General features: G+C 35.5%; 2 protein-coding genes across 2 annotated transcripts in view; one reads left to right on the forward strand and one right to left on the reverse strand.

The window, feature by feature from the left end:
* LOC145255248 (uncharacterized) overlaps positions 1–1,967 on the reverse strand; it is an 87,392-nt gene extending 85,425 nt beyond the window's left edge. The window contains exon 1 of the mRNA XM_080113937.1: positions 1,612–1,967. Within this exon, the coding sequence (XP_079970063.1) occupies positions 1,612–1,668 (57 nt within the window). The 5' untranslated portion in view covers positions 1,669–1,967. The remainder of the gene's footprint in view (positions 1–1,611) is intronic.
* Positions 1,968–15,845: 13,878 nt separating this feature from the next.
* LOC145255284 (uncharacterized) lies at positions 15,846–54,755 on the forward strand. Its single transcript, XM_080113941.1, has 9 exons — positions 15,846–16,462; positions 22,428–22,606; positions 28,348–28,477; positions 30,955–31,109; positions 34,975–35,111; positions 45,243–45,365; positions 46,533–46,702; positions 47,566–47,740; positions 52,336–54,755. Exons 1-9 carry the CDS (start codon positions 16,421–16,423, stop codon positions 54,738–54,740), a joined length of 3,516 nt encoding a protein of 1,171 aa, XP_079970067.1. The 5' UTR covers positions 15,846–16,420; the 3' UTR covers positions 54,741–54,755.
* Positions 54,756–72,089: the final 17,334 nt, after the last annotated feature.

Below are 72,089 nucleotides of genomic sequence, written 5' to 3' on the forward strand. Positions count from 1 at the left end.
CAACTCATATACTCAACAAAGTTTTGAGCAACAGACTTGATATTTAGTATATAAGGTATTCAGATATGTGGAAAAATTTTTTAATCCGGAGAAAAGAGCTGCTAAGGGGTCAAAATTCAAAAATTGTTACTTGTGGAGGAGTCATCGGATTTTTATCTGTTTGTCAACTGTTTCACAATTGTGCATGCGCAAATCGTTCATATTATGTTAAGGACAAGTGGGTTTGAAAACACTTTTTAAAGATCATGTTAAGCTGGCCTAATGGTTATCGTTCTTGACTCTCTGTCTTTGGGTTTTGGTTTCGATCTCAGCTCGAGCATTTTTTTAACTGACCAGAAATGAACTGTTTAGAAAAAAAACATAATAGTCGCATGCACATCTCATTTTTTTTTTTTTTTACTTCATTTTTTTAAAAGTAATTTAACATTACGTTTAATACTGGGCAACATCTTCTAGTTTGAAAAAAATAAAAATAAAAGAGATTAACATGGTTTCGACGTTTCTCGACTATCATCCTCCAGCTACGTAAAGAAACCATATCAAGAAGATTTCATTCAAGAAGTATCAAGAGGACGATCAGCAAAGAAATAGGCCGACAAAATCATGACTGAGATTGGCATATTGTTTCTGACAGCTGAAAGACTGGCTCAATAGTGTGATAAGTAACAGAATTTTGTCCTCAAGAATGTGGCAAAGCTCTCTGGAGCATGCAAATAAGTCAAATCAAGTAAATGAATACGTCTTTATACTTTTGAATGCATATTAGAATGTATAAAGATGAATGAGATAACAATGTAATTTTTCATTTTGTGGCTTTCTTTGTTTATTTCCGGCCCTGTGGACTAAATTAACTATTTATTTTATCGTATTACCCATGCAAACATAAGTGTTGATAATAAAATAGTACGACACATAATATATATATATATATATATATATATATATATATATATATATATATATATATATATATATATATATATATATATATATATATATATAACTTAGTGAGTTAGAAGAAGAGAGTGAATTCAATTCTATAAGAGGAGACTTATCGGGATAATATAAAGCTCAACAAGTTTCATTGGAGCTTATATAGAAAAACAATAAGAATGGAAAATGAAGTCACAAAAACTACTACCTACATTTAAGACTATGACAGAGACCCTATACACATTTTTTGCATTACACTCTATATAATACGCTCCTCCTTTATCTTAGAATTCGATATAACTCCCCCAATATCATCTATAAATTTATTGATTTATTTCGTTCCTAATGAATCCAATGCTAGACATCGCATCTCCATTATGTTACCTAGCATCTTCTCTACTCTTCTGATGAGAAGCATTAGGCTTCGAAATGCATTGACATAAAGAGTCTCCTATACCCCCCCAACTAAACGTTTGTATACCCTTATTGAATAAATGAACCATTCTATATTTACCAATATATAGTTTTCGTGACTTCATTTTCCATTCTTATTGTTTTCCTATATATATATATATATATATATATATATATATATATATATATATATATATATATATATATATATATATATATATAGAGAGAGAGAGAGAGAGAGAGAGAGAGAGAGTTTCCACTTACCGTACAAAATATGATTGTTATTAGCAGATATGGACACAGGGTATTCATTCTTGTCATGTTATTTCCCTTTGCTGCGTTTTGGTGTTGCAAGTGGATCTATTAAATATGAGCAGTTGCTTCCAAAAGTGTGTCAACAGTCTATGGTAGCCAGCTCTTTTCATAATAACGTCTTACATCAGTTCCAGGATAGATCAATATCTTCCTTTGCCATATTGTTCTCTGACTCAAACTTAAAAACAACTAATAACGATAATGAGTTCTATCAGCCGTAACGCACATACATTGCCTATTTACCTATGTAAGTAGAGGTGGAATACTGAGCGACCAGCTTGCCCATGTGTACGCTGAGAAGTGACAAGAGGAACCCTTGACACAATTGACACAAGCTGGTGACCTACCACCCACATCCAAGTGCATTCGCTAAAGTCTGAGGGATGCCAGTCTTAGAGTGTTACCGGTAACTCCCTGATCCGGCGGGTGGGGTTATGAGTTAGGGCGTAGAGGAAGAACTACAGCAGGATCTAGTGTGAGAAAACATTCATCTTGAAAAATAAAATACAAAAAGCAAAACGTTAATTACGATTCGTAGAAAAGACAAAATGGAGGAAATTTGAGCGAGAGAATAGGAAGTTAGAGAAAAGAATGTGTTGATGATGAAAATGAGTTGGGAATAAAAGGCAAGCCCTTAAAAAAGAAGAGGAAAAAATGTAAAGTAATGAAATAAAGGGAATGAACGAGAAAAAGAAAAAAGGAGAATAACAAAAGAAAGAAAATAGGAAATATAAAAGAAAGAAGAAAGAAAGAAAGAATTGGAAATGGGAAGAAAGAAAATGGAAAGATGAGAAGTGAGAAAAGAAAAGAGACAATAAAAGGGAACGAAAAAATATTAAGAATAAAAAAGGGGGAGTTGAAATAAAAGAGACAAAGAAACACAGAATCAAAATAGTTGGAAAAGACAGAAGAAAGATAGAAAGAAAAACGCGATCAAGTAAAGAAGATGGAAAAAATGAAGAATTAGAAATGAAAGAAAGCAAATAAAAAAAGGAAAAAAATTCAACAGAAAAGGAAGAAAGAAAACGATAAAGAAAAAGATAGAAAGACAAGGGCATGAAAGAAGACCTTAAAAAGGAATGAAGAAAGAAATATTCGAAAATAAAAAGAAAGAAATAGAAGGATTAGACAGACGGAGATAATAAAGATGAAAGGGAAAGAAAGTTAAGAAGGATAGCATAAAAAAGCACTGAAAAAAGGAAGTGAAAAAGAGAATAGAAAGAAAGTGAAAAAGAGAATAGAAAGAAAGTGAAAAAGAAGAGAATAGAAAGAAAACAAAAAGAAAAGGGAAGTAGGAAAGCGAGAAATAAAAGAAATAAAGGAGATTAATAAAAAAAATAGGTAAAGCGATAAAACAAACAATGAATGAAAAACTGAAAAGGAAAAGAAAGAATAGGAAATAAAAAAGGAAGTAAAGTTAGAAGAAGAAGAAGAAGAAGAAGAAGAAGAAGAAGGGTGGATTCTGATGACGGATGTTTTACCGGAAGACCCTCTTTGGCTTGGGTTAATTGAACACTCATGATGGGTCAGTCAGGAAAGGAGAGTCAGCAATATCCAACCGGACTTGCGTTGTTGAATAAAATAATATTCTACTGCCGTCTCTCAAAAATCGAGGCATATTATAAAAATCGTATGAGAAATTGACTAATAATTAACCTGAATATGATCAAGGGTCATTCCTGTAATTTTTTTCACTTTGTATATGTATGATACTATTGTGTTTGAATCACGTCACCAAATTGTGTTGAAGGAAAGGTAATAGCAAGAGGAATAACAAAGTCGATCCATACAAAAAATAAAGTTTTATTGATGACAAATATGGCCCCGTTCACGGGTCATTTAATTTAATATTAAACACACACAATCGGTCAACTTTCATGTTGCGGACCAGGATATGAAATACCCTAACTCGCTACAAGAAAAAATAATGAAACGAATTGAATGAAGAAAACAAAGAACTCAAATGCTGGAATAAAATAAATATGTCGTTTATTTTCTGTTGAGAAATGAAAGTCTTCGGTGTACACGTGTTCATTCAGCCGTTGACGACTACGCGCATGGAAGGAAAAGGGGAATGCAATAGAGAAACGCGAAGTGGCAAGCCGTCTGTAGAAAGAAAGGGTTAAGCTCAGTAGAACGTCGCGCACATGTCTGTGTCGATGGGCCAAGACGAAAGGGAGATAGAGTGAGTAAGTCAATCCAGTTCATGGAGAGAGAAAGCGTATTAAGTGTACTTGCGCTTGCCCCACATTACAGTAACAGGGAAAGTGACGTTAGAGTGTGTGGTCGATTCGTCGACTCAACAGGTCGAACGTTGGTTCAGACGAAAAAGGGAAGTTAACAGGTTTTGTTGACTTTTATACTGGAGTTAGTGTTCTGGGTGCGCATGTCTGGTTTTCACTTTAAAGGAAGTGACGTCACAGCTCGGGTGTGTGTGTGTGTGTGTGTGCACGTTAGCGTGTGTATGCGCATGAATGTGAGTGTGTGTAAAAGGATGTGTACATGCGTGCGTGTGCGTGTGTGTGTACGTACGTGTGGGTGTGTATATGTAAGGGAAAACATGTTCGAACAAGACTCCCCCTCCTGGGGAGAAAAATATATATATATATATATATACAAGAGAAACATATTTCGTTTTTGTTTTTTATGTATATATATATATATATATATTTAAAGTTATATATTGTTTGAAATGTTTTGGCCAATGAACTTTTCGACCAGTTTTTGTTGTTGTTCGTGGTGTGTTGCTTTTTTTTGTAATTTCTTTGTCCGTTTCTGAGTGTGTATGTTCTTGTGTTGGAGTAGGAGAAACGTGTAATTGTTCGTCTATGAATGCAGGTTTAATCTGTCTATTGCTATAGTGTCTTTTTTTCTCTTTTTAATATCGTAAAATACTTTTTACTCCTAGAACTAAATAAGGTCCGGAATAATTTGGACATAGTGTTTTTTTTTTTTTTACTGCGTCGTTCCTGATAAAAACGTACTTACATGTGTAAATATCGCTTGGAATGAAAATGTTCTTGTCTGGCTTTTTGGTTGGAGTAAATTTTAATTGTGACATTTTGTGTTTTAAGTCCGTCACAACTTCGATGTACATAAAGACAAAACAGGCTAATGCATTCACGGTTCAAAATAAACTTTATATCCAAAATATTAGCTTCGAAGGAGAATGTTCAAATTCAATAGTTCATTAAGAAAATGAAAGAAGATAAGAAGGAATTAAATAGAAATGTTTATAAATATATCCCTTTTTTATGATAGTTTCGTTCTAGTTCTGAGGAGTAAGTTCGATAAATGTGTCTTTGACTTTTATAGCGAGGACATTATAGCGAGTGTGATCATTTTGTATTTTAATTATGTTAATTAAATTGAATCGATATATTGATTGGTAGGCACCAAGCATTTGGTGTGATGCTGCTCAACTGAGCATAGTTGTCGCTGTGTGTAAGCGAGTTGTGATGTTGCGCTAAAAAAAAAAAACACACAGTACATTTCTTAGATTATTTATCATGCAGTTAACGCGAACAACACGATTTGAAAAGCATAACAAATTTATTCAAACATATTATCGTCTAGTGACCGAAATATCAAAGGAAAGGAGAGGAGAGAGTTATTCATGTTTTAAGTGCATTGCTTAATTATATTATGATTTTTTTTTTAAGATAATTTTTAAACACGTTATCTTAGCTCGTTGTTTCAAGATTATCGATACTTTGAACCTCATCCTTTTTGTAATTCATGTCTGGCGTCATTTCTTTCTAAATATTATCGACTTTCTTCCGTCACGATTCTAGTTTATGACAGTCAGAGTCAAACGTTTGAACTTTGCTGACCATTCCGTTTAACTGCATGAATATACGCCCTGACAGATATACTAGCTAACATACTCACTTTAATATTTAACAATATCCCTCAAAATTAACTCTGATCTGAATTAGATTGACACCATAGGTAAAGACACTATACAGGTTCTTACAATGTAAACAATAATTTAATAAGGGCTCAAAATTTCAACCATTTTTAAAGGATAACTACAGTCGTGTAAACTCTATTTTTATACACTTTTTACCATATTAGATTTTGATTGCCTTGTAGTAGTTTGGGAAGTAGATTTACTCTCATGCATTTATTAAAGAGAATACAGCATAATCACCAAAGTTAAGCAATATTGAGCCTGACTAATAACAGATGGATAACCATTTGGGAATCTTGGGCGCTGTATAGGGTGGCGGGACAACACTACTGTCAAAGGAGAAGTTAGGTGCCTCCTTCCCTTTGCTAGTCTGTGGGAGACCCCTGGGCAAGGTTGAGTACCTACTTCAGCAGCCCCAATCAGAGTAATGTGAAGTCACGGAAAACAGGTGACTGATGTAATACGGACGTATTAAGGAATAATTCTGTTCATGGTTTTGTATCTCGTTGTGCCAGGCAGAAGATTCCTTTGGGTACAATGGTCAGGACAATCGCCCAGTATGGACACTGCTCGGACAAAAAGAACCTGCAACCTACTGTCTGTACAACTGAAATAAAGCTGTGGCAATACATTAAAACACTTTCGAGAAAACCGCGTGAATGAGGTTGTGAATGATGAGCAACAATGAATTCACAAATGCTTCAAGAGAGATAGATAGATGGAGAGTCATAGCTGTCAAAGCTTGAACCAGGCAGGACACCACTTGAATTGAATTGATCAAAGGGTCTAAGGTTTTACTTTGAACGCATCAATAATCTATTATATGAAGAACAGTGGCTGTATGTATGTATGTATGTATGTATGTATGTATGTATGTATGTATGTATGTATGTATGCATGTATGTATACAACAGACTGTGTAAGAGCAGGGCTGGTCAGAAGAGCTACCTTCGTTCCCACAGTAGATAGAAATTGATGCATCTTGATCACATTTCCACATGTATATATGTATGTGTATATAAATGTGTATATATATATATATATGTAATAAAAAAAAATAACAATATTTCAAAAGTACATGAAAATGAATGAATAATCAACAATAAAGCAAGGGAAAGATGGTCTTCTTCTGTCAAGAAGTGACAATCACCATGTATGTATGAATACTCTTCAACCTCCAGAGGAAGTCAACTCGATGGAAATTGCTCAATTAGTATGTCATATCTGCTTCAAGATGTGCAAATCTGTGGCGGGAGTGCAAAGTCATCTGAGATGGCATGTTCGACAAGATTGGGAGAACTCAATGTGACGGCAATCATCTGGAAAGATGCAGCAAGCATCATGTATGTATGTATGTATGTATGTATGTATGTATGTATGTATGTATGTATGTATATCCAGCTAAAAATTAAAAGAAAACAACAGTGTTTTTCGTTGCCTGGATAAATAATATCTAATTTTTAGAAAAAAATATTCATTCTTTGATTCTAAACTGCCACAAATTTGGTCAGGAGGGTTGGTTTTTCAGTCAGTACTAACTAAAGTGAAATAACCCTGATATTTAATCAAGGGATTGATTCCTTTATGCCGACTCACTCCTCAAAGAATCTATAAAAACAAGTTGTCTATGTATAAGTGTATTTATGTCCAGAGAGAGGAACAGATAGAGAAAAAAGAAAAGGTGGGAAGGGCGAAGGGAGAACAGGGGAGGGGGAAAGAGAGACAGATAGGAAAGAGATAGAACTTTTAATAGAAATAGGTTCCACTTTTGCCTTGGGCAATACCGGGTAGCCCTGCTAGTTAAAATTAAACTCTCCTAACATTGACCCAAGAGGCCACAAGTCATCTGGTAAAGAACCAAATATTAAATGTCGACCTTTTTCCGCACAATTTTATCCGGCGATAAAGAACACATTTTGTTTTAAAAACAAGGATTCTAATAAAATCACAAATTAAACAACGTTGAATCTGGTTGACCATTTGGAAAGAACAGGTGCTCTATGTAGCAAAAATATCCCCGAATTCAAATTAATCTAAGAAAAAAAATAAATAAAAAAGTAAAAAAAAACAAACAACAACCGTATACAAAACATGTATGATGTAAACGTAAAATGACCTCAATAACGGTTGACATGCCGTTAAACCAAACGACACTAACAACAAAAAATCTTATATTAATTTATTTATTTGAAAACGTGTTTTCTTTTGGTTGACATCCTGTATTCAAGATTCTATTGTTTCAACCATTTGCATTTGAGATCTGTTACAAGTGGAATAAACCAATGTCGTCGTCGTCGTCGTCGTCGTCGTCGTCGTCGTCGTCGTCGTCGTCTTCTTCTTCTTCTTCTTCTTCTTCTTCTTCTTCTTCTTCTTCTTCTTCTTCTTCTTCTTCTTCTTCTCCTCCTCCTTCTCCTCCTCCTCCTCCTTCTTCTTCTTCTTCTTCTTCTTCTTCTTCTTCTTCTTCTTCTTCTTCTTCTTCTTCTTCTTCTTCTTCTTCTTCTTCTTCTTCTTCTAGTTTCTTAGTATTCAAGACTATCACATATAGCAACCCTTTAGTTGCAAGAAAATAGGGTCACAAAGTAATCTACAAACTTGAACCGAAACAGTTAATTGGGGTCAGGAAAATTGAAAAAAAAATTTTTTTTTTCTAATACCTCCCATCCACACGTGAAACCGTTGTCTGAATATTTTCCGCATAGACAAAATAGCTGGAACACGTTCATACACGAAGAAAGAAACGACAACCATTTCATATTCAAATAGACTTTATTGACTTAAATATGGATGCATTTTTCTTAACTGTGAGGCGTATTTTCACGCAGAACGAAAAATCTAAATGACACTATCTAGTAGGATCTAATATTATTATATCATTATACCTCTATGTCAGATGAACAGATCTAGGTCATTAGTATCGAGCATAAGTGTCCTGGTCATAAGTATTCCGATCATAAGTGTCATAGGTCTTTAGTGTACCTTTTCATTTGTTCACCGGTATTGTCTATTTTGTTTAGGTTTTGACCCCACCTTACGACAGAACAGTGGCACCCAAATAAAAAGTTCATACCAACCACCACTGTTTTGCTAAAGGTAAAAAATACGAAAGAAGATATGTTTCATTGCTTGACAGCTTGTAATGGTATCGTTTTAAATTGTATTTGCACATACTTTTTTATGGAGATATAACATGGATATAATTTTAATTGTAATAAATAGAGCTAAGTTTCCTTTCATATTTTTTTTTACCATAAACAAAAAATTGGTGGAACTTTTTATTTCACTTTTTATGTTACTGTTCTGCCCTGAGGTGGGGTTCAAAAACCTCAACAAAACAGACATTACCGGTACACAAATAAAAAAGTACACTAAAGACCCAGGACACTTATGAGCGGGACATTAATGACCGGGGAACTAATAACTAGGACACTAATGACTAGGCCTATGACAACAGCATATTCTTTTCATTGTTTTGACTCTTGAGTATATATCCGACACAGTTAGACACAGTTAATCAACCGAGAACCACATCACTCTACATAAAAGCATATAAGATATCAATTGATACAAACTTGAGAGTCAAAACAATGAAAAAAATATGCTGTTGTCATAATCCTACTAATAACAGGTCACCCAGATAAACAAACCAAGCAAGCTTATATTATTTAACAATCAAATCAAATTCTCATTCAAATAACTTAAAATTTTAACAGTAAAATTAGTAATAGAAAAAAAAAAGATCAACATTTTATTTTTAATGCTTCACTAGACGACCCATGACCTATTGGGTCAACATTGGTGGATTGTTGATTAGTGTATACATCTACTGTACATTCTCCAAGATTCCTATCACTGAAACTCTCATTCTGACAGGTGACTTGAATGGTCATGGCGACACTGTCGCTAGTGTTTTTAACATGGTGCATGGTGGCCATGGCTTTAGCAAAAAATCATAGAATAACTTTCGCCAGTGACATCCTCATTGGCAACACAGTATTTAAGAAAAAAAAACAACCTTCCACTCCATAATTTATTACTCTAGGAACCACAGAAACATGTTAAAAAAAAAAAAGGTTTCAGGGAAGCTACAATGTTAAATAATATAAACAGAAGAATGCACCGAACAGCGCCAACTTGTGGTTTCTGACTTTAAACCTAGAAGAATAAAAAAAAAAATCTCCACAAATTTATATCTCGAATACGAATCTGGAAACTGAAGAGCCCAACTGCAGCTAGGCAATTTTATAAAGTTTTTAAAGTCAAGGTGGTTCCTGTATAAACAACTGTAAAAGTACTATGGGATACTTTTGGTCTCTGTGGAAGGGCCCTCTGTACAATGCTCTTAAAAGAGTAGGTAGCATAGTGGAGGCCCAGGAAGAAAAAATCGCTTAAGGTGAAGCCAAATCTGCTGCCAAACATACTATTTAAGTCCTGGTTTAAGAAGGTGGCTTTTGCTAATATATAACTTACGGGTAATCATATCTACCAGTTTATCAAAGAAATGGACAGTTTTAACCAGGATGGATATCAAGTGCATCTGGAACGATGTTGGTGAGATTGCACTCGGTGATGAGGATAAGATGAAGACTTGGGTGGAACACTATACAAGACTACTAAACATCCAGTTTGTAGTGAACAATAACTCGCTTGCTGATATATTACCGATCGCTGATTCTCCCTCTTGTGGGTCTGCAGAGTTGATTCAAAGAGTTGATGACGGGTTAAAAAAATGGCATAGCTGATAGCCTTTCCGGCGTCGTCATTTAGATGCTGAAGCTACTGGCAAACATGGAACTGAGTTGGTAGCTTTCTGTGATGGGAGTTATGCTTTACCTTACAACTATCGTGATCTTAAGCTTATTAACAGATAATAAAACTACTTGAACGCATCTTAGACTGTTACATTCATGGGATGGTGAATATTAACAAAAAAATGTGCCATCTCGGATGCCAATTTCATTGCACGTTTACTGCAGAAAAATACATTACTTTTTTTTTTTTACATGGGGGTCACCACTTATCAAGGCCTGACGGCCACTCAGGGATAAGGGTTATTGCGTGTACAGTAATCAGTGAGATAGTATTGTAGTAATCGTTAGTATTGGGGGTTTTGATAGAATGTCTTACTTAAGGGGGCGGTTTGTCAGGAGTTTGTTTATGTTGGACTTGAAGACGTCCAAGTTGTAGTCAGGTGGGAAACAGGCAAGTGGCAGAGAGTTCCACTGGCGTGCAGTTCTAAGAAAGAAGCTTTGCTCATGGAATCTATGTTTGGATTTAGGCAGAGATAAAGAGTGGGGAAGTTATTGACAGTATTGCTTTAAGGAAACCTCTGTACTTTACGTTTGCTCATCTCTAGGTGGCATTTTACCATGTGCCTATGAAAGCACTCTAGTGGTGCGGAATGAGTGGGCTTTCCATGTTGTCCAGGGCATATAAATGCTTGAAATCAGGTGCATATCAATACAGAGAAGGGTTTGGAGTGGACATTGAGATTACATCAAGGCTCAATATTCAACCCAATTCTTCACCATGGTTCTGGAGGTTCTGTTTTGTGAGTTTTGTACTGGTGTCCATGAGAGCTCTGTATGTGGACACTATTTGTGGTCATTGTAGATTGTCAAAGTTGTGGGCATGAAAGAATGGCATGGAGAGCAATGGTCTTAGTGTTAATATGAAGATTAATTCTCTAATCTCTAGCGTTGGTCTCAACCTCCTGCAAAGCCTCCGGCAAGTTTCCAGGCATTGTCTGTCACAGACAATATAAACTCCAGATATAAACTTCATTGCGTATTCCAAGTGGAATCTACGGTCTACGAGTTACAATAAGTGTACTGTACTTGACTGACAGGCTGTTAATTGATCTGAAGTATGTTTACCGTAGATGTCTAAGAGTTACCGGATTAATAAATGCCTCTTTTAGTGAAGAGGATTTGACTCCCAGAAAAACTCATAGGAAGGCAAATAATGTGGTTAAAAAGTAGTACAAACCTGACCTCGTCCAACGTGCTGGCCATTTCAGGAAAAGATAAAGAAAAAAATGGTCGCTCCTGCTATTTATGGACTGGTGATCACGTGAGGTAACGAGAGTTGGGGGAAATATGCAAATGAGATGCAGTCGGTTTTTTCAAATAAAAAGCCTGTGTATTACAGAGTGAGAGGGGTGTCTCTTTAGCAGAAGTAAGTTTCTGACAGATGTGCACTGGAGTTTGGTACCGAGAATTGTGAGAAGGAGAGCATAACGGTTGGGAATTCTTTCTTTGGACTTTACTTTCTAATATTACCAACATATTTAACTGCAAATAAATCGAGCCAAATTACATTTTTATCTTCCACGAACAGAGTTTCTTACATAGAACACAATAGCATGGGACTGCTTCCCTATTGATTACAATAGAGTTAACTTCAAGTCCAATGTCAACAAATAATTGTTTTCTATATTAACGAAATTCTGCCTTTTCACTCATCGTTTCCAAATCCTCCCATAGTATTAATTCATATTTTGATTAATCCTTATCCTCGAATGGTCTTTGAGCCTTGGTAAATGATAACTCATTGGTATTACAAACAATATCATCAGTCAGAGAGAGGGAAATCCTAAAGTGAGTCAATTTTATAGGTATTTTTTTTTTTTACAGACTATGAACGTCCTTGTGACATTTACTAACCCCAAAATAAACCAGATCTAGTGTCACATCCAGTCCATATGAGGGGTTAGGTTAACAAATAAATTATATTTTTATTAATATGAATGATAAATAATATTACTGCTATTAATTATTGGTTATTTTTGTTTGTATACATGAAGAACGAACATAAACTAGACTATGCCCTCCCCCCCGAGAAGGAGATAATGCCTGGAAGGGTGGCTTCATAACAGAACTCTAACTTAAGATCTAAATCTGACCCCCAAGATCGCCATGGGCATGAAATATGTGCCTATATTAAAGATGGCTTCTCGTGTGGCAGGGATATCTCCAGAGAAGACCCTAATTTACCTTATATGTGCTTCCAGGTTGCACTTGCTTACATCACCACATTTATATTTGCCCTCTATCGCCCCCACAACAGCGGAGTTACTATCTTTAAGAGTATATCGGAGAAAATTGACCACATCCTGTCTGCTCATCCCACAGCTAACATTCATATTTGCGGTGACTTCAATGTCCATAATGTGGAATGGCTGACCCACTCAAATAAGACTGATGATGAGGGGAGGTTCTGTCATGATTTTGCCATTGCCTATGACCTCACTCAGATTGTTCGCAAGCCCACCCGTGTGTCCGATACTACCGGTCAGTACGCAAGCCTTCTAGACCTTTTTCTCTCCACTTCCCCTGAGCTATGCTCATGTGCCGTTCTATCTCCTCTGGGATGCTCCGACCACTCTGTTGTATCAGTTAAGATAAAAATGAAATATAATAAGTCTACAGACGTACCTCTCCACCGTACTATATACCGATACTCTATGGCTGACTGGGATAGCTTCCGTACATTCATATCTGATCTACCTCTCCATTCCATGTTTAAAAAGGATGTGTCCTCTATAGTATCAGACCTGACCAAATAGTTACTTGTAGGCATAGACCAATTCATACCATCCAAAAAATTCCAACAAAAACCTAACAGCCAGCCATGGTTCTCCCCAGAATGTGCTGCTGCCATCGCGCACAGAAATTACTTTTTCCATAGCTATCAACGTAATAAATGCACTCAGACTAAAGCTGCTTTCAGAACCGCCAGCAACCACTGTAAAAGAGTAATAAAAAATGCAAGAGAGCTATATGCTCAATCCATTAAGTCCAAAGTAGCTGAGCAGCGGCTTGGTTCCCACCAGTTCTGGCAAATAGCAAATAGCAAATAGGATCCTGAACAGAAGCGTGCGTTCTATCCTAACCATTATCAATGGACCAGAGGTCATCTCGTCAGCATCCAACAAGGCCAAACTATTTGCCAAGAACTTGCAGCAAATTCTACCCTATGCGACAAAGGCCATCAACTCCCCGTATTTCCTCCTATAACACACAACACGCTAGGTAACATACAAATATCTGTGCGTGAGGTCGCCAAGCTAATCAAGAACCTTGATTCCAGTAAAGCAACTGGCCCTGATGGCATTCCAATTATAGTGTTGAAAAAGCTTCAACCAGAACTTGCCCCCATACTTACCAAACTGTTTAAGCGTTGCCTTAAGGAGAAGTGCTTTCCAACACCCTGGAAAACCTCATCAGTATGCCCTGTATTTAAGAATTCAGGTGATAAGTCATCTCCCTCTCAATACAGACCAATAAGTCTCCTGTGTGTCATGAGTAAGTTGCTGGAATCCATATTAAATAGAGAAGTAGTCAACCACCTCAGCAGAAATAACCTTCTTAGTGACACGCAATATGGTCTCCATTCTACCAGATCTACAGCAAACGTGCTAACGGTTATATCTCATAGGAATAGCGAATCTCTCAACAAAGGCTTCATTTCTAGGGCAATTACTCTTGACATATCAAAGGCCTTCGATAAGGTATGGCATAAAGGCCTACTTCACAAGATTTCCAGCTACGGTATGACTGGAAATATTTTCTCAATCATTAAATCATTTCTCTCTGAAAGGCTCATAAGAGTAGTAGTGGATGGGCAGAAATCAGAGATCCACAGTATTAATGCTGGAGCCCCTCAGGGGTCCATCCTGAGCCCAACTCTCTTTTTTTTATCTACATCAATGATCTCCCAAAACACATACTAAAATAATTTGTTGACATCTATGCTGATTACACGACTATCTATGGCAACACATCAAAGGCCGTAAATGACAAACTTATCTCTGATTCTCTCTCCTCAGATCTTGAGCGCGTGGTACAGTGGGGGAAGAGGTGGCTGGTTACCTTTAATGCATCTGACCAAGCTCCTATCATTACATCATAAACGCTCTAATCCCCATCTGGCATCGATTGAAATGAATGGCTCTCGTCTAAGGGAGGCCCCATGTTTTGAAAAGCTTCTGGGTTTGACCTTTACTCCTGATCTGAAATGGAACACATACATCAAGTCTGTGGTCAAGGTCGCTGGGAAAATGGTGGGATCCTTCTATCGCTCCAGAAGATATCTCACTAATGATGCAATTCTCTATCTATATAAAAGTCAAGTACGTCCAAGGATGGAGTACTGCTGCCACATCTGGGCAGGTGCTGCCAAAAACAGCCTATCCTGCCTTGACAGAGTACAAAATAGACTTTGTGGCTTGGTGGGGGATGCCTTTTTCTCTTCCCTGCAACCTCTCTCCCACAGAAGAGACGTTGTGAGCCTGTCTCTCTTTTATCGTTATTTCCATGGCAAGTGCTCGTCTGAGCTCTATTCTATGCCCCCCCCCCGCCAATCTTTCACAAAAAAACACACTAGCTGGAACCACTGTCAATAATTTTCCCCACTGTTTATCCGTCTAAATAAAAATGTAGATTCCATGAACAAAGTTTCTTTCTTAGAACTGCATGTCTGTGGAACTCTCTGCCGCTTGCCTGTTTCCCTCCCGACTTCAACTTGGATGTCTTCAAGTCCAACACAAACAAATTCCTGATGAACCGCCCCCTTAAGATATGACACTTTATTACTGTACACACGATAACCCTTATCCCCGAGTGGCTTCTGGGCCTTGATAAGTGGTGACCTCCATGTAAAAAAAAACAACAAAAAAAACAGATGCTACATTATCCCCTTCCCTGAGAAAGGAAGAGATAATGCCTGGGAGGTGGTATCATGCAACAGAAAAGATACTGCATGATCCCCATCTACAAAAAAAAAAAAAAAAGAAAGAAAAAGACAGAAAAGAATCATCCCTGGGAAGTGGAATCATGACCACAAAACAGATTCTATACTCTCCTCTCAAATTGAAGACAGTAATAGTATAGTTTCGGCTTCAGACGGAGAGATACCAAATCTCCATTAGTAAAAGATAAAACTCAACCTGAAAAAGATAGTAAGTCTTTTATATGTACAAATTTTGCTATCATTTTTTGATAGGTTGAGGTTTACATCATCATCGTCATCATTATCATCGTCATCGTCATTATTATTATTATTATTATTATTATTATTATTATTATTATTCTGTATTTTGTATTTATTTATTAAGGGAATCTAATGCAGACGTGTAGGAGTTGTAAAAAAGGAGGGGTCACGGCTATCTTCAAGTGGATAACTAAGTGGGAAAGGTCAACCGATCCACCCTGTCCAAAACAGCCGACATCCGCCTGGTCTACTTATGGACTTTGGGAAGTTGAAATTGGACGTCGAACCAAATGAGATAGTCAAAGAGTCCAGACAGTGAAATGCATTGCAGACTTGCAGACAACAACAAAAAGATACAAGAAAACAAGTTCAACCGTTTTTTATAAGCACAAAGTTTTAATGTAATTAATCTACAATTCAAAGAGAAGAAGTCGCAATCTCAAATTGGACGCAAGTAAAATCAAGAGAGGATCCATTCTTAAGATACGTCCGATCAGTCTGTGCGTTTAGCGAAGAAAATGATATTTCAAGCTTAAGCAACGAAACTGAAGTGTGACAGACGTATTGACCGACCGGAGTTCTTAAAATATGCAACGACAAATGTGAAAAAAATATAGCTTATTCTGCTTAACGTATGTCAAGAAGTATTGTCAAAAATAATTTTCTGACTTCCGGTTTGCTTTCTAGATCTGTATCGTAACAACGATAGATGCTTCCTCTGAAAATTATCATGCTTCTTGCAACTTGACAAATATAAGTAAATTCTGTGAGTAAAAATCAAAGTTTGAGAAAGTAAATCAGGAACAGTTCGATTATTGATTAAAAGAAAAGTGTTAGAAAGTGCAAACGAAGACTATGGGTACAAGTTGGATTATTGTTGTTATGTCCGTTCTACAGGTCAGTACACATTATTTATTTTGTTTTTAAATTCTATAAACTCATTAGATTTGTGTATATCTTGACTCGTGAAAAGAATTCATTTCATTGCGTTTACTAGTTTATATCCGCTCCTTGACAGTACTTGGGTACGTTAATTTCCGTTTTTATCTAGCTTTGCACAAAGAAACACATTTGTGAAATTTCGTGCAAAAAAGTACACTACTTTTGATTTGAGAGTTAGTAACTACGATGGATATATTTGTGTATTGTTTCTATTGACAAAACATGTTTTTAAAAGAATCACTGTTGGTAGACCCTTACTGATTTTTCTAGTGATATCATGCTATGCAAAAGAAAAAAAAAAAGCTGTTACTATTCTTGAAGAAAACGTTATATCGCCGAAACGAAGTCGATTTTAAATAAATAAATAAATAAATAAATAAATATCTATGTAAAAATATATTTGTGTTGTTTTAGTTTCTAAAAGTTATAGATTTTCAAATTACATAACGCTTACTATGAAAAGCATTTTCTGATTCGTTTCACGTGCGCCAATGCTAATTTCTCGACTACTAGCAGCCCATCCGGCATTGCCCGGTCGTAAAATATGCATAAACATTATATTTTAATCAATGCAGATTTCTTATTTATTAGAAACAGAAATACGTAACGTTAAATTCCTTTAAAAAAATGAAGTAAAAAAGAAAGAAAAGAAACTGATCTATGTGCATGCAAGTATTATGTATTTTTTCTAAACAGGTCACTCCTTGTAAGTAAAAAAAAAAAAAAATACTTGAGCTGAGATCGAAACCAAAATCCGAAGACAGTGAGTCACGTACGATAACCATTACACCAGCTTGACAGTGTTGTCAAACCAACTCATACTTAACATAAAAATTGCTGTCAAATTTCATGACCATGCAGTCGTGAAACAGTTGAAAACAGATAAAAACCTGGTGGTCTCCCACGTACCAATTTTTCAGTTTTGACCCTTTTTTTTTCTCCGGATGAAATCTGATTAAAAAGTTTTCCACGTGTCTGAATACCCTATATACCAAATTTCAAGTTTGTAGATCAAAAGTTCGCACACACATTCTCACTTTTATAGATATATGGAAAACATTTTAAAATAATCACCGTTGGAAGACTTTTACGGATTTTTCTAGCGACATCACGCCACGGAAAATAAAAATTAAAAAAAAAAAAATGTTATTATTCCTAAAGAAGACATTAAATTATCAAAACTAAGCCGATTTCAAATAAACAAATAAGTAAATATGCCCCACCCCAATATATATTTATTGTTTTGGCTTCTAAAACTTACAAATTAAAAATTATGGTTTGTAAGCAAAAACAATTTGCTTTGAACTAATACCGAATACCCTTTTCGCTTACTTTTTGTCGATTGTCAAAAGGGATTATTTAGTTTAAAAATATATTTATGTTGATTTATGTTTATTATGTAATGCTAATTTCTTCATGCAAGGTAAGTACTCGGGTACTGACATCGTAAAACTACTGCCTTAGTAATGAGTACTCTGCCTATTCCTGATTTCTCAACCAATGGCATGTTTTTATTTGCCTACGAATAGACAAACCCCAAAATCACTATGACATTTAACTGGTGTTTATATATTATTACCATAGTACCTTTAACGTACGTATGTAAGTCACGGTTTCCAGATTATAAATGTAGTTAAATAAAACTGGACTCTTGTCAGCATTCAAATGACGTTATAACTTCTGATCTGTTTAGTCCGGTTCTCCCGAACTCCGACGCCGCCATCTTGACTTCAGGTCTTTTTATTACGTTATTTCTTGTGTAGTCTCATTGTTATGCAAATGACTGCTTATCAAACAACAATAAATTATTCAATCGGGAGACTCAAGGGTTAATATCTGTTATGTCTATAGATGGTATAATGATATTATGAGGTTTCCATTTGCGCCGGGTGTCCATGCAATAGAAATATGTCCTAGACTCCTGTAAGGATATTGGAGATAAACCGTAATAACCAGAGTTTTAACAAAAGGGATACAATAATATCACAGGGTCTACATTCACGCTGAACGTCCACAGAATGCCCAACAGCAATATATTACATATGGAAAATGCCGCTGTGAAATTTCCACAGACCACACTACTATAGATTATATTACACTAAGGCACTTAATGTTTGCAGGTGCGTTATCACCTTTCACACAAATTAAAAGAAAATGAGATAATCGAAGGATGATGATTAGTGATTAATCTGATGTTGCTAAGGTAAAAACTAATTTGATTTTACTAATTTTAAAATGAATTGTTCTAAAATCAAAATTTGTCGCTCCGTTGTTTTAAATACATACATATTTCGGTGCTTGTCGACAGATCGACTTTTTAAAATATGTTGTTTTAAGCAAAAACAATATTACGCACGTAATTGTCATGCCCAAAATATTAATATATCCAAAAATTAGTAAAAAAAAAAATCATCGAGTAGTAATTTATTTCTAGTTAAAAGTAATTCATTACGGAAAATTGGGAAAAATCGCATTTTTCTTAGACGTTATAAAGTAGGCAGTAGGAGGCTAAACACAGGCGACATAACTCCGAAAAGAATGTTTTAAATTACTTGTGTCATGGTTGCAATACTTGTTGTCTATAGTGATAGACTTTTATTTCTTTTTTTTTTTTCACTAAAAACACAATAGCAGTTGTTCTATTCGATGAATTTTCGTAATTTTTGAATATATTACTATTTTCGACATAACAAGTAAGTACGTAATATTGTTTTTGCTTAAAACGATGTATTAAAAAATCGATTTGTCGACTATAGCTTATAATGCCCCCATATTTCAAAAAGTAGCATGATTTCAAGGATATTTAACTGACAATTATTTTTTACGTTAAGGACGCATATAATATTGCTTTCAGAAGAATTGAATTGCTACAAATTAAAGTAAATAAATAAAGGACAAACATATTCGTTTTGTTTATTGAAAGAATATTTAACTGAAAATAACAATTATTTTTACAGAAGGAAAAAGAATAATTTTTTCTGAATAGTACTTACCTTAAGAGACGTTTATTATTTCAAAAGAAATATTATTATACCAGTAAGTTATATAGATTGATGTAAAAAACACTATGAAACTTCCATAGGGTCATGCTCGTTATTATTATTATTATTATTATTATTATTATTATTATTATTATTATTATTATTATTCACTAGGAGTTTTCACACAAGCCATCATCAAAACATTCTCTTTGAGAACAACATGTGGTGTCCCTGGAGTCTGAGTGACAACAACTCTCTCCAGGTTCCCAGTACTCACCGCCTCTTTCAATAGCCATTCATAGTTTGTGTTATCGCAATAGCCGTTTACCATTGATTTCTCGTTGGGAAGAAGAAGAAGAAGAAGAAGAAGAAGAAGAACAACAACAACAACAACAACAACAACAACAAATTTACCGAACTTCCATTACTATCGATTACTATATCGTCCTTTTGACTGCTGTACACTCTTTAACCCTTATCCTTGAGTGGCCTATCGGCCTTGATAAGTGGTGACGCCTATGTAAAAAAAAAAAAAAAAGACACCATTTTATTGGCGTCACTTTTTATATCCTCCGTCCAGTCCTCACAATCTCAGACGGAAAGTATTTTTCGCAGAATATTAGCTGCTCTAAATAACACAGATTTTTTTTAATAACAATTTAAATTCTTATAGCATTCCAATTTCAAGTAATTCTAAGACTCACTGAGGATTTATCCAGGAGATCCGATTATGACTTGTATCACCGTCATTTTCTTTCCTCAGAATCTGGTTAATACAATTGTCAGTTCAGGTTAATCATGAAATTGAATTAAACTCTTCCTCCATATTTCGATCACACACACAAAAATAAATAAATAAATGAACTGTGATAGTGATAATTCTACATGTGCTAGCTTGCTTCTCAACGCAAACCATATTAAGCAACACATACACACAAACATAATTTTTCAATACGAACATGTAAAGTAAATGACCAAGATTTCGCATGGGAGATCTTATTTTTTTATTATTACAGATCGAAACATCGCAGACACGCATCAACCAACATATACCGGCAGAAATTAGGGCAGAAATTAGACTGGGCAAGCCACGTCGTTTTCGCTCCTCTTCTGCATTGGAATCTGCCATTGGAAAACATCTAATTGAAAATCCAGCTTGTGCTAATGCATATAAAACGAACTGCTTCAGAATATTGCCCCAGGTTGACTCTCAAAATCATTTAAAAATTTTGGAGCTGGTCTCGATTTTTTTATGCAAGCCTTCACTCTGTCGAAAGAAAGAATTTGTTAAATCATTGGACTTGCTCGGAGATATATTCTAATCGTTCCCATGTCCCCTCCATCTCAATTGCACGTATATTTTATATTATTGTATATATATATATATATATATATATATATATATATATATATATATATATATATATATATATATATATATATGGAAACGTATTTTAGACATTCCTACGGTGACAGCATCGAGAAAAGCACTGATAACATGTACAGAAAATCTGATTCGCAAATATTACCACATTACCTTTCATCCAGGTAAGATATATAATCTTTAGTAATAATAGTTCTTATTTACAATTCAACCTAAAAAAAAAAAAAAAAAAAAAAAAAATTCCACAATTTTCACTTAAATTTTTTTCCACCCGGTAATCTCATCGATATTACAGACTTAACTTTCAGATTAAAAACAAAAACTTGAAAAAAGTATATATATATATATATATATATATATATATATATATATATATATATATATATATATATATATATATATATATTTTACACAAATTCCCATTTGTTTATTTTTAAACTCATATATCCCCGATTATTTGCTCTTGTGTGACAGTTTAATTCGTTTTTTTGCATCTCTTGATATAAGAATGATTAACTCCTGATGAGTTTGTTGGCGAAAGGAGCCCCTAAGTTTTTTCCGTATATTATTTTAAAGCATTGTATAGTTTTTGTGCCGTTAGAAAGTTATATATAATGCTATTTGGTTCTGACTTTGAAAATCCGACTAGATAACATTATACGTTAAAATTGTGCAAAGGAGTTCAACAGATAATACCAAAAGCAGCTAACTCAAAGCATAATGTAAAAAAGGGGAAATCTTTCTGGTCGGTTGATGTAAAATAACAATAAGCGACTATTGATATAAAGCTAGTTTTGGTTGGTTGGTTGGTTGGTTGTTTTTGTTTTACGGCATATCAACCTTTTTCAGGGTATTTAATGCCAAATCCGGTGATTGTGAAGAAAATTTTTTTAATAGAATATATTTTTTTGCAAGTCGGTTTCTATTCAACCCATAGTTGGGACCCTAACAGGTACTACCATTCCGGGTCAGAGTGGACCTGGGAGCAATGGCAATTAAAGGGGTCTCACCATCGGATATAGTTTAAGGTCATATCCAGGATCAAAGCTAGTTTGATAAGTATGATGTAAATAGTTATTTGTTTAAAGGAAAATATATTTTATTGGGAAATGAAAAGTTGTCTACTTTTGAAATACTTGATTTGTTTAAAAAAAAAATGTAACATTTCTCCATGTCGTTTCTAACAGAACTGGGGAGCCTCTAATATAATTACATAAAAATAATTCGATAAAATCCAATTTAATTTAACTGTGTGATTTTCACATGGATAAGCTAGTAGTAGTAATAGCAGGGACGTGCAAAGGGGTGGGGTTCTAGGGGTGCTCAAGCACCTGTCCCTTTTGCTCCTGTTCTAAAAGTGTCCTTTTCAGAGGAATGTATTATAGGCCTATGCCTCACCATTACTATATTTTTGCCGTTTTTTTTACTTGAGTACCTGCCCTGAAAAAGTTATCTGCACGTCACTCAGCAGCAGCAGTAGTAGTAGTAGTAGTAGTAGTAGTAGTAGTAGTGGTGGTGTTGTAATTAACCTATGTAATGCTCTTTTTACTTTCAGCTTGCTTGGTTTTGTCCTGGTGCTAAGGCCACAGGAATTGTCGAGATAAAGTTTGTGGAATTCTCCAATCCCACTGGCAAATTGTTTGACGGGTTTTGTTGCGATTACAAGAACTTCTGGTCTTACGATTGCGCGCCTTGTGATCATCAGTTTGTGGTCTGCCTGGGGAATATTTCAAAGTAAGTCAATCTGTTTTTTTTTTTTTTGTTTTTTTGTTTGGTCGTTTTGTTTTACAGCATATCAACCCTTTTCGGGTTATTTAATGCTGAATCTGGTCATTTTGGTAAAAGAATTTATGCTTCAAGTGTTTTATATCTTCAAATATTTACTCATGGTGTTTGGTTTGGTTGTTTTGTAGAAGATCATTGCTGTTTTGGTTTTGGGCTTTGTAATTTTGCAAAGAAAAAAGGAAAACAATGACATCAATGTTTAGTGCATTTTAGGTCAAGAAGCCAGTATCCACAGACAGCCCGATCAAGTAGAATCAGTGTCAATTTATTTAATAACTATGTACTGCCAATCCTTGTAGAGATATGTGGACGTATCTAAAAATGCTATTTCAAACTTGAATGTGACAGACCGACGAAAATGCTTCTGTCAAAAATGCTTCTGCAGCATCTCATTGTCACAGCATCCTTTACTACCGTCTCTTTCCAACTATCATCTTCTTCGTATTATTTGGATTCTTCGAATGACTGTTCTCGTCTTGAGTGTGATTTTCGCAACGTTTCGGTCGATGTAACCTCCGACCTTCTTCCGGTGTATTTTGGCAAAATCGGGAATCTTTCTTCGGAACTTGGGAATCTGAACAGAATTTCGAATGGAAACCTTTATTTAATCCATGTGAGTAGTATGTTCTTGTTTTGTCAGCCATGACTGGGTAGAAGTCCTAAGTCATTATTATATTATAATTATATTTTGAGTGTCACCTTCACTGAGGATAAATCTTCTGAAGAGTGTAATCGTATAACTAACTAGCTGGACGCCTGGCATTGCCCGGTTGTACAATGCATTTATACAGATTGCGTATATATTATTATAGAATCAATCCTCTATTGAATATCATATATTACGAGGAATAATTTGCCCGATATTTTTTGCAAAAAAAAAAAATTGAAATTAAAAAATAATAATGATGATGTTATCATCAACTTCCGTCTGTGTTTGTTTACAATATCATGTCAGTTGATATTTGGGTTTGACCGTGAATGCTCTGGAAAAGTCACCTCTGATTAATGTTTAGTCTTAAAATATGCAAATGAAGAAATGATTTGCGGCGATTTGAAATGGTATCTCTTCTTTTATCGTAAAGTGAACTCATTAATAAGAAAAAATTAAACTAAAACAGTGAGGTACACCCGGGCTTGAATATGGAATCATTCGATCTGTAGTCGACTCACTCAGGGATAAGGGTTATTGCAAGTACATTATGTTAGTGTGGAGATTTGATGAAGTGTTTACTTAAGGGGGCGGTTCATTAGGAATTTGTTAACGTTGGACTTGAAGACATCCAAGTTGTAGTCAGGTGGGAAGCAGGCATACGGAACAGAGTTCCAAAACGATCAACTATTTGCCTGTTATGCTTTGAGGGTATATTAAAAGGCAAAAGAGGCAGAGGAAAGCCAAGGAGAAGGTGGAGAGAAAATGTTTTTGATTGGACATTTTTCAACAGTTGGGTGTCCATCAACCAACTTGCCCTGGATCAGAAAGAATGCCAAAAAATAAGTCACATGGGTTCGCAATCCATACCTGAAGCGGAAGATGAACTCATGATGTATAACAGTTTAAGTTTTAAAGATTTTTTGAAGGAAATTAAGTCAACTATATTTTTAAATAGATACAATAACATTCTGACTTAGCATACTACTGAGCTATATCTCCAGATTATAATAATTCTGTTTTTTTTTTTGTTTTTTTTTTAAGAAGAAATCATTTGTTTAGATTTTATTATCTCCTTTGCCAGTGTAACGTATAAAAAGTCTCCTGTAAAAATTCTTCTTTTTTTATCTATATATCTATAAAAGTGAACGTGCCTGTGTGTGTATCTGTGTACATTTTCCTTCGCAATAACTCTGTCAATTTCCAGTCTAAAGACTCAAAATTTTGGTACTGAGATTTGGGAAAATCGATGTGATCGGTTTTTGGCCAGAAATTTGGCGATTAAGGGGTCAAAGTTCAACGATTTGACCTTTGAGAACTCTACCAAACTCCTCCGACAATTTTGGGTCTACGCACTTGAAATTTTAGATATAGGTTTCTTGGACATGGATCTAACTTAATAACTTGATTTGAGCCCAAAACAATAAATTTTAAGGGGTCAAAGTTAAAAAAAAAATTGACCTCTGCGGTCTCTTCCAAATTACTCAGACAATTTCTAGTCTAAATATTTGAAATTTTACATAAAGGGTATTCAGAGATAGGACAAGCTTTTTCATCAGTTTGGCTCGAAAATTTTTAGTTACCAATATATAAATGTATGTATGTATGTCTGTTTGCATATCTGCCTTAAAATTTCAATAAAGGCGACGCATTTTACCAAGATCAGTATCGTTTTAAAGTTCGACCTTTCATACGACAAATATCGAAAAATTGGCTAAAAACATTAATATCTTCCCCTTCAACTAGACACTTTTCTACAGGGGGGGAGGATAACTTTTTTGCCGATATTTTTTAAAGTTATCCTCTTCTTTTAGATTGTCTAGCCTTAATTTTAAAAAATGTTGCTTCCAGTTTGGCGGTGGTCGTAACAGCATAAACGTTAGGTTTTACCCCGTTCGTTTCCTCCTTTACGATATGGGTTCGAGCCTGCCTTCCTACTACCACTTTTTTACCACCCATGATAGTCTATAAGAAAAAAACTATTTTTAGGATCGGATTTTTTTTTTATCTTCAATAATTATCGGATGAATTTCTGTACAAAACATATCTTAGAACACTGCCAGAAATATAAGTTACCTTTGTGTGAAATTTGCAAAAGATAGACTCAGCCGTTTCAGAACCTATAAAGGAAGGAACTCACACACACACACACACACACACAAAGTGACTTTTATATAATAGTAGAGATTTTTATAAAGTACTTTATCCACTAAGCCGACAATTCTAGAGTGAATTTTAGCAGCCTTTAGGTTACAGCGACCTAAACATTGTGAAAAGATGAGAACAGTAGTCTGAAGAATCTAAATAATCCAAATAATCAATTTTCATCTTTAAAATTAAAAAAAATCATCACTTTCTTCTTCTTCTTCTTCTTCTTCTTCTTCTTCTTCTTCTTCTTCTTCTTCTTCTTCTTCTTCTTCTTCCTCCTCCTCCTCCTCCTCCTCTTCCTCTGTGTCATAAATTGACTGTAACAAAAGAACAAACTCACAATGGCAATCCAAATTTCAAACAAAAGTCCTGTGCCTCAAACGCTGAAATGACTCTTGATAAATTTCTGACATCAATACTTTCCAAAAGCTAAACTGTCTTTCAATCTATCAGTTGGTCTCCACACCTGCAAATTAGTTTATTCACGTGTGCAAATCATTCTCAACTATAATAATTTATTATTGTGAATAAAAACTTTTTTTTTTTTAATTATTATTTATTTCTGTGGGTCATGGACATGCATCATTATCATCATCAGGACGGGCTCCTTGCCCGGACCAATGTCACTCTTCCTCTCCAGAGTTTCCTGCCTGCCATCAGCTGCCTCAGATCTTAAGGTTCACAGTTGGCATCGTGTACTATTTGCTGGATGTATGCGGAGCTAGGTCGTCCTTTGCTTGTGTGTCCGTATCGTGGAGTCCAAAGCAATACATCACTCACCAATTCATTCAAACAGTGACTGGCAAATCATAGGCGTCTTTCCCTAATGGTAGATATGGCAGGTAGGATGCCAGAAAGTTGCTGCTTCGTGAAGTGATTTTGCCAAGATATATTCAATACTGTTCATAGTATACGGGTGTATGTGCGATCTAGTTTGCTTTCCAATCTTTTAGTGAGTGTCCAGGCTGTAGCACCGTAAACAAGGACAGACTCTACCACTGCCCTGAAGAACTGCCTTTTCAGTTTTTCAGTTAGCCTTGAAGTCCATACTGAACACAGCCCATCCAATGCGGCCCATGCTTTTGAGATGCAAATTTCAATATCTCTCTGTGTGGAAACTATGTTGCTGCCCAGATAGGTAAACTCAGTGACTTCTTTTAGTGTTGTTCCAACCAGAGCTCTGATCTTTCTTTCCACATTGAAAATCATAAATGTTGTCTTATCTACATTAATGTGGAGTTTTCTAGCTGGTGTAACAGCGTTTGCACATCAGCAGTGTTATTCACGAACAAAGCAATGGGCATGAACTACATTAAAAACATCACATTCGCTTTTGAGTCGGTACATCTTCATTTGTGTTATCATAATAGCTTACCTATTTTGATGAACAGTTCATTTCATTTATTAAGATATAAAATATTGAATTTTTTTTAATGGGAATCGCTCAAGACAAAACATGAAACCACTTGATGTAAGGAGCTTCAAGGTCAAAAATTTGTCAGCGATAAGTGTTAGATAAAATACATTCTGATCCAGAAAACAGCACTTTTTTCCTCCTTTTGAGTGTAAAAGATTGATAGCACATCCGTCCTTGATAAAATGATGCAACGTTAGCAGGTATAAAATCCATAAGATAAAAAAAAAAAAAATGTATGACGTCACACACACACACACACACACACACACACACACACACACACTTCTTTATATTATAATTCTGATTGTTGGGATTGACCGTTATGCACAATTCAGTTGCCATTTGAAATTAATGATTAATCCATTTGCAAAGAAAGCGAATCCTGACTTATTGAAACTATCTTATTCCTTAATATGCGAACATCGGGGTTGATTGCAGAGTTTTTCGATTTTTCTTGCTGATGACTGTAAGAAAAAAGGTCTTAATGGTAATCGAAATTTCAAACAAAATTTATGTTCCATGAATGTTGAAGTGACTCTTCAGAAATTCTTAATAAATTTACACCAGCAGCACCTTCTCACACAAAAAAAGAAGGCAAATTCAATCTGTTCTTATTATTTAAGTTAATTGATCTCCGTACATGCAAATTAGTTTGTTAGGTGTGCAGATCAGTTCCAGCCATAAACATCTACCATTGTAGATAAAAGCACCACCACCACCACAACAACAACAACAACAACGGATGCTGTAGTGCATAAGATGCAGAAAGCCATTGTATTGTCTCATGATGGATGGGCATGCACAACACGCAAAACATCTCATTTACTTTTGAGCTCGTAAGTCTTCGTTTCTATTTTCACACTATCGATGCTTCGATAGCAATCAAAGCTGTAGTGCTACTACTGAAGAATTTTCAACTCTATACACATTAAACGCATCTCTGCTTCTGATGACAGAGGTTGTTTTCTTAGAGTCTCACACTGTCAATATCTGCAACAGAGAGATGAAACTTTCAGGTCATAAATGCATAAGTTCAGCAAGCGGAACAGGCTGTGTATCTGCCTATTCCAGACATAACATGGCAAACAGTGAGGTACTACGACATTTTTTACTTCAGGTAAATCATTAACATTCATTAAAAAAAAAGACAGACTTCATTTATTTGTTTATTCGTTTCTTTTTTTTTAAATTTTTCGTATCATTTTGTTCTGGCTGGAGATGGGGCATCCTAACGGATGCCAGCCATTCATTCACTATTTCATCCATTCCAACTGAGTTATCTATCTTTTTAAGATTCTAACCGTCCCTTTAAGTGCAATTGTTTGAATCTCTCTTGCACTTGGTTTATCGGGTATATTTGTAGGTAGTTTTTTACTTTCTTTTTTATGAGTCCAGTTTGTCCCATAATTACGTTTCTCTTTGTCTTTGATTTTGTTAATATTATTGTTTTTTTTTTTGTTTTTGTTTCTTTTTTAGGTCAAGTGACATGAATTCGTGTGAATTTGATAAGGTCGAAACGGGAAAAGTAAAATCTAACCAGATAGAATTCACTGATGATATTGGCGGTGTTCCAAACCCCATCAAAATAAAGTTCGATACGTGGCCTGTGAGTATCTACAATATTGATTTCTATATACCTGCGTGTTTGTTTGTTGTGCATTCCATTCCGGTTAATAGAATGGAGATGTGTGGTTAACATAATACAGACAGTGCCAAACTATATATATATATATATATATATATATATATATATATATATATATATAACTACTTAATTTACTCACATAAAATTAATATACGAAAGTATAGATTTATGCGTAAACTTTAAGCATTTACTTCAAAAGTGCTCAATACATAGGTAGGGCTAGTTAGTAATTTATAAAATATATATGGCGATTAAGCTACACTGAATATTCGGCGTTTCATCCACTCTAGGACTCCTCAGGCTTATGTGCTAGCTTAATCGCCATATATATTTTATAAATTACTATATATATATATATATATATATATATATATATATATATATATATATATATATATATATACTAGCAAAAGTACCCGTCGTTGACTGAGTTCAAAAACAGCCAACAGAAAATGGACTGATTTATGAAAGTATGATAGGTTATGAAAAGGAAGGATTGTAATGAGATAGCTTCAAATTTAGGGGTATCAGAACCAAAGCAAAATATGATGAAAGTAAAAATAAAATAGATAAACCCCATAATTTATTATACCATACCTGTTCACACTGAAACACTTATCACAATGAATATTGTGATAAGTGTTTCAGTGGATCTATATTAAAAAAAAACTTGTTAAACTTTGTGACATATTTCCATTCTATGGAGGTCAGGCGCAAACGAACACCCCATAATTTTATTATACCATATTTCTTCAAACTGAAACATAATTATCAAAGTATACTTCTGCAGATAGATATGAAAAGTCTTTATTAAAGTTTGTGCCTATTTCCATTCTATGGAGGCCAGGCGCGAACGCAGACCCCACAATTTTATTATACCATCCCTATTTAAGTTAAAACATACTTATCAAAGTATTATTATGTACATCTATATCAAAAACACTTGTAAAGTTTTTTTTAAATTTAAAATTTTTTTATTTTCATACTTTGTGGACCAGGCGCGTATGCAGACCCCACAATTTTAATGAATCATCATTATGCCAGATCAAACATACCCATTCCTGTGTCTCGATACATCTTCTATCATTATATGTGATCAGTTTTCTATAATAGTCAACCATATAGGAGCCTATTCGTGACCAGACAAACACACAGACGTTCAGCTTTATATATATATATATATATATATATATATATATATATATATATATATATATATATATAATGAGAATAATAGAAATAGTATTCTGACGAGATAGAGAAATGAAAAAAGGAATAAACCAAGTTATATGTCCATCAATGTTTTGTCTTTATTGTAAGACTTCTTCTGGATGAATAAATTGAATAATATAAAATACCAGCGCAATACTCATTTCATTTCAGTTACACATCCACATTTTAATTATAACAGCTATATTTATTCCGAAAAGAAAATAAATTACATTATATCTTCTTTAAATATATTAACGGCTATATGACCTTATTAAAAAAAAATCTTACTCTCTCCACATAACTCTCCATAACTTTTTTGAATTCACAACAACTTTTTTGTTCTGAAATAGAACAAAGTTATCCTTTTTTTTTTTTACAAAGGAGTCATCACTTATCAAGGCCCGAAGGACACTCGAGGATAAGGTTTAATGAATGTACAGTAGTCAATGGGACAATATCATAGTAATCGTTAGTAGTGGAAATTTGGTAAATTGGATTACTTAAGGGGACGACTCATCAGGAACTTGTTCACATTAGACTTGAAGACGACCATATTGTAGTCAGCTAGAAAGCAGGGAAACAGAAAAGAGTTCCGCAGGCGGGCAGTTCTAAGAAAGAAACTTTGTTGATAAAACCTACGTTTAGGTTTAGACTCAGATAAAGAGTGGGGGGAAATTATTGATAGTCGTTTTACCTAGACGAGTGTTTTTCATGAAAGTTTGGCAAGGGGGAACCATAGATTGGAGCTCAGACGAGCACTTGCCATGAAAATAACGATAAAGCAGAGACAGTCTCGCAACATCTCTTCTGTGGGAAAGAGATTGCAGGGAAGAGAAAAGGGCATTTCCCACTAGGCAACAAAATCTATTTTAAACTCTTTATCTGTGCCTAAACCTAAACATAGATTCCATGATCAAAGCTTCTTTCTTAGAACTGCACACCTGTGGAACTTTCTTCCGTTTCTCTTCAAGTTCAATGTGAACAAGTTCTTGATGAGCCGTCCCCTTAAGTAATACAATTTACCAAATTTTCACTTCTAACGATTACTACAATATTGTCTCATTGACTACCGTACACTCATTAATCCTTATCCTCGAGTGTCCTCCTTGATAAGAGGTGACTCCTTTGTAAAAAAAAAAAAAAAAAAAAAAAAACACTCATGCCCATACACTCCATTTGTTTAATAGTATTTAGTAAGGCATTTCTTTTTTGTATTTTCTTTCTAGGGTTTCATGAAACTGAAAATCAACACTTTGGACAGGGATGGCTTGAACACATTCGATTTTGTGGACCACTACGAATATCAATATTTCTCATCCGCTTTAAGCAGCAGTAAGAACTCAACGTTCCAAACTTTAAATCTTACTGGCAGTTCGACAAGGCGAGTTAACAAAATACTTTTCTTCTTTCTCTGATTTTCAGTTATGCATATCATCTGTCTTAGATGGTAAAAACAAACAAAAAGTGCTGATTGGTTGAGCAGAATCACATATTAGAAGAGAGAGAGAGGGTATATTCCATCGGTGCATATTTCATCGAAGTAATTATAAAACAAGCACAGGGATGCTACACTGCAGCGATGGGACAGAGGCTGAAGCTTGGTAGATAGTGTGGAACCTATTAGATTAGAGGCTTCTTTTTGAATCCTGTCTCAGAGGGAGAGACTAGTGGTTGGTTCACAAGCCCAGATGTAGCAATAATACTCTATTCGAATGGGTGAACAGTCGTATTGTAGTGATATAGCGATATAGTGGCATATGTGGGAAGTTTTCTAGCCCAATAGAAGAAGCCTGCCTTATTTGCACCAGACTTATCAGTATTTTCTATGTATTTATTCCCATATACAAGGTGCTTTCAATAAGTTTCCAGACATTTTTTCGTATGGCCACTTTTATTGTTAGTACACACATGAAACTCTAGTCCCCTTTGAAGTAATCTCCTCTGGCTGCAATGCACTTGTTCCGTTCCAACAACTTCTGGAAGACCCCATTGAAGTCTTCTTGTGTGAACGTGTCAATAACCCTCATCGCAGCCTATTTCGTCTCTTCAATTATCTCATAACGACAGCCTCTAAGGGTTTCCTTGAGCTTAGGGAATAACCAAAAGTCACAGGGAGCAAGGTCTGCACTATAAGAAGGATGACGAACTGTCTTGATGCCCACCTTTATCAAATAGTCTGTAATCTCCTCTGAGCACTGTTGGGACAAACTTTGCTCAAATCTTCTACATCTTCAGTTTCTTGCGAATAATTCTGTGTACAGTTCCCACACTGACATCAAATTGCACTTATTGTCTCTATAGACACACGACGGTCCTTATCCATGAAATTCTTTATTTGGCCAATCAACTCTGGTGTTCTAACTTCCTTACTCCTCCCAAACCTCTCATCATTCCTCACATATTCCCTGCCTTCCTTGAATCTCTTATGTCACTCAAAAACTGATGCTCGAATCATGCAAGATGGTCCAAAAGCAGTCTGAAGTATTCCATATATTTCTGTGACATTTTTTCCAAGTTTAAAACAGAATATAATTGCACAATGTTCTTCTAAAGTGTCATCACTTCCAGATTGCATTTTTAAAATTCACCAGCTGTGACAATAAGGCTTTAGTAGGGTGTATTCCAATCCCTGCTGTAGCTGTTTATTTGAAGCTGAAATCATAAAACATTGATCAGTTATCTTATAAAATATATAGCAATAATAATACTGAATTTTCAAGAGTCTACAACAATTTTAAATGCCTGTACAAAAAAAAAAAAAAGTCTGGAAACTTATTGAAGTAAAAATTGCAAACATTACATTAGAATTGTCCAATTAAATTAAATCATTTTAGAGCAAAGGTTGCAACCACTTGTTTGTAGAAAGGGAGGAATTTTACGTGTATATGCAGTGGCCTTTCTGTACTATCAATCTAGAACTCGTTGCATATTACACATTGTATTTGGTATACAGTATATGTGTGGCTGCATAAACCTGTGTTATTGATGGCGCAGTTTGGTAGAGTGCAGAAATTGTTGTTGGGTAGTGTTCTAGGGTTAGATAAGTGTTATTTCAGTATTGGTTTGCGGTGTGTAAATTGGATGTTTTAATGATGGATTTGTGGATGACTGATGTGATTCTATCATTAAAATGCGGTGATTTTAGGAAGCAGGTATAGAAGAGTGGGTACTATGGTTGTTTTCTTGATGTCCTAAAGTAGTGCTTAGCGTTTCTCAGAATCCATTCTAACAGAGGTGATTTTATCTATAAATAATTTATTCATTTATTTATTTATTTGTTATGGCATTTCCTTTTTTTTTTAATCATTTTCTCAACCCGACCCTGAAAATCATTGCACAATGATTTTACACTAATTAATTTACACGATTAATACTAGAATTGTTAGTTTTTAAGTAAAAAAAAAAAAAAAAAACAGACTTAAAGTAAAGTTGAAAACGAGTGAGGGGGGCTCATTCCAAAAGTAAGTATTTTTTTTTTTAAATTAAGCCTATTTTTTTTAATTCAAAAACTAAAACGTTGAAGAACTACGAAACGGGAGTGGTACCATTAAAATGAGCGACTTTTCTGCTCCAGAATTTATTTTTCTACATATTCACCACCATTCTCAATGCACATTTGCCAGATGAACGATGGCTGTGCATGAGCATCTGGAGCACGCTTTGTCATACGAGGATCGTTCCAAAAGTAATGTCTCCTATTTTTTTAACTCAAAATATTGAAGACTTACAAAGATACCATAAAAATGAGCGAATTTATTTTTCTACATAGTCATCACCATTCTCTATGTACTTTTGCCAGGAATTCAATGATGCAGCTCTGCTTTTGATGACAGGGGTTGTTTTTTTAGTCTCACACCGTCAATATCTGCAACAGAGATGAAGCTTCCAGGCCATAAATTCATGAGTTCAGTCATCATAACAATGCAATTTGCAATTATCTCTGATCCATTTGGACAAAATAAATAAAATAGGAAGCATTACTTGTGGAACGCCCCCTCGTACAATATCAACATATAAATCAAACTATAAAATATTTCACTCGATAGTTTCCAAAAGTGGCCCCCTTAATTCCTCTTTTTTGCTCATTATTTATGAATTCAACTAATTCCATCTTAAAATGTTCTGCACTATTGCTGCTATGAATCTGATCTTTAAACAGGATGTGAACATGCAGTCACAGAATAAAAGAGCGAAGTAATGAATAGATTTAAAATTCAAGCAACCACAGTCAGAACGTGTGTATAAAAAAAAAAAAATAATAGAAGGTAAGCTGATTTGGTCATATGAGGACAAGACAGCCTACAGTGTGTATTAATTTGAACGAAAACTTTGTAGGACTACATCAAGACCCTTTGTGATTCACACAGCAATCACAAAGGGCTTTCAGTCACCAATGAAGAAAGATGACTTCACTCTTCGGCTCTAGTCAAGTGAGGCTATTTTCACTTAAAGATTTACTGCTCCAAGAAAATACCTTTGGCAGGCAAACTTTATTACTTTAATTCTTTTCTTCAATGTCAAAACTTCTGGCAGCCTACACTCTGGTCGCTTAAATAAATACATATTGTTCTTTATAAAATGGGCTTTGTTTACCTTTCGCTTGATGATCTCTTTTGTTTGAAATTATTATAGGAGTTGCTCTTACAGTTTATGTCAAGATGAGCACCTATACATATATGTCAAAAGCAGTGACGTCTCGATACGACCTACTGAAAACTGAAAATGTAGAAAAAGACTGTCGTGAAAAGCTTAACTGTTCCTACCGATCTTATGCATTCCACTAATGAGCTACTACTTACATTTATTTTGGTCAAGATCAAGGTGTAGTATCTGTTCTTCAGATGCTGCACTTCTATTTCTTGTTCTCTTTCGGTGGAGGAGAAATCCTTCACGACCGAGACAATTTTAATTTTTGTACCTTTTCTCCACGTTAAAAAACGACCCTGGTGTCTAACTCTGTCCCGTGGGGAGGCATAGTAAATAGGTACTACTTACATTTATTTATCCAGACCAATAAAGTTAGATCTAAGAACACACACACACACACACACACACACACACACACACACACACACACACACACACACACACAAAGATTGTTTCTATAATTATTATTATTCTATATACAGAGTTCAAGTGAATTTCTTTTCCGTCGTCCATGGAAACTGATATTTGATAATATACTTGCCGTTTGAGTTTTACAACTGATGCTTCCTTTTTCTTTATTATTTCTTTTTTATGTTCAGTTTAAAATTAGAGCTGAGTGTTCATTGTGATGAGAACTCGTTTGGTCCAATCTGCGACATCATCTGTATCCCCCGAGACGATGAAGGCGGCCATTACTTTTGCGATCCAGAACGAGGTGAAAAGATATGTTTAAAAGGTAAGCAACTATAAGGAAGCGATTCTGGTCCTGCATCAGTTCTGAATCTAAATTAACTCAATAATCGATGCTTCTAAATTAAAAAGCAGAGCCAGAACTGAATAACCTTTATTGTTTCGTACAATGTACATTGCTTATTCCCTATATATAATTGCTGTGGTTGCAAGGTTGAACAATAATTAGTAAGGAAATACAATGAAGACGCAAACAATAAGATAACGCAATAATAAGTGTATTAAAGAAAAGGTATATTTACAATATGTACAAATGACGGTGTCGAGTCAGAGAGTCTTGGTGGGAGGTTATGTACGCTCTTCGGCGTCACTTCTGGTGGCATTTGAGTAAGACACACCAAGGCCAACCTAGGCTTGCCATTTATAGTGTTATGTTATTTGCATATGCAAATAAGTGGTTGCCACCACAACACCCCCCTCCCAAGATTTGAAGTCACACAGATTTCAATATCTTTTTCTTTTTGGGTTTACCATTAATGGTTCATTCACTTTTCTTTTCCTACCTGATCTTCGGGGTTCAGGTGTATTTTGAGGCGGTTCCAAATTAAAAGATTCGTATATGATATCTATGGTGTCCTCCTCTTCGACTGTTGTCGTATCATCATCATCTTGGATATGACGTTTTTTTATCTGATTTAGGTGCCTTTTATGTATATTCTGTGGACCTTTAATCATGTATGTACAATCAACAATGCGTTTATCCACTACTCCACATTCCCAGTAAGATGTGTTATTTCTGTAGCACTTAAAATGTACTCGATCTCCCGAGTTATATTTCTTTCTTCTCGTGTGTGTAGTGTTTCGGATAATTGCCTGCCTTGGCAATAGTTTGTCAAACGCTGATTTTACCTTTCTGGCAAACATTAGATCAGCTGGTGATATGTTTGATGGTGTACTAGGATGTGGTGTAATCCTATATACTTGCAAGAATTGTTGCAAAGCTTTTTCTGTTGGTGTTCCAATGGATTTCTTTAACGCTTGTTTTAGCGTGTCCACGAACCTTTCCGTGAGGCCGTTCGACCTTGGATGATACGGCGGAGTCGTGATGTGCTTCACTCGGAACGTGTCGCAAAATTCCTTAAACTCTGCGGATGTGAACTGCGTTCCGTTGTCAGTGACCAGTGTGTCTGGTACACCGAATCTTGCAAACAACTCGTGTAGAAACCCTATTGAGTTGTTCGTTGTTGGATTCCTGCAACGCATTACCTCCGGCCATTTTGTGAAACTATCCACTACAATTAAATAATAGTTTTCACCTACTGGACCAGCGAAGTCCATGTGGATTCTCGACCATGGTTGGTCGGTTTTTGGCCAAGGTTTGTGTACTATAGGTGGAGATTTTGCCACTAACTGGCATCCTTTACATTTATCAATTGTTGTCGCTATGTCAGTGTCCATGTTACGCCAGTACACGTAGCTTCTCATTAACGACTTCATTCGATTTATCCCCGGATGTCCTGTGTGGAAATCTCTTAACATCCTATTCTGCAATGTTTTGGGTATTACCACTCTCTCGCTGTACAGTAACACATCGTCACATATGGAGAAAACTTCCTGCACCTTTGTGTCTGTTATAATTTTCTCTTTTATGTCCTTTATATATTCGTCCTTCTCGGCTTCCCTTTTAATGTCCGACAAAGTTACGGGTAGTTCCTTAATGATGTTTGCTACCATACTTTTCACTTCAACATTTGTCCGAATTGCTGCAATGACTGATTCTTCCAGATTGTGTTTCTGTGGTATCAGTCTTGACAGTCCATCCGCATGGCAAATCTTTTTTGATGCTAGATGTTGTAGCTGGAAATCGTAATTAAGTAGTATTGTACCTCAGCGCAGCAATCTATTTGCGGTGTATACCGGCAATCCTTTTTTTGATCCATAGATCGTGACTAATGGTTTATGGTCGGTTTCAAGTATGAATTGTCTACCATATAAATATCGGTGAAATTTAGTCACGGCAAAGATTATGCTCAACGCTTCTTTTTCGATTTGTGAATATGCCCTTTCGGCTGGTATCAGCGTTCTCGAAGCGTGCGCTATTGGTTTTCTAGACCCATCCGGCATAATATGTTGAATGCATGCTCCTAAGCCGTAGGAGCTAGCGTCACTAGCGACGACTATTTTTAAGTTTGTGTCAAAGTGTGTTAAGAATAATTCGGATGTTAGTGCGCTCTTTATTTTGTCAAAAGCGGTTTGACATTCTTGCGTCTAGTTCCACGGTGTATCCTTTTTAAGCAGATTATTTAAGGGGGTTCGCAAGTTATGCATTCCTTCAATAAAAGATTGGTAATAATTTGCGAGTCCCAAGAAACTCTGCAAGGTTGTTACATTATCGGGTGCTGGCATATTTTTTATTGCCGCAGATCTGTCTGGGTCTGGACGTCGTCCATGTTTGTTTATTATGTGTCCAAGATACTTAATCTCGCTCATACAAAAGTCATATTTACTTTCTTTTACTTTAAAGCCGAATTCTTGTATTCGAGTAAATACGTGTTTCAAATGTTCCTTATGTTCTTCTAGGGATTTGCTCCTGACAACAATGTCGTCCAGGTATGCACATGCGCACTCAATACCACTTAGCATGGTGTCCATCGCTTGCTGAAAGATGGCAGGTGCTACTTTGATGCCAAAAGGCAATCGGTTGTATTTGTATAATCCCTTATGCGTATTGATGCATAGTATTTTTGAGCAATTCTCCTCGACCGGTATTTGCAAATACGCGTCGCTCAAGTCTATCTTGGAGAAGATATTACCCCCATTCAACTTCGTGAATATTTCCTCTGGGCTTGGTAGGGGGTAATGGTGATCTTTTAATAGGGAGTTGACCCCGGTCGAAAAGTCTGCGCACACTCTAACTTCGTCATTCTTTTTCTTTACGTATACGGTGGGGGCTGCCCACTCGCTGTGTTCTATTTTTGATAGAATTCCTGTCTGTTCCAATCTATTTAATTCTTTATCAATCTTTTCCAACCCAGCGAACGGAACATTTCGCTTTTTTCTAAAAATTGGGCTGACGTTTTCTTTAAGTTCAAACGAGGCCTTGAATTTATTGCAGCGACCTAAGTTAGTCGTGAATGCCTCAGGAAATAATTCTTTTAAATCGTCTTTTATATTTACTGTTGTTGGAGAAGAACATTCTAATTTTTTACAGAATGTATTGATTGGCTTATCCCATAGTCCGAATTTCTCAATTAAATCTATTCCAAACAGATTTTCACTATTTTTTAGTACGAATATTTTTAATTTCTTCGAAATCCCTTTCAATTTTATCGGGAGGACAACTTCTCCTTCAAATTTTATACCACCACCAGTTACCGTCCGGGCTGCTTTACTAGTTTTCATCATGGCCGGTTTTCCCAATTTTTTCCACGTATTCAGGTTTATTATAGAAACATCGGAGCCGGAGTCGAGTTGTAACTTTATTGATGTTTTAAATATTTCCACTTTTACGTATTTTCGCCGATCTTTGTCTAATTTTGTATTTGATTTTGTTTGCTGTACTCTCTTTCTGGTGTAATCTTTATATCTGCAGCAATCGCTTTTGTGTCCCACCTTCTTACAAATGTAGCATTTTTTCTTCTTATAAGGACAATCTGATTCCCAATGCTTTTCTGCACATCTCTTACAGTTATATCTAGCAAGAGGCTTGTTATATTGTATACTATATTTATGGTTATTATCTTTGGAATATCCCGTTCCATTGCTTTTCTTTGTAAAGTTCTTGGTTGGTGCGTATGGGTTTCTAACTTTTCTTACATATGCCACTCCGGATTCTTCTATATTTTTTGAATCCTTTTTTAGTGTAATGGCCCTTTCACAGTCCTCTGCTAGTTTCTGGAGGGTTAAATCTTGCTCAGATTCCAGCTTAGACAACACTCGTCTGCGTATTTCTGCATTTTTCGTGGAAACTAACCCTTGAGCGAAGATTAGACATTTAAAATCTTCTACCGTTAGTTCTGCAAGCTTAAAATTATCGCAGTTTTTATTGACAACTGATGCGTATGTCAAATAATCTTGGTTGTCCATCTTTCTTAGATTCATGCACAGCCATCTTTTATGAAAAAGAGATATATTTGGATTAAATAATTCTTTTAGTAATTTTACAGCTTCCATGAACTCTAATTCCGCAGTTTTTTTAGGTAATATGTAATCTACGAATTTGCTGTGTTCTGATGTACCCAATTTTCTGAGTAAGAGGCTCACTTTCTGACTATTTGGCCAATTTTTACAGTCCAGTTGAAAAACATCCTCGTATCTTGTGTAGTATGCTTCAAAATTCTTCTCTTCCTCAGGCACATAATGAAATGTGTCCATGCTATTAAAAATAGTTGTATGGGAGAAATTAACACTATCGACATTTTCTCGATTACTCTTTAGTAGTTCCAGTGTTTTAGCAAAACGTTCATCTTGTCTTTCTTCATATTCCAATTGTAGTTTCTTATGCCTTTCTTCCTGTTCCAATTGCAGTTTTTTCTGCTTTAATTGCGCCATTTTCTGCTTTTCTTCTTGTTCCTGCTGCCATTTCAATAATCTGTCCTCTCTCTTTTCCTCGCGGTCAGCCTGTGCCTGTATTTGTGTTTGCAAAAACTCGTTTTGTGTAGCTTGTCTGCGTTCATCCCGCTCAGCCTGTGCTTGTAAAAATTGCATGAACATTTTTGATAAGTCTTCCATGTTTTTTTTTTTTGTTTTTTTTTTTAGTGTGTAGTTAAAAAAAATATTGTACCATGTACCATATACACCGGTTTGGGTGACAACAAAAAAAGCAAATTGCTGTAAGCTCCTGTTTTCAATAATAATATCGCTGCTTGCAATAATATATTCTTTTTGCGAGTCACGCTGAAAAAAAAAAATAAAACAGGTTTATCTGGAATCACGAAATGGAATTGACTTTCCGTTTTTAGGCACTTACTAATAAGTAACTCTTTCCACAAAATAAAAGTTTGGGTTTTTTTTTGGGTTTTTTTAATCGAGTCACAATTGAATAAATGTATGCAGTACATTTAGTTCTTTGAGTTTTTTTTTTTCTCTAGTATTTTAGTAATTAAAATACCTCTTAAATTGAGATTACCTTTTTTTTTCCGTGACGTTTTACTGTATTATCCGTTATTCAGTAACAACTTCAAGAAAAAAATCCTTTCCTTGAATTTTAGTTTTAGCTGTGGTATTTCCTTTTAGTACCGACGTCAACCAAAACATTAATTAAAAAGTCCTTTAGTTGTTGTTTTGTTTACGGAGAACAGTAATTAGAATCCACTGGTGAACTTTTTTCGTAGGTTACTTCCTTGCTTTTCGTAATACGGGTCTGACCTGTCGTTTTTGCGACAGAACAAAGTTCGCTTTTCGTTTACAAGTTGGTCCTTTAGTAAGATTTGTCATGTAGCGACAAACAAAAATTCACTTTTACATTCGTTTGCAAGTCGGATTCCCAGAAAACGGCGTAAATTGTCGCTTTTGCCACGTTAGAGTTTTTTTGTTTTTTTTCACTTGAGTTGAAACTTCTCTTTAGCGTAAAATCCATTTGCTCGTCAACACTTTGCATTCCTTAAAAAAACTGGTCAACCTTTGCGTTGTACTTTTTTTTTTTTTTTTTAAATAGTTCTTCGTCAAACTGTTATATTTGACGCTTCATATCTCGTCGCCAACTGTTGTGGTTGCAAGGTTGAACAATAATTAGTAAGGAAATACAATGAAGACGCAAACAACAAGATAACGCAATAATAAGTGTATTAAAGAAAAGGTATATTTACAATATGTACAAATGACGGTGTCGAGTCAGAGAGTCTTGGTTGGAGGACATGTACGCCCTTCGGCGTCACTTCTGGTGGCATTTGAGTATGACACACCAAGGCCAACCTAGGCTTGCCATTTATAGTGTTATGTTATTCGCATATGCAAATAAGTGGTTGCCACCACAACAATAATAAAAACTTCGCAGTTTTCCCCCTCTGGATTAAAATGCCATAGGTTTACAACAACAGATGCCACATACAAATTTCTTATGTCTAGCCTATTAACCACTAACTTATGTAACTTTATAAAGACTTTTCTGACACATCCAGGTGTTCCAATATAATCCTAGATTCCATCCGAGAAGCTACACCAGCACTATCGCATTAACCTATAGAGAAAGTAACCCGATTTTTCCCCATACTGCTGAAGTCCTCCTACTGATCCCCATAAACATGCAGGGATTTATAAATACGGCATGGATATTATGGTTACACCCTTCATAACTGATTCATAAATGTTAAATTCTTGTCTGTCGATTCAAAAAATTATAAATTCTCCATTACAACATTCCTGCTATTGTCATTGGCTTAGATCAGATCGATCCCTTATTCCGGATTACAATTCTATAAACTTAGACGAACGCGCAAGGCGTTATCGAAAATAACGTCTACTGATACAGGAGGCCAGTGTTTTTCATTAAATAAAGCGATTACTGAACCGCATGGAGATATTTGCTTCTCATACCCCCCTCTCTCTCTCTCTTTCTCTCTCTCTAAATGTGTTTAGAGTGAGAGAGAGAGAGAGAGAGAGAGAGAGAGAGAGAAAGAGAGAGACAGAGTCAGAGACAGAGACAGAGCGAGAGTTATATCTGTTTTGTTTACATTCAAACACACTACCGAAATGAGAGAGAGAGAGAGAGAGAGAGAGAGAGAGAGAGAGAGAGAGAGATAAAATCATCGTCCCAGATTGACCTCAGTTCATTATTACATCCCATTATTGGGTTTAAATAGAAAAAATACAGCGTTATTTCGATGCCGTCGTCGTGGAGCAGGCATTATCAGGGCCACGTCATAACCTGCAAGTTTCACGTTCACGCCCATGTAAAGGATTGTTGTTTTTCGTTTTAACATTTAAACAAGGTTACGCCTTGCGATAAATACGTATAACATTTTGTGTTTTTTCTCCATTTTTTTAGGTTATTATTATTATCGAATTCAAACAGTTTTGTTTTTATTCATTTTTATTTGTTTTTTTTGTATCAAAATGAAACGATAAACCTTCATTTGTTGTTGGAGTGCTTTCTTTTATTTGTTTTTTTGGGTTTATTTTTTATTTTTTAGTTTGGTTTTATTTATTTATTTATTTTTTGTTACGGTAATAAGTGTAATAATTGAAACCAAGTACTGCAGTAATACAGTAATTAATTAAAAAAAATGATAAATACACGAAAGAAGTTTCGTTTCATTTCCTTAGGATAGGATTCCATGTTTTCATTCTTATATAAATTTCTGCTTCTTAATAAAACTTTGAGACAAACTATTTTTAGTCGCAGAGGCTGGTAAGTAACCAGTCAACATTACCAAAACTTTAGAAGCTAAATTGATGTTTTTTTTTTTGGGGGGGGGGGGGTCCTCTCTCTATCCGGTTTGCTTACTGCGTCTATTTATTTTTTCTTTTTCCCCTCGCTGCTATTTTTTAATTATTTTTTTTTCAGCTGAGAGTTACTCATTACCCTTACTACACCACCTCTCTCCACCTGTTCTTCATATTTCGATAGCCGTTCTTATCATGAGGAGTTGGGGGTGTCTATTTCGAAAGCCGTTCATAACATGAGGAGGTTGGGGGTTGGGCAGCAGCAGCAACAACAACAACAACAACAACAACCGTACTTTAATTTTTTCAAGGGGTAGCACACTTCCACTGGGCAATGCCGGTTAGTGGGTACTGCTAGTCTTTCATAATTGTCAACTGTAATAAATATATTAACAGTACTTTGGATTGTAGCCTTTCGTTTTAATGATTGATATGTTCAGAATATATGTTTGAGCTGCTTAATAAAATAATGTATATTCTAACATTTTATATGCATTACAGATGTCATGTTATGTGGCGTTACAAACAAAGGAAAGAAATAAATAAAAATTCAGGTCGACATTTTTTTTTTTTAAACAAGAGCATTTATTACCATTAATCTCCTTTCTCAACACCATTTAAAAACCTCTCACCATCGTCCATCTCGCCCGGTATACACTTTTCTTCTCTGACCTTAGGCTGGCCATAACCAACCATTTCTCACCTTTGATTTTTACACATCCATTTTCTTCAATGTCCACTTTGCTCCTCTTTATCACGTGGTGCATTATTTCTAATTTTTTGCAAGCCAGCAATTCTTTGCTGCTGCTGATATTTACTGTTACACAGATGGCAAAAGTTATTCAAGGCAGACAGTAGGAAGTGTATTTTAACAAATTTGGTTTGTTTGCTTTACAACGTATTAACCAATTTTGCTCATGGCAAATCACAATACCTGCTATATAAAATTTGTTGCAAACGTCAGACATCTTCCACATCTTATATTTATACTAGCCTGGGTGTCCAACGTTACCCGGGTGTTTGGAGGTGTGTGTTGAGAAAAATAAGTGTTAGTAGGCAGGCAGGCTTGAACCCATACTACGAAGGAGGAAAAGAACATGGAAAAAAATGTGACATCTTTGCTGTTGCGTTCATCACCACACCAGAAGTGGCGAAGGTTTAAATTAAGTCTAGTCAATCGAAAAGACGGGATAACTTTCGAAAATATCAGCGAAAAAAGCGACCCGTCCTTGTAGAAAAGTACCCAGTTGAGGGTGAAGAGATTAATGTTTTTAGCTAATTTTTCGATATTTGTCGTCCAAAGGGTCGAGCTTCAAAATGATACTGATCTTGTCACCTCTATCGAAAGTGTTAGGTATACATACGTATATACACACATACATATATTTAAACAGATAGTATAATACCATCATATTGTTGTTCATCATGGATGTTGTTTTATTGTCACGGTGTGTTTCAGCACGCTTACACTTTTTCAATTGAATAAAGAAAACACACAATGACAGCATTTCGCACCAAAAAAATTAGCCATGTGACCAGCATGTGCGATTCACATGTGACTCGCGTACTGTTCACATGTGACATGCATGATGTTCGCGTTCGGCTACCGAGAGAGAAGGGGCCAGTGAACATGACAGCGTGATGTCAATGCCAAATCGATTTGTAGGTAAAGGGTACCTAAAGTTTCCTGTGTTCAACCACGTGGTCACACTAATAGGCATAAAAAATATGGCTGTGGTACCGAACGTCCATGTATTTTCTTCTAAAGAGAAAGAACAATTCTTCATTTGGATAATTATTATAATTGCACCTTGGGATAATTTCAGTCTAACAAAATATAGTAAGTGAAGTCATTTTTTAACCTTTATTTCTATTGGAGAAAGTCGAATATTTCATTTTATTTATTTTTTTATTTTTTGACTGCAAAACAAATAATTTTTATATAAGAATATTTTTCAGCCCGTCCTTTTAATAATAAATAAAACTTTTCATTGAGTATTTCCAAATATTTTAAAGTTAGAAGCATTTTTCACAACAGTTTTTTTTTTTTTTTTACGATCGATGAATTCAATATTTTAGCACCGGGCGTAATTTATTTCTTTGAAATATATTTAAAACTTGAAGTTTTTGTTTTTTATAACTTTTAACTGTAAATAATTTACATGACTGAAACGAGATATGCGAATAACACAAATTAATTAAAAATTCATTAACTAATCAGTTTTAATTAGTTTTGATATGAACTAAAAATAAAGAGTACATTAAATTTTAGTTAACATATTTTCTTATTTTATCTAATAAATAGATGTTGTTTGCACCGTGCTGAAATATTATTTAGAAAGCTATTTTTAACGGGGCTTTCTAACTATTCTGCACTTTTATTTTCGTTTTTAACATGTTTTAAATCTTTTTAAAAATGCCTTCATATAGTATCGACAGTGATAGTTTGACAAATCTTACCTACATTGTCTGCAGGCATTTTTCAGTTAACAGGCCTTCTATATCTCGGTGGTCGTACATCAATGAGTGTAGACGGATGTTATGTTGATTTTTTTTTCATTTTTATCTGCAAACGAAAAAAACATAAAATTTGTATTTATTTTCAAATAATTAAAAACAATAAACCTTTAATTCCAAATCGAACATAAACACAATCAATTTACGTTTTGTGTGTTTTCTTTATTCGAGTGGAAAAGTGTAGGTGTTCTGAAACACATCGTGACAATATGAAAGTAGAATACCATCACATTGTTTTTCATCATAGATTTTTTTTTTCAATCATAAATTGTTTTAGGTTGGTCAGGTGATAACTGCATCAATAACACAGACGATTGTAAAAAACATCAGTGCCAGTCAGGTGCCACATGCCAAGATGGGATTGGTTTCTACACCTGCTTATGTCCGCTTGGCAGGACGGGTGAGTTCTTATTTTTTTCATTTAATATTTATTCTTTTTTTACTTTTGTTCACTCCAAACAAGTATATACTGCTACTGAAGCATAAGAGGCTACTTTGATAAGGGCCAGATTTATAAGGACCGACCTGGGTATGTAGATGGGTAGGAAGGTGTATGTTTGTACAGTCGGAGAAACAAAGAGTTGGAAGGGAGTTTCAAATGCTAGCGGCCCAAGAAAAGAAGCTGTTTAAGAAGGAAATAATTTTCTTGCATCTAATGAGTTTTACTGTGAAAGTGTGGGACTTTGTTGCAAGTCAGGTGAATCCAGGGCATTTTTATTAAGGGCGTACAAGTGCAGTTAGTTCATCGGAACACACTCTGTCGAAGTACTTGCAACACTGCAGCCATGTAATATTGTCTAAATGGCTTCGTAGTACTGGAATATCTGTAAGCATTATCGATCTGGCAGTGTTTACACTAGAGATTTGTACCCCCTCAATATATTTAACTTCTATATCGTTTTGGATTATGGAATCAGTTATAAAACAATATAAAGCAGAATATGAACATAAAAGCTGCAAAAGTTTGATTCCCAATTTAATCAAGCGGTCATCAGATTTAAGATTTTAATCCTGAATTTAACCAAGTGAGATTTAAAATTTTAATCCTCAACTTAACCACAGTTAACAATATGGTAATGAAAGTTGGTGAACAATTTGTAATAAAAATTCAAGTAAACTCAATATTACCAGCTTGGTTTCTCATCCCGGATTGAAATATACAGGTATTTGTATTTATTTGCTTCCCCACGAGAGCAAATTAGACACAAGGCCACTTTTTGACGTGAAGAGAGGGGGAGGGGGTGCAGGGGGAAGACCAGCTCCCCCGAGGGGGAGCTGGATAGTGACAATTGTTATGAAGAGTTTCCCCTACATTGACCAAAACTGATTGCTTCAAGAGCAATGGTCTGATATGTGTGGTTGCCCCCACATACAACTTTTAGTGAAGCATCTGCAGAACAGATACTACACTTTCATCTTTGATCACGGGCGAATTTAAATATACAGGTATTATGTTGATTTAAACTTCTGTAATAGAAAATTTCTTTTTAATATGCCTTACTTTTTAAAAAATATTATTTAACTGTTTTTTTTTTTCTTTGTTTTTTTTTTTTTGTTTTTTTTTCAGGTGAATACTGTGAAGGTGAAATTAATGAATGTTCCAGTTTGCCATGTCAAAATGGAGGTCGTTGTTTGGACGGAATGGCTTCTTTTGTGTGTTCTTGCACAGCCAATTACACAGGAGAGCGCTGTGAGAGGCGGATCACTGCATGTGACAGCCAATTTTGCCTTAACAATGTAAGTCGACAACATTACAAATAGCCACTTTATTTCAACTTTCCAACACTTGAACTTTATTACAAGACAACAAGATAAAAACCTGTCTCTCAGGAAGTCATGCCACAAGCCTGGAAGATGCGGATAAAAAGATCAGTGCACCAAGGTAGTGCATTCTGGTCCCACAAAAATGCTTGCATAGTCGTATCAGGGACACCTCAGACAATTGGCGATAAAATGAGGAAAGTAGAAAGTAGATCTCATAACTTTCGCTTCCCTTATTTTGTCCTTTAGTCCTCACATTCTATGAACGATGTTTCTGACAAAGGGGAAATAATTACTGTTTTATGAGTCGAAATATATTCAGCTAATACTTATTGTCGGCTAGTTCTTGACCTTGAAGTAGTATTTTATTTCAAAACATTTTTACTTCCTTACCTTATGCCTTGCCTATAGCAATTTCCATTAAAAAATAAAATAAATAAATAAATAAACGGCCCCTTCCAATAAAGAGAAGATAAAACATGGTAGGATCGACCTCCTAGGACTGATCCGAATAATACCTCAGACAAAAATTTTTCATAATTTTGGGATATGTTACTAATGTCGACATTTATTTTTCATAATTTTAACCCACATTATCGCCCCCTCCCTTACTCGAATAAAAAGATTGCAATAATGTCTGGGAGGATTATCTCATTAAACACTCACCAATCAATTGGCCTGATTGTCAAAGACCTATTCTCAATTTGTATGAAGTGTTAAAACGAATGTTGACACATACATCCTAAAATATGAAATTTAAATCTTATAAAAAATAAGACTAATATAAATTTATACAACGTTCTGTCCAATACTAATTGCTTTATCTATGCTTTCTTCAGGGTTCATGCTATTCGGAGAACTTTGACGATTTCAACTGTACGTGTGTCCCAGGATTTTCGGGGAAATACTGTGAAGTAAACAATGACGAATGTGCAAGTAACCCGTGTAAAAACCAAGCAATCTGTGTTGACAAATTAAATGGCTACGAATGCCAATGTCTTCCTGGTTATGCAGGTAAGATCAGAATTTATTTGACGTGTCCTCATATCTCTAGAAGTTTTTGCTTTTCGTGTTAAGCTTAAGTTTAATCTGTCATTGTTTCATACATCTTTTATTTTAATTGCGCAGTCAGGCTTTATGAAAATCGGTGTTTCACTTATGACAATAGCCATGAATATGTGTGTCATATTTTAATTCGATCTCTAAGTGGGAGTGGAACATAAGTGAGAGCAAAATATATAGAGATGATTTAGGGAGTGGATGCTGTCCTTCCAAATATATATATAAAAAAAAACAATTTAGGATTCTACACTTAAATCCTTGTTCCAAATCTGAGAATTACAGGAAAGTCTTATATGTTCTTACATTACCATTTGAAAAAGCATTTTTAATCATTTAACCAATTTAATTTTATGCATATTTCTATTCCTTTGTAGAACATTATCCAAAAACAAAAATGGCTAAATTATTCGTAAACTCGAACAGATCTCCCTGTCCTCCGATCATTAAATTATTCGTAAACTCCCTGTCCTCCGATCATTAAATTATTCGTGAACTCCCTGTCCTCCGATCATTAAATTATTCGTGAACTCCCTGTCCTCCGATCATTAAATTATTCGTGAACTCCCTGTCCTCCGATCATTAAATTATTCGTGAACTCCCTGTCCTCCGATCATTAAATTATTCGTAAACTCCCTGTCCTCCGATCATTAAATTATTCGTGAACTCCCTGTCCTCCGATCATTAAATTATTCGTGAACTCCCTGTCCTCCGATCATTAAATTATAAGTGAACTCCCTGTCCTCCGATCATTAAATTATTCGTAAACTCCCTGTCCTCCGATCATTAAATTATTCGTAAACTCCCTGTCCTCCGATCATTAAATTATTCGTAAACTCCCTGTCCTCCGATCATTAAATTATTCGTAAACTCCCTGTCCTCCGATCATTAAATTATTCGTAAACTCCCTGTCCTCCGATCATTAAATTATTCGTAAACTCCCTGTCCTCCGATCATTAAATTATTCGTGAACTCCCTGTCCTCCGATCATTAAATTATTCGTGAACTCCCTGTCCTCCGATCATTAAATTATTCGTGAACTCCCTGTCCTCCGATCATTAAATTATTCGTGAACTCCCTGTCCTCCGATCATTAAATTATTCGTGAACTCCCTGTCCTCCGATCATTAAATTATTCGTGAACTCCCTGTCCTCCGATCATTAAATTATTCGTGAACTCCCTGTCCTCCGATCATTAAATTATTCGTGAACTCCCTGTCCTCCGATCATTAAATTATTCGTGAACTCCCTGTCCTCCGATCATTAAATTATTCGTGAACTCCCTGTCCTCCGATCATTAAATTATTCGTGAACTCCCTGTCCTCCGATCATTAAATTATTCGTGAACTCCCTGTCCTCCGATCATTAAATTATTCGTAAACTCCCTGTCCTCCGATCATTAAATTATTCGTAAACTCCCTGTCCTCCGATCATTAAATTATTCGTGAACTCCCTGTCCTCCGATCATTAAATTATTCGTGAACTCCCTGTCCTCCGATCATTAAATTATTCGTAAACTCCCTGTCCTCCGATCATTAAATTATTCGTAAACTCCCTGTCCTCCGATCATTAAATTATTCGTGAACTCCCTGTCCTCCGATCATTAAATTATTTGTAAACTCCCTGTCCTCCGATCATTAAATTATTCGTGAACTCCCTGTCCTCCGATCATTAAATTATTCGTAAACTCCCTGTCCTCCGATCATTAAATTATTCGTGAACTCCCTGTCCTCCGATCATTAAATTATTCGTAAACTCCCTGTCCTCCGATCATTAAATTATTCGTGAACTCCCTGTCCTCCGATCATTAAATTATTCGTGAACTCCCTGTCCTCCGATCATTAAATTATTCGTGAACTCCCTGTCCTCCGATCATTAAATACTACTAAATATTATCACCTTTAAGATACAAAGTTTTCCTAAATATTCCAATCCTCTCTGTACTCTTCCAGTGGAGGTCTGATTAGTGCTCTCCCTCCTTGACCTTGATACCCTCCTTGACTATTCACTGCTATTTTGTGTGGTATCAGCCGAGACTGATGCATTTTAAAATGCTTTTTATTCTGTTTTATTTTATAAGATTTTATCTTGAAGCTTTAGTTTTTATCGGTTCATGTGGTGTTCCTGCTGCCATTTTATTTTAATTCTGTAGCACTTTCCTTGTGACTGGTTGGCTTTTGTCGTTCATTATTATAATTATTCACTCACTAGGCGTTCCCACAAGAGTCATCATCAGAGATTGCTCACAGACAACAACAATCAGTGGTGTTCCCTAGAGTCTAGGTGACAACAACTCTTCCCAGATTTCTAGTATTTTTCACCTTTCGATAACTTTGCACATGTATTTGCATCAACGTAACAGGTGATTGCCATTGATTTCTCGCTGACAATGACCATTGGTCTTCACCAGAATTCAGGGAGCAATAAGCTTTCCCAAGGTTTCAGTCCTCTTTGAAGTTGTCCAGTGGAGGTCTTGTTAGTGCTCTTCTTCCTCGGTCTTCGTGTGGTGTCAACTGAGACTGATGCATTTTTTAATTTTAATTTTATTTTATGAGATGTTTTGTAGTTTTTAATTCCCAGGAGTTCATGCAGTATTCATCCTGCCATTTTGTCTTACTTCTGTTGCAGTTTCCTTGTGGATGATTAATATACACCGTTTGTTATTATTACTCACTAGGAGTTTTCGCACCAGTCATCATCAAAGATTTCTCTTTGAGAACAACTTATGGTGTCCCCTGGAGTCTGAGTGACAACAAGTCTCCCCAAATTTCTTGTACTCTCCACCTGTTTTAATAAAATTTGCAAAATGATTTGCATTATCGCAGCAGCCATTTACCATTGATTTCTCGTTGGTAGCGACCATTAGTCTTCTCTTGATTTGGGTGGCAATAAGCTTTCCCAAGGTTTCAGTCCTCTTCATAGTCATCCAGTGGAGGTCTGGTTAGTGTTTTCTATTCTCGGTTTTTCCATTCTCCTTTACCCTCCTCATTTAATTGATGTGGCACCAGTTTATGATGCCACAAAATAAAAAGGGAAGGGGGCGAGGGTGCAGGGTGGAGGTTAATTTACAATTCTACAGTTTCAGTTTTCATGATTCCATGTGGTGTTTCATTGTGTTTTACCTCTGTAGCAGTTTTTATATGTCGGGCTAGCGCCTGTGGATAATGTATTAGTATGTATTATGTACTAGTCTATGTATTATGTATCAGTCTCTGCATCATTATTATTATCATCATCATCATTATTATTATTGCTTTCTCACTGACAACGACCGTTGGTCTTCAGTGGGACTTTGGTGGCAATAAGTCTTGTCAAAAGTTCCAATCTGGTTAGTGCTCTCTCTCTCTCTCTCTCTCTCTCTCTCTCTCTCTCTCTCTCTCTCTCTCTTCAGTCCTTCCATCCCCCTTCATCCTTCATAGCTATTTTGGGCAGTATCAGCCGAGAATGATGACACATATATATATTAGTAGATGTACTCAGTGTTGGCCAAGATTAAACATAACGTTAAATTCCTTAAAAAAAAAAAAATGAAGTAAAAAAAAAAACGAAAGAAATAAAGACATGTGCATGTGAGTATTATGTTTTTTCTAAACAGTCCACTTTTTGTAAGTAAAAAAAAATACTCGAGCTGAGATCGAAACCAAAACCTAAAGACATACCACGATCTTTAAAAAGTGATTTCAAACTTATTTATTCTTACCATAAGTGACCGATTTGCGCATGCACAGTTATGAAATAATTGACAAACATAAAAATACGATGACTCCCCCCCCCTGTATCAGTTTCCAATTTTAACTCCTTAGCAGCCTTTTTTATTCCGGATGAAAACCGATTAAAACGTTTTCCACGTGTCTGAATACCCTATATACCAAATTTTAAGTATGTAGATCAAACATTTGTTGAGTATATAGATTCAGACTTATCCTCACACACATTATCACTTATATATATATATATATATATATATATATATATATATATATATATATATATAGTCATCCACATACAGTACTGTTTCACTGTATCACAGCTCATCAGTGTTGCTAGACAGGCAACTACCTCAAGCCAGGATCGAAATCCAACTACCCAAACGACAGTCAAGGCTTCTTACCATTACGCTATATAGCTGCTGCTGTGTAGGTAGTCAACTAACGATGTTTTGACATCGTCCAAATGCCTAAGCTCGATTTGTTTACACAAAGAGCATCACTTAATACGCTAATAGCAATTTGTATATCACTTCCCAATATGCTCAACCCAAGATAGGGAGCATTATAGTCATCCACATGCAGTACTGTTTCGCTGTTTCACAACTCATCAGTGTGGCTAGACAGGTAACTACCTCAAGCCAGGATCGAAATCCCTTGCAGTTGCAGTTCCCTTGAGTTCAAGCGGTGTTTCTTCTGCCACTTTGTTTTTATTTCTGTTGCAAGTTTCCTTGTGGATGGTTAGTGTGTATCGTTCTTCTTCTTCTTCTTCTTCTTCTTCTTCTTCTTCTTATTATTGTTGTTGTTGCTTTTGTTATTTGTTTTATTTATTCATTTATTAAAGGTATTCAGTGCGAGGTGGACATTGACGAATGCGAAAGTAATCCCTGTCAAAATGGTGGCACTTGCAAAAATCTATTAAACATCTTTAAATGCTTCTGTTCACCAGGAACTACCGGTGAAACGTGCGAGAATGACATCAATGAATGTCAGGTTGGACCCTGTTCCGGAAATGGAAACTGCACAAACACATTTGGCAGCTACCACTGTTCTTGTTTTCCAGGTTTCTCAGGTGAGCATTGTCACCTACTAGATCCTTGCTTCTTCTTTCCATGTAAAAACAACGGCAGTTGCCTCCCCATCAAAACAAACACAACAGACAATAATTACACCTGCGCATGCGCTCCAGGTTTCAACGGAACCGATTGTGAATCTGACATAGACGAATGCGTAGAAAGTCAAAACAGTGACGGCACAGGCCTATGCACAAATGGAGGCTCTTGTGTCAATACAGTGGGTTCTTTCGAATGTTACTGCCGTGTGGGGTTTACAGGGAGCATATGTGAAGTAGCATCTCAGACAACAGATTCTGATACTTTCACAGAACTGATGACGACTGAAGATGACAACATGATGTCAGCAACTGTGCTTGATAAAAATATTGTAGTTATAGGTGAGACGGAAAGGACTACAATAGATTACAGTAGCACAACCATGTCGGAGCCGAATGCTGCAATTAAAACTTCATCTCCATCGGAAATGAAAATGGCCACCACCAAAAATTTGCAGGAAGGAGAAACTGAACGGCCATCAACTATGACACCGAATATACAAATATTCGATTCAAGCAAAGAAAATACAACAGTTTTCTCATCACCAAAGATATCACAAACAACCAACGCATCTGCTTATATTTCATCGAATGTTACTGCTACAGAGACTATCACTGAAAGCACCGAGTCGAATGTTACTGTTGGAGAGACTATCACTGAAAGCATCGAGTCGAATGTTACTGTTGGAGAGACTATCATTGAAAGCACCCAGTCGAATCTCGGTGCGGTTTTTGGAAATGTCGATAATTTTTTCGTGATTGAGCAAGCATATGTCCCCATAGAACTGACAACGAAGAGACCAACAGTCAACGTTGTCACTGACTGTATTCTAATAAAAATATACGGAACTACCACACCTGAACAGAAGCTGGAAGGTGATGGAGCCAAAAAGGAAATCTGTTGGTTAGTGTATGATTCAATTGCTCCGCCTCTTGCCGATGTGGACGTCACTATAACAAGAAACAAGGATGAAGCATACAGATGGATTGCCAGAACGCTTGAAGACCTTATGCCTATTGTACCTCGGCCCTTTATCATAGAAAAAGAGAGCCAAGCGTTTCTCAAAGAATTTCAAATGTTCTTGAATGGATTTAGTCGTTACCGAAGTGTCAACACCGATGATAATTCGCCACTAAGCTCACAATGTCTTCAGGTTTTAATAAAGACAAAAAGAAAAGGGCGTGGATATTTCAAGAACAGACCCAATAATCCTTACGTTCGTTATATCAGGAAATTCAAATCATTGCCACGGTCGTTAGCATCAAAGATGATTCTGTGCAAAACGTCCTATAAAGGAATCAGCACTAGTCCAAGACCGATGTTGAGCACCATGACAAAGAGACGTACGACACTACAGACAAAACTGCAAACATCAACTCACACAACATTGCTGTCAAAACAGCAAACATCAACTCGCACACCTGTCAGTGCAAAACCTCCAATAAAAAAATTCAAAATAATACTCCAAAACCTGAACAGTACGCACGTCCAAAAGAGGTTCTACTATCCACAGAAAAGCCATGTCCTGGTGACAAACAAAGTCGTTGCACCGACGATCACCGTGACCATATTACGATCTGCTAGAAAGATCTTTGAGGCCGGTAGCAAGAAAGCTGAGCAGGCATACAGAGAGACGAAAATTCTTCTACACAAGACTCTCCGACGGCTGTCGTCTCTCTGGACGTCAGTTCACCGAATATCGAATGTTATGTACATCCCTGTGGCCCACTCGAGAGAAATGATCACCCGGACGTGGAACACTGCCTGGAGTAAGGCACAGGTTGCGTACAGTGCTGCCCGCAGTGTTATCCAAGGAGCTTATCAAAAGGCTCGCGAGAATTTTCGCATAGTGTATAACCGACTAAAAGAACAGGCAAGCCACTTGTCGAGGAGGTATTACCAGCTTTATAGAGAGTATTACAATGAATATACGTGGCAGGTGAATAACGCAGCCGAAAAGTTTGTGGATACTTACGACAGTTACACTTCTTACCTGACTCAATACTGGAAAAAGTACATAAAAGGAGACGAGGCAGTCGATATTATGCAACCACCGGACGTCAAAGAAAACCCGTTTATCAGCAACAATGGCAGGAGAAAACGAACCGCACAAAATCAACCAATCAAGACGCTTTAAAGCATCTAAGGGATATATATATATATATATATATATATATATATATATATATATATATATATATATATATATATATATATATATATAGAGAGAGAGAGAGAGAGAGAGAGAGAGAGAGAGAGAGATAGATAGATAGATAGATAGGTTGAGCCAAAAGTAGGTTCACGATGTTGTAAACTTTCCTACCTGTGGATATGGCGCTCTTGTCATGATAAAGGCCAAGTGGAGTCAGCCATCAAACTTCAATAAAAATTCAGCAACTAAAACAAATATAATTTAACTTAATCTGTTTTTCTTTTAAGAGTATAAACATTTGCATCCGAATCTTTGGAATCTTTTATGATGATGTTTCCTCCTACTTTTGGCTCATCCTATATATATATATATATATATATATATATATATATATATATATATATATATATATATATATATATATAACAGTACATTTACATTCCGAAATCCAAATATTTATTTTTCATGCAAAACAGTTCCTTCAACATGTTTAAATTTCGGTACATTTTTTACAGATTCGTTTTGTTATGCAGAAACGATCGTCATATGTCAATACCGACTCTTTTCGTGTATATACTCCTCAGAAAAATTATAAATTCTTTGCTTAGAAAGAAAAAGATGTGTAACAATATAATGTGGAAAGAATAAAAAAAGAAAGAGTGTTCGTTCAGGTAGCCATCTTGGTTTATATTGTAAAGCTAAACAGACTTTATTCAATGTTTGAATTAAAGTGTTCTATGTTTCGTTATGCAGAAACGATCGGTTATTATTATGTAAATACCGACTCCTTTTATGCATATACTCCTCAGAAAATTAGAAGTGAAAGTGAAATATAATTGAAAAAAACATATTTTACCAAAGAAAAAAAAATATATATATATGGCTATTTATGAGTGAGAATTATTTTTCATAAGCACATTTCTATCTGTTTTTCTCCCCTCAACCATCATTTTTCTTCTCTCCCTCTCAACCTTCCTTTGCTTTCCCTTCTCCCTCAACCCTCCCTCTGTTACTCTCTCGTAGCTTACATCTTATCTCCCTCCCCCTCGACCCTCCACTTTTCTTTCCTTATCAATCCTCCTCTTCCCTCTCAACTCTTCTTTTCTTTCTTCTCTTCAACCATACCTTTCTTCTTCTTCTTCTTCTTCTTCTTCTTCTTCTTCTTCTTCTTCTTCTTCTTCTTCTTCTTTCTGAACCATGCTTCTATCGGCTATCTTCCCATTTCCCTCACACTCATGCGCACATAAACGTTAAACTGCTAGTCAATAAACTTTAAAAACTTGATGTATGGCGAGATATGGATTCGACTATTGCTGATGAGAGTGGAGTTATTTAACGTAAATTTAATGTTAACATTAGCAACAGAAAAGACACTTTAAAATTGCTATAAACCGAGAATGGATCTACAAAAATCCTACATTAACCTGCAGTGAAATCAATGACAGCAACCGAGCTAAACAAACACAACAAATTGAATTTAAAAAAAATGTATTATTTTAACAGATGATGTAAACAACATTATTTTCTTAATTCGATATTATATTGTGTTCATATTCGAATCAAATATTCATTTAAATCTTTAAATCATACAAGATCTGTCGACAAAATATCCTTTATACTTTGATGATGACTTATGTAAGCCGAAAGTATGAGCAATAATAAATCTACACGTGATGAATTTTGAATGTGTCCTTTGTTATTTATCTTGAGAATTTAGAAAAATAATGAAGTGCTTGGGAAAGTTGGTATAAAACAATAATCACCCACACGCGCACACACACACACACACGCGCGCATGTGTGTGTATATATACGCGTGTGTATATATATATGTATATATATATGTATATATGCGTGTGTGTATGTATATATATATGCGTGTGTGTATATATACATATATATACATATATAAAATATATATATATACATATATATATATACACATGCATATATATATATATATATATATATATATATATATATATATAAGAGCAAATAGTTAATAAAACATGTTAAAAAACACTTTGAAAAAGAGTTAAAACATATTTAATCTGAAAAGGAAACAATAAGTGGATAGTCCTTAATCTGCAGAGTTTTGAAGTAATACTTTCCTTCTTATCACGTAGGAATTAGCAAAATGCGGGATCGGATTTTGCATACAAAAGTATTTGATGAAACTGCAAGTAAGTCAAAGATCTTACTTGATAACAAAAAGTGAAGCAGAGGGAATATGGTGAAGAAAAAGGTGATTTCACGTGAATGGATAGTCTGATGAAAGGTAAAGTATCCAATGACGGTAAAATCCAAAAATGTAAGTCCAAAAAAGTTAATTAAATTTTCATTCGTACAAGTTAAATCCAAGGAAATTGCGTAATTGGAAGATGGTCCAAAATAATCCAAAAGGCCCAAATCCGTGGAATAATTCACAAATATATACAAGGAAAAGGGGAAAAATTCCAATAATATTAATAAAAGAAAAATAAGATATGCGTTTAACATGGCTGCCGAGACAAAGTGTAATTAAGAAAAATCAGTGAAGAAGAAGAGAGAGAAAAAAGGGAAGAAGAGGAAAAAAGATTAAAAAGTGATAGAATTAAATAGAAAATAGAAAAGCAAATGTCAAAATGACCCAGACAAGATGACGTTAAAAGGTGCGAAAAATATAGGGTAAAAAAGAGGTCAATTGAAATTATTACTTAAGAAAATGTCAGCAAGAGTTATTAAAAGACACTAAATGGAAAAAATAAATAAATTAATAAATGAATAAATAAAAAATAAATGAATAAAAAAATAAAAATCTATATATATAAAAGCAAAAATGTGTGTATGTTTGTATGTATGTATGTGTGTTTGTATGTCTCGCAAAAACTTTCCACACGGTTCACAGATTTTTGCCAGATTGGTATCATTTTAAAATTCCAACCTTCGCCCGACAAATATCGAAAAATTGGCCAAAACATTAATTTCCTCACCCTGAAATCATCAGTTTTCTACAGGGGGTGGGGTCAGCAAAAACTGTCCTCTCACGACGAGTTCGGTTCTATGCATGCGCAAATGACGTCGAAACCTGGTTTAGTTTAAAGATAAAAAAAAACAACCTAATTTCGTGGATGTCGTCTTAGCTCAGTTGCTTAGAGTGCGGTGTCATTATCTAAAGGTTTTGGGTTCGAATTGTGGTGTGAGATGTCTTTTTTTTTTCAATTTTTTACATTTTAATATTGAAGCAGGGTTATTTAAGCCATTTTTCATGTGTTTTTTTGGGGAGGAGGTTATTTTCAGATTTTTTAACGTTCGTTTTTCTGTTTCCCGTTTTCTTTTTTTGTTTTTCGCATTTTTACATTTAACATCGTTCATTTGCCTTACGTTAGTTTTTTTTACTTCACTTATTTTTATGTTTTGAATAACACCCCCCACCCCCGCCCGAGCACACACTCCTCCAAACACCCGGGCAACGCCGGGTACCCTCCGGGGTTATTTAAGCCATTTTTCACGTGTTTCTTTTTTTTGTTTTTATTTTTCAGATTTTTTAAAGAAGTTTTAACGTTCGTTTTTCTGTTTTCGTTTTCTTTTTTTGTTTTTCCCATTTTTACATTTAACATCGTTCGTTTGCCTTACGTTAGTTTTTTTGTGTTTTTTTCGATTTTTTTAAGTTTTAAAATATTTACTTCGCTTATTCTTATGTTTTGATTAACACCCCACCCGAGCATACACACCTCTAAACACCCGGGCAATGTCGGGTACCCCCTGCTAGTCTATAAATATAAAAGCGAAAATGTGTGTATGTATGTATGTGTGTTTGTGTGTTTGTATGTTGTTGCAATGTTTTGGTGGAATAATGGGGTATTTATTTAAATGCTGCCCACATCAGCATTATTTGGCACAAGGCCTGGAAAGTGGGATACCCGCAGGCTCCCCTAAAGGAGGGGCACTCCTGCAATTTTAAAAATTGCCTGAGTAACCCCGTCGGCATTCCCCGGTCGGGGCGCCTCAGGCAGCAAGCAATAAACTTGCCCCACCGGAAAGCCCGGTGGCAAGGCCTGGGAGGGTGGACCTCCTAGGTATTACCCAGGCGGTGTACCTCAGTCCAACAGGTGCTGGGCCGGTTCCCGGCCCCTCACCTGTTGGGCTGAGTGTCAAGTGACGAATCCTTGACTTGTACTACCATGTCTCCATGCAGCCGAAGCCGCTAGGAGACACATCCCATCACAAGAGTGGAGTAATGGGGTATTTATTTAAATGCTGCCCACATCAGCATTATTTGGCACAAGGCCTGGAAAGTGGGATACCCGCAGGCTCCCCTAAAGGAGGGGCACTTCTGCAATTTTAAAAATTGCCTGAGTAACCCCGTCGGCATTCCCCGGTCGGGGCGCCTCAGGCAGCAAGCAATAAACTTGCCCCACCGGAAAGCCCGGTGGCAAGGCCTGGGAGGGTGGACCTCCTAGGTATTACCCAGGCAGTGTACCTCAGTCCAACAGGTGCTGGGCTGGTTCCCGGCCCCTCACCTGTTGGGCTGAGTGTCAAGTGACGGATCCTTGACTGGTACTACCTTGTCTCCCTGCAGCCGAAGCCGCGAGGAGACACATCCCATCATCTCAAGAGAGTAATGGGGTATGATCCCACACAGTCGGACGATTCTATTTATAAACGATGCTGCTAAGAACTGACGAATCAAATAAATTCACGTGCTGCTACAAACCAATCAGAAACCAGAATTGCTTCATAAATATTAAACCTTTTCTGGTGCAATTTCACATGTTCTTTCCCAGGTTTCGACACGGTAAGAATATTTTGTTCTGTGGAACTGTCTACTACAAACAAGTCACCTACCAGGACTTGTGTGTAACAGCGAACCATCTGAAACTCCAAATGGCTTACACTTCTGCTACTACTTGTTTATAACAGCGAACCATCTGAAACTCAAAATGGCTCACACTTCTAGATATGTCTTGCAAAAACTTTCCACACGGGTCACGGATTTTCCCCAAAATCGGTATCATTTTAAAATACCAACCTTGACCCGACAAATATCGAAAAATTGGCCAAAAACGTTAATTATTTCACCCTGAAATCATCACTTTTCTACAGGGGGGGGTCAGCAAAAACCCTCCTCTCATGAGGAGTTCGCTTCTACACATGCGTCATATGACGTCGTAACCTGATTTACTTTAAATATGTGAAAAAGAGACAGAATTTTGGCGACGTCATCTTAGCTCAGTTGCTTAGAGCGCGGCCTCATTATTTAAACATTTTGGGTTCGAATCGTGGTGTGAGATGTCTTTTTTTTTTTTCGATTTTTAAAATTTTAATATTTAAGCAGGATTTTTTAACGTTTGTTTTTCTGGGTTTTTTTTACTTTGCTTAATCTTAGGTTTACATTAACAACCCCCACCCCAGCCCGACCACACACACCCAAAAACACCGGGTACCCCCCGCTAGTAAAATATAAAATAAAAAAATTAATTTTTTAGGGGGAGAGGATGACCGGTATCTGCAAATTCCGGATAAAGCAAGTAAGTATGTAAGTAAATGCATATAGTAAAATATAAGTAAATATACATACAGGATATGAATGTGTAGGTGGATTGATATATTTGATAGGAATAATCATTATAAGCTCTATCTCCTATTTGGTTTTATCGAGCTTTTACATCTGGTTGAGATTAATTCTTTAATATTTATAATATACTTTAGTTTTACCATCTTGGATCATTTTGGTAAATTTAATTGTAATTTTTATTTTTATTTTATTTCATATACATATATATATATATATATATATATATATATATATATATATATATATATATATATATATATATATATATACACATGTCATTTTCTATTGCTTGTCTAATATATTCGCCCTTCTTAATTCCCTTCATTCTCGTGAGGTAAAGACTTAGCAAACAGAGCATAAGATGGCTTTGTGGCTGGGTTCGAATCTCATGACTGGCACAAATTGTCAGCCCCTACACTGATGATTGCATAGGCATGAAACACTAGTGTCCCTAGGTATAAAGAACAATTTATGTTTAATTATATATATATATATTGCAGTTATAAAAAAAAGACATGATTTAATATTTAGGATTAAGGGTATGGAAGGAAAAAATATGGGAAGCCAGTTAACCGATTGTGCTCTTATAAAAGCAAGAGAAACCTACGAAAGAAAATACATATTTAAAATAAAGTATATAAATTTTTTTTCAAAAACAGGGAGACATTAAATTTTTTAAATGAAGTTATGTGTGGTATATGTACAATGATAGATTCCTCTAAAAGCTATCATTGTGTGTGTGTGTGTGTGTGTGTGTGTGTGTGTGTGTGTGTGTGTGTGTGTGTGTGTGTGTGTGTGTGTGTGCATTTTTAGCCGCTGGTGAGTAAGCGACTAAAAATGCAGCAAAGACATAATTTTACCGACTTGTTATTCGTGAACGAAACAATATCGTGATACCTTGTGAAAACAAAGAATTACCAGAGAAAACTTGATTTTTGGAATTTTTGTGAACTATTCTATTGCACTATATATATATATATATATATATATATATATAGACTTGTATGTAATATACTGAGTTCATGTAATTCAGTAAATTTTCATATACCAAAGAGTTTTAAGCCAAAAAGAGTTGACTTAAGGAGTAAGCTACAAAATGATCATATTTCATAATTGAGCATTAATATACTGTGAAAGCAAAATCAAGACTTCAAAAAAGGTGTTGATGGCAACAAAAAGTGTATTTCATTTTACGTTACAATTGTTTCCATGTCCAGTCGACAATTTCAAACATTATATCGTTTACAAATTTTCAAAAACTAGCATTTCTTCAGACTTAATATAATATAATACAGCCTTTTTATTTATTTATTCTCATATTCAATTAAACTTTAAACCTAAAATGGTCTTAAATCTAAGTACTAAAATAACGATAATCTGTAAACATTACTTGCCACTAATACGAAACTAAAATTATCCGTAACATTATTGCAAGGTTGTTACGGTCATACTATAAATATAGAAATAAAAATTAAAAAACTCTTTTTATAAAAAAATTAATTATTGGGAAATAAAGAAACAGCGGGATCTAATTTAGGAACTCAACGAATGGGATATATAAAAAATTTTTTTAAATGGCTTAGGGTTTTCTGTGGAAACTTCTCATGCCTCTGTTCTTAAATAAGGATACGAAAATTAGGCGATATATTAATATTTAAATGGGTTTTTCCGTAGCTACCACAAAGGTAAATGTTTCTCACATGCTTTTCTCGTTAAGGGAATTTTTTCCTTTTTTTTTCTTTTTTCTTTCTCTTCAAAAAATGCTCTATTGCCAAAAGTGTGTTTATTCATAAAGCCTGAAGAAATGCTGGTTTTTGAAATTGTCGACTAGACATGGAAACAATTGTAATGTAAAATGAAATACACTTTTGTTGCCATCAACACTTTTTTTAAAGTCTTGATTTTGCTTTCACAGTATATATATGTATATATATATATATATATATATATATATATATATATATATATATATAATTATTATTATTATTATTTATTATTATTATTATTATTATTATTATTATTTCATTTATCTACATAAAATTTTATGTAATATTTTTAGTATTTACTTTGACAATGCTCGGTACGTAAGTAGAGCTAGGTAGTATTTTATGAAAATGAAAATATATATGGCAATGAAGCTACACAGAATTTTCTGTATTTCACCCTGCTGAGGATTTGTCAGGCTATTTCATAGAATCAATGCTACCATGTGTTATTATATGTACATGTGGTACTGGGTTTGCTAGTCAGCCAATAAGATTCTTTGTTATTTATGCACCCATTTATCATAGCTAATGGACATGCATTTATCAGGCAAGGGTAATTTTATCTCTAATTCACCTGTCATTTTACTTCAGATATTTTAACAGTCATCTCTGAACGCATTTACCATGTACTGGATAAGGCGGGTGAAGCCAGAGCTGTAGCCCTTGATATATCCAAGGCCTTTAACAAAGTCTGGCACAAAGGGCTGTTAATGAAAATCGTACGGTATGACTGGATGCATACTAAATATAATTAGATCCATCTTAGACAATAAAAGCATACAGGTTGTCATTGATGGACATACATCCAAGCAGCATAACATTAATGCGGGAGTGTCTCAGGGGTCGATCCTTGGACCATTATTATTCCTGATATTCATAAATGACCTCCCTGATAATATTGTGTCCGAGATGGGTATATTAGCTGATGATACAATGCTCTATAACATGCATTAGGGAAGAACAGATGTACATAAATCTAAAACAATGGCAGAATCATTAGAAAATGACCTCCAGACTATAGTTGAATGGGGACACAAATGGATGGTAACATTTAATGCTAGTAAAACTAAGCTGCTCTCCTTTAACAATTACAAGACGCCTTTCCAACCGCCTATACCCATGACAAATAGCACCCTACCTGAGAATTCTACCTTCAAACTTCTCGGCCTAACATTTGCGGGCAATATGAACTGGAATAAATAGATTGATGACATTGCAAAGGCTGCTGCAAAGAAGGTGGGTTCCCTTTATCGAGCTAGAAGACTACTCACACTTGAGAGTATCCTGTACCGCTACAAGGGAACTATTCGCCCATGCATGGAGTATTGTTGCCACATCTGGGCTGGTGCATCTAACACTAGACCCTCTTAGATAAAGTCCAAAAAATAGTTGTCAATCTAATCGGTCCCACTTTATCAACTAAGCTCCAGCCCCTGTCCCATCGCCGCAATGTTGCATCACTGTGCCTATTTTACAAATATTTTAATGGAATGTGTTCTGATGAACTCGTTTCACTTGTACCCCCTCGACATACATATCCCGACAAACCCGCTTAGCAATAAGATCTTACCCCTTCACTGTTGATATCCCTAAATGCCAGAAAGTTTTCTATTCTAATAGTTTCTTCCCTTGAACAGCTAGACTTTGGAATTTCCTTCCTGCTGCCTGCTTCCTTGGCTGTAATGATATGCAGAAGTTTAAATGTAACATAAACAAATATCTTGTTAATATTTCCTAGACATGGCCCCAAATAGTAGCCCCTTACGTCTAAGTGTCGATATGCTTTGTAAGGGATGAACATGAGTGAAAAAAAAAATTAATGTCATTTTTATTATTTAATCATGTGTGTGTATGTGTGTGTGTGTGTATGTGTGTGTGTGTGTGTGTGTGTGTGTGTGTGTGTGTGTGTGTGTGTGTGTGTGTGTGTGTGTGTGCGTGTTGTAATTCTAAAGTAAAGTTTATTTTGCATATAAATACGTTTGCATTTTCATTCTTGCAGTTTAATAAATTTGAGGGTTCTTGTTTGTGATTAGACATATTAATAAATTTGGGAGTTCTTTAAAGTTTGTGATTAAATGTATTCCATTTCTTCACTGCATAACATCAAAGAGAAAGAGTCTTTTTTGGCTATACTTCATTTTATACTCTTTATATAGTACAGTTAGAATATGATGCCAGCACATTACTACATACAGTTTGAGGTACATTAAAGAGTTATAATAAAAGGGAGGTAATGTTAGCAGTTTTTAATACCATGTGTATAAAATAGTTATAGTAAAGAGAGATAATTTTACGAGGGAAGGACAATACCAAAAAATTGGAAAGTCTATCTATACAAAAAGAATTGATTTTATTGATAACTTTAAGACAACGAAACAATAATGCTTTATTAAAAACGAGAGTTCAATGTAGACAAGAATGTTCTGGTGAAAGTAGGATGTTCGTCTTTAAGGAAATTTTGAGTACCTATGCTTCGTTCAGCTGTGCATTTGTGTCTAAATGATACAGGCATGAAGATGTGTGTGTGTGTGTGTGTGTGTGTGTGTGTTATCGTGTTTTATTAGTGAGATACTGTATGTATGAATAGTGTACATGTGTTTGGTGATAGGCATGTTCATGAATCACTGGGCTTTGACTGCTATTGATGAGAGCCTTTTGAACTTAAGTGGCCTTGTTAGATTTGAATATATACACATATGTTGTCTGTAAAATAAAAATTGAAAAAAATGGCAGAAAGCATTGTGTTTGGGTTTTTATAGTACATTTGATAACATTTATTTGTTATATATTTATTTTTTGACAACTTTTTTGTATCTGTGTTTAGTAATATGAACCCTTTTCATCTAATGTAACATTTAGTCGGCTTGAAAAACAGTGTTTATCGGTGTATTTGAAAGCTACAAATGGTGGCGGATACTGTTGATTACTTTAAGTTAGAGAAAGTGAGTTAAAACTAAAAAACTATACAAAATACTGTCAGAAACCCACCGATTATGCCAGCCTATGTCATGGTAACATATATTTGTGGGGTTTCAGACACTGTTTTGTATAGTTTTTAGTTTTCAACTTACTTTCCCAAACTTAACATATTCAACAGAGTCTGCGACCATTTCTGTTTTTTGAGCCGATTAAACATTTTACATTACATAAAAACACTAAACAATTATCCAGTTAGGTAGAAAGGTAACTTACCTTACCTTTGCTTTCATTTATTTGTTTTTGGACAACTTTTTCGAATCTGTGTATAGTAACCCCCCCCCCATCAACCAAATATTAATTACTAACTCACATTTTTGTATACAGAAAACAACAACAAAAAAAAAAACATTTAGCGTTTCAACATTTTTGCTACGCTCGGCTTCATCCACTGATTGTTGGTCGAGTCCAAACCATGAATGATTGACAGAAACTCCCGAGGTCCAGATCAAATTTTGCGAGAGTACCATTTTTTTTCATTTTCGGCTTCTTTTTCACTTTTTGGAGTGGATTGCTGTACTAAGAATATAAGAAACATGCATTTTTCTCTTTTTATTAAATTTTTACATTACACCAAATTGAGCCACTGCAACGCGTGGCAGGATACAGCTAGTATATATATATATATATATATATATATATATATATATATATATATATATATATATATGTTGGCAAGAAGGTTCTTGCAAAATTTTAAATTTGGATTTCAATAATTTAAATTTGGATTTCAATAAATAAGGGTTCTATTAAGTTAAGAAAGTTCTTGCAGAATTTTTAATTTTGATTTCAAATGATGTATTTTCAAATAAGTTGTCGTTATAATACCTTTACTTTATATATCGTTTTAAAAAGCGTTTTTCGCTTTATCTAATCGTTTAAATTAAAATCGTTTTAAAACAATTATGTCTTCTTTTCAGAATGTTGAATACAAGATGGAAAAAACACAAATTCGTACAATTTTCTCATTTCTGTTCAAGCTTGGCTGAATAGCAAATGAAACAGCTCGCGATATCAATGAAGCATTTGGCTCAGGAGCTACTATTGAACACACAGCACAAAGGAAGTTTAAGAAATTTTGTGGCGGCGACGAGAGTCTTGAAGATGATGAGTGTTGTGGTTGGCCATCGAATATTAATGACGATCAATTAAGAGCCTTAGTCTCTGACCGATTTCATCCATTACAGTTTTTGAATGCAGGCAAAAAGATTACAGCGGACAAGTCCTGTCAAGAAATGGATGAAATGTACCAGAAACTTTGACAACAACACCCAGCATTAGTCAACAGAAAAAGCCCAATTCTCCTCCACGACAATGCCTGATCGCACATTGGTAAACCACCCTGCAGAAGTTGAACGAATTGAGCTATGAAACTGCCTCATCTGCCATACTCTCCAGATCTCTCACCTACCAACTACTACTTTTTCAAGCATCTCGACAACTTTCTGCATGAAAAATGCCTCAAAAACCTAAGCGATATCAAAAACGCTTTCAGCGACTTCATCGCCACCAGAATGCAAGTTTTTAATGTTACTGGCATAAATACACTTGTTTTGCGTGGGTAAAACTGTGATAGTGCTTATTTCGATTAATAAATTTTTGTTTGAGCTGAGATATGTTCATCTGAATTTAAAAGTAAAAACCGCAAGAACTTTCTTGTCAACCTGCTAATTTTGGGTACTTCTGCAGTTACCGACTCGGATTTATGTGATGTTAGATCAGGCTTGCTTGGCAACTGACATAAACTGCTGGAATATGCCGAGCACTTATTTAAAACTTCCTAGAAAAAAAAAAACTTTATCAGAAACTTATTATATTTTTTCTTATATATATTTTTTTGTTATATATATTATTTTTTATGTAAGAATAGTTAGAAAAACTTTGGAAATTTTTTTTAGTAAGCTTTGAATGTGTTTTTTTTAAGAAAAGATGTAAGATTATTTGCTGTAAAAATGTTTTTATGCTATTTTTAATTTAATTTTTTTTGGAGGGGGAGAGGGAGGAAATTGTTAGAAGACGGGATATTTCCTTAGGATTATTTTAAGTGGGGCCTTTGTCATAGAGTCTACAAAATTCAGGCTGTGGTTCATCGTTAGGTGGTGGAGCTCTTCTCCTCCAACTTTACTGTACGCTTTCTAACGGTCGGATATGACCATAGTCCCCAGCGGCAGAATGCATTTCTTTGTTATGGGAAGGGTTAAGGTTTTAGAATTATGGTTTGGTATATTCACCAAGAAACCCTCCTTTCTGGTGGGATCATATCCTCCATAGACCCAGTGTGGTTGAAGGAGCCTTCCAATGTTATTATTTCTTTCTGTTAAACAGTGATTCATCAATTTCCACCCTGTGCTCTGGGCCTCCAATCTGCCGGGATTCCTAAGGAAATAATCCTGGCAAATGTCTCTTATAAAGTTTCTTCAGTCATTAATTGCGTGTTCCAACTCTATACCACATTCTCTCTGCAGATTTTTTGCCATTGCCATGCTGTATGAGTACAAGTATATTATTTTAATAATTTTGAAGATGTCTAATTTATATAACTTTTTATCTAAAGTCAGTAAATTCATGTTTATGTCTTTCATTTTTTTTAGACCGATTAAATTTGTGCATGATTAAAACTAAAAAATTTTTCTTCCAATTTATTAAAAGTCGTCTGTTTAGATTTTCATTAGCTAAGCACGTTTGTTATTGATTTTTCATTGGTTGATCAACTTGGTCAGCGCTCAGCATATTCTAGTGGTTTACATCAACTGCTGGGGGAGCCTGAGCCAACATTTACAGAAATCCAGGTTGGTAACTGCATAAGTACCTAATTTTGAAAAATCTTATGCCAGACTGAACTAATCTATAATAAATGTCGTTTTGGTGGATGAAGTCAAGGGTTGATTTATGTGCGTTGAGGAATAAACAGCTGATTTTCATATAAATTGTTGTTAGATACGAGTTGTAAAGTAGGGGTGACGATTAGATGATAAAAATAATGACACAACAGCAGAAAGACAAACGACAGAAAGAAATAAGACAAGATAGGTGAGTGTTGGTGGTTTTGATCATTGTTGGAAACAGGCAAAGGAAGATGCGCTTATTCTGCGGGTTATCATTCCCTTTCCATGAAAAGCATATCTGTATATAAAACTAAAATAACAACTATACTTATTTAAAGTTAACATTCCGTTCGATTGTTTTAATCAGCATTAATGATATATTGGACGACCCCGAAATCAAAAGAGATTAGACCATTCCTGTAATGACCTGGTCCCTGTTGATTGTTGTGTAAAAGCTGGTTCTGTGCAGGACCCTCCCCCCTCCCATGCTTTGCCTTCTCTCCTTGAGAAGACGTTAGTTTATTGCTAATCGCCTGAGGCGCCTCTGCTGAGGAATGCCAACGGGGCTACACAGGCATGTTTTCCAGGATCAGAATGCTCCTCCTCGGGGGTGCTAACTTTTCAACCCCACACTTTTCTGACCCTACTGTCACATTTCTTATGGTGGGAATGAAATAAATACCAAAATAAGCAAAGGTGCAGACTCATGGTGTTAACAACTCCACACTGGACGAACGTTGGAGTATCTCTTTCAGGTGCGCTCTCTATATATAAGTGTGTAAAATATTAAATATTTTGGTCTGAATCTCAAATGTTTTATGCAAAGTCAAGATTTGACTTCATGTGCGTTAAGGAACAAACAGTTGATTTTTGTATGAGCAATTATCATCATCATATAGAATAATTATATTGTAACACAGCGCATATGGGCATGTGTGAGAAAAGCAGTAGCAGCCGTTAAAGCACATATGCAAATTAGCAAGTGCGTGCAAGCTAGCATCACAAGAAAAGGAGAGAAAAATATGCCACATGGTCGAGAGAGAAGTGAAGTATGAAGGTGAGAAAGCGCTGACTGACAGCCAGTGTGAGGTGACGAGGGGAAAAACTTTTAAAAAGCACAGGTGTATGCAAAAAGACTTTGTAAATATAATGAAATGCGTTGTTTTGGAAGAACCACAAATAAATACATTTCATCTGCACTTTAAAACGATTGGGTCTTTATTTTTTTCCTGTTTTATTTGTTTGTTCCTTTGTGAAGGTACCAGACAGCGTGTGGGTCTGAGAAGTTTCAACTTTAACGACACAGTTAAAAACTAATGGCTGTGTTACAGTGTTAAGAGATTGGTGAATCAGCAGACAGTTGAGCATACGTCTGAAGGACAGATGTTAGTATAGCAGAATAACTAGTATCGTCACGTGATCACCTAAGGTAATCAGAGAAGCAGAATAGTGAATAGGAATTATAATCTAGAGGAATAATCAAATGAATAACTCCATAACCATGACAAGTAGGCCAGGAGAGATGTGTGGGTAGAGGTCGTGTTTGGAATGCGACTTGTTGTTTTGATAATTTCAAGTTTGAGAAATAAAATGGAAATATAAACATTTTTTTTTTCACCATTTGAGTTCTTTTATTTACCTCTTATTCAGGTCATGTGACAAGGTTCTGTGTGGGTTTGATGAAAGCGTTTCTGTGAAAGGAACTGGATTCGAACTTGGCACTTCTAACGATTACTATGATATTGTCCTTTTGACCACTGTACACTCTTTAACCCTTATCCTCGAGTGGCCTCTGGGCCTTGATAAGTGGTGATTCCTTTGTAAAAAAAAAACAACAAAAAAACACCCAGGTTTTCAGACCGAGGTGTTAGCCATTTTTTTTTTTTTTTTTTCAGAATTACAGCCAGCAATTGAAGAAAGAATAAAACAAAGAACACAACAGGGCTATCTTTGGGTCCAACGTGCGTGAATGTTCCACCTTTTGCCCCCTCCAGCAGAGGTTTGGGAGCTGACTGCAGAAGTAAGGCTGAGTGCACCAAAAGTGTGTCAGTATTTCAACAAAATAAAATATAAGATGTGAAAATCCTTTCTTGTTTCGACTTGTTTTGCTGAAGAAGAATGCATCTCCAAACAACTTTCGCATTTTGGAATCAATAAATAATGGGATTTAACACGGCACCATGAGGTTGTTAAAAGAATACTGCCTAATTTTAGAAACTAACATTTATTGATTGAGTTTATGCAGAAAATTTTTTTATTTTTTTACTTGGGAATCACTGCTTATCAAGGCACGAAGGCCACTCGAGGATAAGGATTGATGAATGTAAGATAGTAGTGCAGTAATCGTTATTGGTGTAAATAGGGTAGAATTTGATTATTTATGGGGACGGCCCAACAAGAACTTGTTTATATTAGATTTGAAGGCTACTGTGTTGTATTCAATCGGGAAGCAGGCCAGCGGAACAGGTAGCTCTAGGAAAGAAGCTTTGGAATCTGCGTTTATATTTAAGCACAGATAGAGAGTGAGGGAAATCATATATATAGTGGTTGTAGCTCGTTGAAATCAAGCTTTATTCACCTTATCAAATTGATTCGGATGGTCGTTCAAAATCGTGGGTCAGATGTTGCTCTGATATTTTGACGTGAGTTTTGTTCAAATATTGCTTTCAATCTTCCCCATTCTTTATCTGTGCCTAAATCAAAATGTAGATTTCATGAACAAAGCTTCTTTCTTAGAAGTGCACGTCTGTGGAACTCTGTTCCATTTGCCTGTTTCCCACCTGACTACAACTTGGATGTCTTCAAGTCCAACATAAACAAATTCCTGATGGACCGCCCTCTTAAGTAGGACACTTTATCAGATCTCCATTACTAGCGATTACTACAATATTATCCCATTGATTACTGTACACACAATAACCCTTATCCCTGAGTGGCCTTTGGGCCTTGATAAGTGGTGACTTCCTTGTAAAAAAAAAAAATGTCATTGTCATGAGTACATAGCCGTCCTTTATCTTCTTATGATTCAAAGCTTTCATTACTACTGCAGAGTTTCTGAAGCCATCTTTCATATTGTCTGAACACTTGAAGGTCCATTTCCCCATGCTCTGTTAATATTAGTGGTTGTTTTGGAGAGATTTGAACTCTTACAAGAAAAGTATACAAATTTCTTCTTTTGTGTCAAAAAGCGTCTACAATTACTACAGAGTTACCACTGCTGACCAAGAGTAAGGACCTGTAAGGCATATGCTTGAAGTCTTAAAGTGAAACCTGCCTAGTGAGGCTTGAGGACATGCATTGCATGAGGAGAAATGATATGAGAATGATATGATGGATGTGCAATGTGAATCTTAACAACAGGCTCAGATCTGATGACCTTAGAAAAAAGATTAAATCTAGACAGGATAGGAAAATGTGTGCAGGACAGGAGACTCTGATGGTTTGGTTACCAGAATCGATAACAATAATTTAGATATGAAAATTTAAATTACTGATGTAATTCTATGATTTTATATGAAACTCAGCCGCGGATTTTCTCTCAACACTAAAGCCAAGGACATTGTTGAGATGGTCTGTCCCCTGTTGACTGACTGAAGTTTTTCTGGTTCTGTGCAATTCTAGGAGGTCCACTCTCCTAGGCTTTACCTACTCACTTTGAGAAGCGATTAGTATATTGGTAACCATCTGAGGCGCCCCTACTGGGAAATGTTGACAGGGCTGTCCAAACATTTTTTTTTTTTTTGCAGGTCAGAATGCTTTAGAAAGCTTGCTCTTCAAATCCTACTTTCTGACCGTTATGTCAACATCATCCCGTTGTGAGAAGGAGCTAAACATGTTATATGAATACTAGTGCGAGCCCTAGGGAAGCATATTGGGGGGGGGGCATTTTTAATGAATGGTATATATTAGTCTAAAATAAGGCATATTCATTCAATCAGAGCGTTTAGTGGTTAAAAATTTGTTTCAAACTTAAGCAGTACAAACCGACTTACTGTCTGACCGACGCACCTAAAAAAAAAAAAAAAAAGTGGAGAGGTGATAAAAGTAACGTGTAATTTTATCTTACTGCAGTGACAATGGTTAAGTCTTAGAATCAAAAGTACGAATTAAACACCTGTGGAAGATTGCCAGAAACGGAGAACTGATGAAAGCTTTGTATCTTTTTTCTAATTAGATTCTTCTAATCACCCGTAAATTGCTTTTAGACTACA

The sequence above is a fragment of the Euprymna scolopes genome, chromosome 3, assembly GCF_053919585.1.
Source record: "Euprymna scolopes isolate OS-2025 chromosome 3, ASM5391958v1, whole genome shotgun sequence".
Taxonomy (NCBI): Eukaryota; Metazoa; Mollusca; class Cephalopoda; order Sepiida; family Sepiolidae; genus Euprymna; species Euprymna scolopes.

Coding starts and splice junctions, on each gene's coding strand:
- LOC145255284 (XM_080113941.1), top strand. CDS start 16,421: ATGGGTACAAGTTGGATTATTGTTGTTATGTCCGTTCTACAG. Junction 46,703..47,565: donor GCCAATTTTGCCTTAACAAT/GTAAGTCGACAA, acceptor TGCTTTCTTCAG/GGTTCATGCTATTCGGAGAA. Junction 47,741..52,335: donor ATGTCTTCCTGGTTATGCAG/GTAAGATCAGAA, acceptor CATTTATTAAAG/GTATTCAGTGCGAGGTGGAC.